The sequence below is a fragment of the Scyliorhinus canicula genome, chromosome 19 (genome assembly GCF_902713615.1).
Source record: "Scyliorhinus canicula chromosome 19, sScyCan1.1, whole genome shotgun sequence".
Classification (NCBI taxonomy): Eukaryota; Metazoa; Chordata; class Chondrichthyes; order Carcharhiniformes; family Scyliorhinidae; genus Scyliorhinus; species Scyliorhinus canicula.
The window spans coordinates 41,813,404-41,885,492 of record NC_052164.1 but is presented as its reverse complement, the minus strand read 5'-3'; positions in this window follow the sequence as shown (position 1 = coordinate 41,885,492).

The following is a 72,089-nucleotide window of genomic DNA, read 5'->3' as shown; positions in this document are numbered from 1 at the left end:
TGTGCTGATGGAAGGACCAATCGGCCAACGCTTTGGCAGCTGACAACCCCACTGGGAGAGATAGATGCTGCTGGGAACCGAGAGTTGATCAAGATGATGGTGCCCTCTGATGACTTGTGGCTGGTGCAAATACTTACTGTGGTCACAGTTGTCAGGTCTTCATTGCGGAGGGGGGAATCCCTCCTCAGAATGGCCTGAGGTTGTGGCCCTCCAACATCCACTGGATGTGGGGGTAAATAAAGGAGAACTCATTGGCTTTGCTCTCAGTTGAGAGTTCATCCACCATTGGGAAAATCTCTGCCACGTCACCAGTTGTGCCACAAGTGGGCACGTAACTGCTGATAATTAGCTATCTGATGCTCTCAGGTGGGTAACTAACACCAATCTCATCCCACAATTGTTTGGAAGTGGTAACACTTTGGGTGGAAGAGCTAATGCACACATTTCAAAATTTCCCATGCACCTGACTCTGAAGGTGTATCTACACAGCTGGCAATATTTCGCCCCATGTCTCAAGGCCAGGTTCGTAATCCTGCACAACATGAAATGAAAATGAAAATTGCTTATTGTCACTAGTAGGCTTCAATGAAGTTACTGTGAAAAGCCCCTAGTTGTCACATTCTGGCACCTGTTTGGGGAGGCTGGTACGGGAATTGAACCGTGCTGCTGGCCTGCCTGGGTCTGCTTTCAAAGCCAGCGATTTAGCCCAGTGTGCTAAACCATCACTGTCTCCATCTCAAACCTACCCAGAGATCTTTTTAAATTATTTATTCTTGGATGTGGGTGATGTTGGGAAGGTTACATTTGTTACCCATTACGCAGAGAAATATGCATTTCTGGTGGTGACGGCGCACAACAGGTTGAGGTTGGGAATTCCAGAATGTCACCCACAGAATTCCAGAATTCCTACATCCAAAAAGTGTAGTAGGAGGCCATTCTGGGCATAGGTCTGCACCAACACTCCAAAAGAGCACAATATCTAAGCCCACTTCCTGCTCCATCCCCGCAGCCCCACCTAACCTGTACATATTTTGGACGCCTATGGGCAAATATTTAGCATGGCCAATCCACCTAACCTGCACACCTTTCGACTGTGAGAGGAAACCGGAGCTCCGGAAGGGACCCACGCAGACTGTGGGGGCGGGGGGTGGGGGTGGAGAACATTCAAACTCCAAACAGACAGTCACCCAAAGCCAGAATCGAACCCAGGTCCCTGGCGCTGTGAGACGGCAGTGCTAACCACTGTGCCATTGTGCCGCCCAGAGGTGATGAAGGAATAATAATGGACATCTGAATCAGAGTGACATTTCCATGATATGGTTATGATTGAGTTTATAGGAATTGGAAGAGTGTTTTGCCATTGGTCATGCTGAATATTGCTGCAATAGAGGACAAGTGGTTGAGTAGCTGATGTTTGGCACAGTTGCATGGAAAATCTAGAAAACTCCTCTCCTGGGTGACGTCAAACCTCTTTAATCTTGTGGCTGTGTCTACCCAGGCATGTGGAGAGCTTTCCATCATATTGCTGACTTGATCTTTTACTTGATTTTGAAGGGCCAGAGGATGAGCCACACATAGCAGAGTACCTCGTCTCTGCTTGTTCTTGGTGTAACACTGTTAACATGGATTGTACAAACGATCGTACAAAATTGATAGACAGGAAAAGACCAGTTGGTCCATTGAACCTGCCCTATATAATCAGGATGCACCTGAACAGCAGGATCGCACTGTGATTCCACAAACACCAACTTAATCTCCAGGCAGAAGTTAATAAGGTTTTTCATGGTGCCATTGAGTTGTTTTCGTTTTTTACCTTCTGAAGATGGTCATTGTCTAACAACTACATGCTGTGAATATTAAGAAGTGAAGTAGTCATAGTCCCATAGGCTGGTGGTGATTTAACCTGAAGATCACCACACCTTAGACGAGGGGCAAGGTTGACAAGGTGGAGCCTTCATGAATAACCTCAGCTGGTACAGGAATTGAACCCACACTGTCAGCCTAGCTCTGCATCACAAGCCAGCCATCCAGTCAACTGAGCTAAACCAGCCCTATTACCAGCTGGGAATATTACCCGTCATTTGTCAGCCTACACTAAGATGTTGTCCTTGCGATGTTTCATTATTGAGGACGATGTAAGTAGAACTGAGCACTGCGGAATTATCAGCAACAGTCTGGTATTATAATGGAGGATATTGATGAAGTTACTAAAAATGTTTGCCTTCCACTTTCTCTTGTATCAAGTATGATTCAAGCTGCTGGAGTGTTTTCCTTTTGTGAACCATTGAACTCAGTTTTTCTCAGGCTTCTTGTTCTCATATTGAATGCTGCCGTTATGCCAGGAGCACCTTTAGCATTCATTTCTTATTACCAACTCTCGGGTGGGACTTGGTAAATCCCTGGATATAAGGCGTTCAGCCACTTACAGGGGTGACTAATTCTGTTATGCCCTCAGTTTAGCGCAGTTCTGCAGTGTGTGACAATGTGTGCCAATGCAAAGTTGAAACTGCTTCACCTAAGTACAAACTACAATGCCAGTGGCTAGTCAAGTGACCTGTAACTGTGCAAGACATCTTAATATTCAAACATAGAAAATTAGGAAATGTTATTGTGAGTCAAAGAGATGTTCAGGCCTGTCATTTTTATTTTTAGATTTTTAAAGATTTGGGATCAACCAGTGCATCCGAGTCATTTCCAGAATTGACACTGCTAACAGGGGGCTGGATTCTCCAAAAATGGGACTATGTCCCCACGCTGGCACTTCACTCTGGACTTTCCTTTAGAAAATGCTGAGCGATTCTCCAACCTGCAGGGGGCTGACAGGGCCCCGGAGTACTTCTCGCAGCTCTGGCTGCGGATATGGGGCCCTGTACCTCTGGTCGGGAGTCTGCACATGCGCATGGCGGCAACCTGCGGCGGCCATGCCATGCAACACGGCGGGCTTGCACCGCGGACCGTCATGCAAAATGTAGATGCCCCCCCCCCCAGAGATTGCACGCGCCTGCGAATCCCTGCTGTCCGATTGCTCCCCTGGCCGTCCATGAGCCCACCCCGGTGATCGAACCTACCCGCCCCCCCACCAGGGCGGCCGTGGACTTTGTCTGCAGCCACCACCCGAGGTTCCCGGCAGCCAATATGTGGTTAGAACCACGCCGTCAGGAACTCGGCCGATTTTGTGCGGAGAATCGCGGGTGGGCTTCTGTCAATGGCCCCCTACCCGCGCCGCGTAGATCGTGTGCCAGGCATTCCCGAGCGATTCTACACGTCCGGAGAATCGCGAGAGTGGTGCTGGTCCCAATTTACGGGTGAACGGCCAATCTCCGTCCCCCGCGCCGAACCCGATTTCGGCACGGAGGCTCGGAGAATCCAGCCCATGGTCAACAAGCATGTCTTCCCATTGATTGTGGAAAACAGTCCATTCTGTACACAATGTTAATTTAACTGCAGTAAGCTATGACTTAAAACTCATTAAGACCAACCCTAACAATAAATATAGCACACTCAACTCAATTAATTAATGATGAGGAACTATTTAGCATCTAGGATTAAAAGCACTTAACTAAAGGCCAATTTACTTCATTCTCACTTTTACATACTTAAACAATATATCAAGTTACAATAAGTCAGACCCACAATGTAGGATGGTGTATAATTTAATAGGAGAAAATACATCAGCTTAAAATACTGAAGCCAATGTGAATGTATATGTTCGTGTTCTCCGCTATCAGCTTACACTGACCAAAAAGGTTTATCAAAAGAAAACTCTGCTCTTCACTCTGTACTTATGGACCGGTTCTAATTCTAAGTCTCAAGGGCAGTTTGAAAACCATAGGCAGATGGAGAGTTGATGCAGTTGACTGGAAGAGACATGATCAACTTAGGGCTGTCCAGTCAATACGACGGAGCTTGTGTCCTTAGCAAATGGTGGGAAGATAATTTCAGTCGAATCATATTTAATGATCTTCAATGTAAAGCCTTTGTATGTTTTAAGATTCGCAGACATAAAGTACAGCTTTAATATGGGGTGAGTGATTTGATGGTTTATCGGTTGCTGATTAAGGGAAAGTCAACTATTTGGTTTGAAATGGCGTGACTGTGATAGGATTCTCAAGGTATACATCAAATGTAGTAGAATTTTCAATGACAGGGCACTGGTCAGCTCTCAGAAGAGAAATGTTTGCCAATCCAAAGTGGTATGTTGGCAGAGCCGATTCACTGCCACAAAGTGGCAAGGTGCAGGTAATGTCCACATTGAAATGTTCCTGATCGCAATCCTGTCATTGTGGAGAGGGCTAAACAGAGATGAGTTGTTCTGAAGCAGAAGGAAGACTCAGCGAATATCCCACCATGCAGAAAATTAGAGAGGTATTGGCAGAGAAACGAAAGAACAATCGCTTGACTTCTCTCTCATCTCAGGAAGAGATAGCAAGACCAGACCAAGGTGAAAGGATACAAACCGTACAAAATTAATTTAAGAAAATAGTGGACAGGCAAACATTGGTAGCCCTATTGTCTCGGAGTCAGTAAATCATGGCTCAATTTTCACTCCAGAGAATTAATTGAGCATAAAAGCCAAGTTGATACTTCCGTGCAGTGCTGAGGAAGTGATGCATTGTTGGAGGTCCTGTCTTTTGGATAAGACTGAAATACTGCCCAGCCTTGCAGATGTAAAAGATCGCATGGTAGTATTCAAAAAAAAGCAGGGAGCTCATCCTCATCAATATTTATCCCTCAATCAACATCAGTAACAGATATTGACCCATTACTTCTGTGGAGTGGCAATCAGAGTCGGATTGCCACTCCACTTGGGTAGTCAAGGGTTAGGGTGAGGTGATTGGGTGGCCAGGGGTCAGTGGGATGATTGGGTGGTCAGTGGTGGGGATTGGGTGGTCACGGGTGTTTGGGCACTGGGTGGATTGGGTGTTCAGTTTGGGTGGTCAGTAGGGAAGGGTGGGCAGGCTGTCATGGGGGCTCAAATTGTCTGAGGGTGTGTTGAGTGGAGGTGGGTGACGGGGTTGTCAGGGGGCGTCCCATGGAGCCCGGGGGGGGGGGGGGGGGGGGGACATTGATATGATAGAGGGAATTGTGTCTGGAGGTCAGTGGTATAGCTACTGAGAGGTTGGAGGTGGCTTTAATTCTTCTAACCTTTTATTTGTAACTATTACTGAGAGGCAGTTGGGACGATCTGAAGTTTGCGATAGAATTCTTTTGAGTGATTCCCGTTGCAGGTTAATTGCCCAATCGGAGATTGAACTTTCTGGGTAATTGCCATGAAATCCTATGGGGACCTCTGGGGAGTGGGGGTTGCCAAGCACATCTTTGGGTAGCCACCAACCCCCCCCCCCCACCCCCCACACCAGCCACATCCCCCTCACCACCCCCCCCCCCCCCACCACCACCACCCTCCACCCCCTCACAACTGCCCAGTTATAACGCCCTGACTTGAAAGTTACACATTTGTGATCATTACATTGGTCCGTACCTTCCTCAGAGTGGCAATCTCCAACGGATTGGCACTCTCAATGGACTTATCCACGTTGAAATTGCAAAGTCCCAGTCTCACCCAACCTTCCTCACTGAGGCACTGGGTAAGACAGGAGCAGTGAAGCCCATCCCAAGCTGCATCAGCGAGGAGTAACTGGGGAACAGAGAGGCACGAGCTGCTGTAGGGGGGGAGGGGAGAATCGGAGGGATGGGGTGATCCGAACAGAGCAGGTCAATCTGAGGGGGAAGGGGCGGGGCTGACTGGGAGGAGGGTCGCACCAGGAAGGTGGTGGTGGTGAGGGGGGCTTATCACAGTTGACCGCATCTGCGGGGGGGTACGGGAGGTGGATGGGGTCAGGTCGGGGGAGGGGAGTCGGTCCGACAAGGCTGATCTGGGAGGGATAGGTCAATCTGGGTGGGGCTAGGGTGGAACGAGAGAGAGGGTCAGTCCAGGTAGGTGGGTATTGGACCGTGGGTGGGGTTGGGGGGGGGGTTCGGTCTGGCGGAGAGGAGGGTAAATCCGCTAGGAGGCTGGTGACAGTCCGGGAGGGGTGTGTGATCATGTGTGTGTGTGTGTGTGTGGGGGGGGGCATCACTGGGTTATCCTCTAATGTGGCGCTGGTGAACCAGGAAGTTATGGGGCAATATTGTTACATATGGAAGTTTGTGTATGGAAATTAACTGCTCCACTTGTTATAACATTGACCACACTTTAAAATACTTAACTGGCTGTAAAGCGCACTGAGAGATCCTGAGATTGGGAAAGATGCGATATAAATGCAAGTCTTCCATCCTGAAAACATTTCCTATCTCAGACATAAAAAACTTGGAGAATGCCTGGACAACAGACAGGGATGACCATCCTTCTGTGGGCTGAGACCTACTGACAGCTATCGAATCAACAAAATATAAGGAGCAAAGCAGCAGCTTGAAACAGCGTCTTCTGCTGAGAAAGAAGTCTTCACAAAGTCAGTCCCTGTCGCAAGAAGCCATCAAGGTGGCAAACCCAAGTGCTGCCAAGGATTGCCCAAGGATGTTTTTGTTCTTCCATGGTTGTCCAAAGCCCATTGGCAGAGTGCCATCACTGCCATTTTGCAGGGAATGTGACCAGGAGCGGGATTCTCCATTGAAACCAACCCACGTTGCCGGAAAGCCATTGATGGGGCTGGGCTGCCGGTGGGAACAGAGAATCCCAAAGGCCGGAGAATTCCCACCCAGACATTTTGATTAAGTAAGATTGAAGAATTAGTGAAAGTGGATTTTTGCACAGACATTTGGGGGATCTGGTTCTTGAAATTCCTGCCCGTAATGAACGTCAAATATCTTATGCCCACGATCAGGACTGTAAGGAAATGTCAGCAAATGCTGCTGTTCGCAGGTTAGGCATATTTGTGAGCTGTATTGGTGAAGTAGACATGGTACAGCTTAATGACTGTGGAGACTCAAGTGTGATGAAAGGCCGGGATGTTGATGGTAGTCATTGTTGAGAAATGATAAAGCAGTATGGTGTAACCAGCATGTGATAGGACTGATTTAATCTCCGGTGATGAGATCAGGGGCTGAAAATGGCACAAGTAGGGATGGGAAAAAAAGGAAGTGAGAGGGCTGCACAGGCACATTAACGGTTTAGTCACCTCTCCCGCATTGAGAGCGCTGTCAGGTTTTATTCTTCCTGAAAGGATACTGCAGACTGTTTTGGAGAGGAAGTGAGACTAGAGAAGATGGTGCCATTCATAGCACGGCCCAGCCATATTGAGTCAGATTGAGGCTTCCTGAGGCAAAATCAGCTCTCTGTGTGGATATTTTTTTTAAAGTATGTTTTATTGGGTTTTCTACATGGTATATTTACAGATGTAGACACAGAGAAATGAAAGAGAGATAACAAAAACAGTACATAACTAAAAAACCAAAGGGTGGGAAAATAAAAACAGGGGAAGTGTATGTACAGAGGAGTAATGAAGAGAAAAGTTCATTATACATGCCAATGGGGGGCAAGGGGGGGTTTTCTCCTCCCCCCGCCCCTCCTTTCCTGTTTTTTTAAAATACATACAGAACATGCAAAACAAAACTGGGTGGGAGGGGCGCAAGGGTGGTGCCCCTGATGTTACTTGCTTCTCCCGGTCACTTTTCTTTTTTGTTTTTATGTGTTTGCCTCTGTCTCGGCTACCTGTCGTTCCTTCCTCCTGTATTTTCTTACTCTCCTTTGCCCTGCTGTGTTTGTTGTGGTCGTTGTCATTTCCCGTGTTCTCCTTCCAGTTTGTGTTCCCTCCTCTTTCCCCCCCTCTGGCTCCCCTCTATTATTCTCCTCCCCTTGTTCTCCTTCCTTCTCTGCCCCCCTTCCCCCCACCGCCCCCCCCCCCCCACCCCCCGCCCTCCTCCACCTTCCCTCTCTGCAGCTCCCCTTTCTTTTCAGCTGGGTTTGGCTGCCTCCTCTTGCATTGCTCACCCCCCTCCCGGGTCCTCTCTCCCTTCCCTCTCTTTTCTCGTGTTTTGGCTACTTTCCCCTGGCTCTTGGCTACTTGATTATCTATTTGTTTGTTTGTTGGCCACAAACAGGTCCTGGAACAGTTGGGTGAATGGCTCCCATGTTCTGAGGAAGCCATCCTCCGAGCCCCGGATGGCGAATTTGATTTTCTCTATTTGGAGAAATTCCGCTAGGTCAGACAACCAGTCCGCAGCTTTAGGTGGTGCTGCAGACCGTCAGCTGAGCAGGATTCTACGGCAGGCGATCAGGGAGGCAAAGGCCAGAGCGTCTGCCTTCTCCCCATGAAGAGATCTGGCTGGTCTGATACCCCGAAGTCCGCCTCTTTCGGGGCACAGCTCCACCCTCATCCCCACCACTTTGGACATAGCCTCGAAGAAGGCTGTCCAGCAAGTCTGAGACAAGGCCAGAACATGTGGGCTTGATTGGCCGGGCCTCCTTGGCACCATTCACATCTATCCTCCACCTCCGGGAAGATCCTAAGCATTCAGGTTCTTGTTAAGTGGGCTTTATGTACCACTTTTAGTTGCATTAGGTTGAGTCTTGCAGATGTGGAGGTGGAGTTGACCCTATGTTGTGCTTCGCTCCAGAGTCCCCACCCTATTTCAAGCCCCAAGTCTTCCTCCCATTTCCTCCTCGTTGCATCCAGTACAGTGTCGGCTCTTGTTTGTACACGTCGCTATAGTTTCCTCTACCTAGAATGTTTGCGTCCAGTAACTCCTCTAGTCGTATCTGTCGTGGTGGTCACAGGTACGTCCTTGTCTCCTTCCGTAGCAAGTTTGTAAGCTGCAGGGATCTGAGTTTGTTGCCTTTAGCCAGCTGGAATCTCTCCGTCAGTTCGTCCAGTGTTGTGACCCTGCTGTCGGTGTATAGTCCCTGACTGTCAGTGTCCCCCTAACTTGTCTCCACCTTTCAAAGGTGACGTCCCTGAGTGCTGGCGTGAACCTATGGTTATTGCAGATGGGGTCGTTGTCTGACATGTCGGTCAAGCTGAATTGCTGCCATAACTGGTTCCAGGTCTGGAGGGTGGCTACCACCACTGGGCTGCTGGAGTGTTTGTGGGTGGGGATGGGAGTGCTGCCATGTCGAGGGCCTGGAGCGAGGCCCCCCTACAGGAGGCCTCCTTTACGTGCCTCCACTCGGCCTCTGGCCTTAAGTGGGGTGGAGCCGTAATCCGCTGATAGGTCCCGATCTTCAGAGATTGGGCCACCTTTTTTATAAGGCGATCTCTTATTATCCCGATCTCAGAATACTGTTACAGTGCCCCCCTCGAAGTTTCTGGCAGGGCCCCCCTGCAAATCGCTGGTAACGAACCCCCCTCAGCCCCCCATCCCGAGTGCCCCCTTCCAGGCCTGTCCCTTGGCAGCGCCAACCTGGCACTTTGCACTCTTCCACTCTGAGACAACCAGGGCTCCAGGTTCAATTCCAGCCTTGGGTGATTGTCTGTGTGGAGTTTGCATGTTCTCCCCGTGTCTGCATGGGATTCCTCCAAGTACTCCGGTTTTCTCCCACTGTCCAAAGATGTGCAGGTTACGTGGATTGGCCATGCTAAATTGCATCGGAGTGTCCAAAAGGTTAGATGGGGTTACTGAGTTACAGGTTAGGGTGGAGGCATGGGCTTAAGTCGGATGCTCTTTCCAAGGGCCGGTGCAGACCCGATGGGCCAAATGGCTTCCTTCTGCATTGTAAATTCTATGATACCCTCCCTACACTTGCCTCCACGGTGCTGATGGGGGGGGGATTCTTCAGGGGAGCTGGGGGTCAGGGGAGCTTGGGCTGGGCTGGAGGGGCTCAGGTCAGAGGGCTTTATCAGGATTGGGGTCATTTGGCTGGTCTTTCCATCTGCAGCCTTTAAACTCTTGCAAGTGTCTCCTACCATCACAAAATGAAAGATCTGTGAGATGAAGGTAAAAATGTTCCCATTAATTTGTTGAAAATTGTTGATGTGGTTTTTTCACCGTCAATGTCATTGCCCTTTATCATTTTCAACTCTGTGTGAATGTGATGCATTGATTACATAGAATGTCACAGACCATTGCCTTTTACAAGCCTCTTGATTGACAGGTCCAGGCAGTTTCAAAATGCTGTTTTTCTTTGTTGCCACAATGAGAAAAGACATGAAACACCCACATTCTGGATTCTTGTAAAACACTGATGAACCATCAATTGGATGCGAGACACGATGAAGATCCAAACTGTGGCTTTAATCAGCTAGTTGTTAGCCCGGTGGTCGACTACAGAGAAAGGCCGACCGCTGGGAAACCTGGGTACTTATATCCCGCCTCGGAAGCGGGGTCCACTTGCCTCTCGACCAATTGGTGAGCAGTCACATGACAAGTCCCAGCCAATCAGACGAGAGACACATGACCAGCCAGAGCCAATGGGAAACCAATGCTCTGCACCAATGGCAGTGCTCCCACTCATATCACCACAAACACGATGAGAGATTATTTAAGGATATTGCTCATATAATCAAGATGGTGATCTGCTCATCGCACCTGCAAACATTCTGCTGATGTCACCAAAAATCACGTGTTGCAGAACCAGATATATAAAATCCCTCTTTCTTTACTTCATTAGTGCAACATCAACAATTTGTGCTTGGAGGGAGATTGTTGTTTGACAATCTCTGAGGTACCAGGTGGAGTTAACAAATCAAACTCTGTTTGTAGTTTCCTCTTAAACAAGAGCATTGCCAGTGAACTTTGCATGGTAGTGTGACTATTTGCATGTATATTGTTCGAGATAAGCCATTAGAAATGTGTTTCTTCTTTTTGATAATGTTTCCTGGTCCTTCAATGCTTTGACAGAATGCTTGAATGATTTCACAAAATAGTCAGCTAATCCATTCATTGCTGGATGATACAGAGCTGACTTGATATGGTGGGCACGATTTAACCAAATGGGAACTGTGTCCCATAGCAAGCGTGTTTATCTGCATGTTTCCCGGCATTCACGGTGCCAAGGAAAACAATGCTATCTAACATTACATCAGTTAGATACAGGGCCTCAGCAGGGAATGCGCAGCTGAGGCACCATTCTCTTACCCTGCCTCCCCACATCCCTCTCAGCCTCACAGGAACCCCTCCCCCCCCTGATCACCACCATGCAAAAAATGCCAGTTTGGTACCTTGGCAGTGCCAGCCTGGCACCCTGGCAATGCCCTGCCAGCTGGCAGTGCCATCTGGGCAGTGCCCAGCTGGCAACCAGGTGGCACTACCAGGGTGCCTGACAGGAGGTGCTAGGGTGCCCTTGTGACACCAGAAGTGCCAGGGTGCCACCCTGCCCGAGGGCATACACCCTGGGTCTCAAATCCCCGGGAGATCTCCACAAGTGCCGTTCCATCTGGTCCCCGTTTGTAGAGACCAGTATTGGATAGCCCTCGCCTGAGGTCTCCAAGGTGATAGAGATAGATCCCAATGCCTTAATTACCTCTGGGAACTGCACACTAAAGTGAGACTAGCTGTCCTGTTCTAATAAGCAGATTTGTCAAAAAGTGATCCCGTTCACATTGCGACATCTCGTGAGATCGCGTTAGATCTCAGGAGACATGGTGAGCCAGATAGGTCCCAGGAGTGGGGTCTCCCATCATGTACTGACCACATTGTACCGTGCTGCCTTTTGGGCGCAGCGTGGCCAGTAGATCGTGCCCGGTACATTTCATTCCCCTTCAGGTAGTCCTCAAACTCCTTTGAAGTGAACTGCATACCATTGCCACTACCAACATGCTTCGGTGTTTCAAATCTTGCAAATATTTCTTCTATATTTCAGTGGTCTGCTCAGTTATTGTTGACTTCATTATTGCGACTTCTGCTGATTTAAAGTGCGAATCCAGAATTACTAACAGCACACCTCTCTCCAGTGGACCAGCAAAATCAATATGTATTCTCTACAATGACTTAGTCAGCCATTTCCAGTGTTCCTTAGTGTTGTACAAGATTGGCATTGCCCAACTTTCTCTTCAATTTGAGAATCTAATCCTGCCACCAAAAATAGCTGTGCGCCAATTCCTTCATCCTGACCACTCCAAGATGTCCCTTGTGCAGTTGGTCAAGGAATCTATGATGTGAGCATGGAGGAATAATCATGGATTCCCCATAATAGAATTCTATTCTGTACTATCAAATAAGGTTTTTGTGTGATGTCGAGCTTGAGGTCTGGATTTTTCCTGTGAATGTTTGACAGTGTTCCTATCTGGATCAAATCCGTCACCTTTCCCATAACTGGACTGGTTCTTGTATACCTTTGAATTTGAGATGAAGTCACAGGTACATTATCCATGAGCAAGAAAAATTGACAAAATTTTCTTCTGGGTCATGTTTGACTTGTAATGACAATCGTGACAAGCATCGGCCATGCATGTTGCTCGGACTTGTGATGCTGAATATCGTAAGTTTCTGCCTACAATTTTGATGACCATCTTTGCAATCTACTAGCTGCCAAAGAAGGTATACATTTATACGGCCCCAAGATTGTAGTCAATGGTTGATGACCTGTAAAATGGAGTAAAAATGTCACCAATAAAGGAAATGGTGGTCTTTTTACATCGAAAATGATGCTCAACGCTTCCTTTTCTAGCTTTTACTAGTTCACTTCTGCGCTAGTAAGAGTGTATGAAGCAAATGCTATCGGTCGTTCCTCTCCTGCAGAGGAATTCCTTATTGCCCTTAAACATTGCTGTGAATCTGGAGTCACGTGTAGGCCAGACAACACAAGGACAGCAGATTTCCTTCCCTAAAGCACATTAGTCAACTAGATGAGGTATTACAGCAATCGACGACAGTTGTCATGGTCACATCATCTGCTTTATACTTCAGATTTATTAACTGCATTTAAATTCTACCAGCTGCCACGGTGGGATTTGAACCCATGTCCCCAGAGCCTGTAGCTCTGTGTCAGTTATTACCACTACACCACCATCTCCTCCAGTTACCCATTGGCTGCCATCTTCTAATCCAGATTTTTAATTGGCTGCCTTCTCCTAATCTATAATTCACATTGGTTGCTCCTTCTACTCTGCAGTTGCCCATTGGTTACCTTTTTCTAATCCAGCATTCTGATTGGATATTATTTCTTCCTGTTCACCAATGGATATCGTCTTCTAATCTTCAGTTACCCATTGTGGGTTCTCCGTGCATACTACAGCATGAAGATCCTCAACTAGAACTGGTTAAATCCAGTTCAGGATCAATAATGTTTTATTTAAAGTACACAAAGTTTGAGATTCAAGAAACATGCTAAAATTGGATTGGATTGGATTGGATTTGTTTATTGTCACGTGTACTGAGGCACAGTGAAAAGTATTTTTCTGCGAGCAGCTCAACAGATCATTAAGTACACGAAAATAAAAGGAAATAAATGAAAATACATAATAGGGCAACACAAGGTACACAATGCAACTACATCAGCACCGACATCGGATGAAGCATACAGGGGTGTAGTGTTAATGAGGTCAGTCCATAAGAGGGCCATTTAGGAGTCTGGTAACAGCGGGGAAAAAGCTGTTTTTGAGTCTGTTCGTGCGTGTTCTCAGACTTCTGTATCTCCTGCCCGATGGAAGAAGTTGTAAGAGTGAGTAAGCCGTGCGGGAGGGATCTTTGATTATGTTTATAAAACAATAAAGCAATGTCCTAACCAGTGACACCCACACCCCATAAATTAAGTATTTTAAAAACTAAAGTTCCACAGGTTTGGAACAAACATAAATAAACTTTACTATTTGCTACGGGCCAGGGCTTAGAAACTCCAAAGTGTATTATGAAGTTCACCTGACCTATAACTTTTATGTTGAATTTGGCTAGGATGAGCACAAAAGCCTTCACTTCAGGTGTGATACATCAGACTTCCTTGACACTTTAATCCAAACAAGGGGCGCGATTCACCGCATTGGCCAACGCCGTCGTGAAACCTGGAGTGTTTCACGACGGCGTCGGAGGCCGCTCCTCGCCCCCTATTCCCCCCCCCCCCCCCCCCCCCCCCCCCCCCGGGGGCTAGGAGCGGTGTTGCGAGAAACTCGGCTGCCGGGCCTTGACGCTTGCGTCAAAGCGGCGCGCCGAGAATGACGCAGCCGGTGGCGCCTAAGTGACGTCAGCCACGCATGCGCAGGTTGGCTGGCTCCAACCCGCGCATGCGCGGTTGCCGTCTTCCCCTCCGCTGCCCCGCAAGACGTGGCGGCTTGATCTTGCGGGGCGGCGGAGGGGAAAGAGTGCGTCTCTTAGAGACGCCGGCCCAATGATCGGTGGGCACCAATCGCGGGCCAGTCACCTAATGAGCACGCCCGTGTGCTCGATCCTCTCTCCGCCCCCCCACAGGCCCCACACTTACCTATCGCACGGCGTTCACGCTGGCAGCGACCAGGTGTGGCCGCCGCCGGCGTGAACCCGTCGGGGTCGTCAGGCCACTCGGCCCATCCGGGCCGGAGAATCGCCGGTAGCCAGGAAAAACGGCGAGCGGCGATTCTCCGTTTGTGACACGCCATTTTGGGGGGGGGGGGGAGAATCGCGGGGGGTGCCAGAACGGCCCTCCCGCAATTCTCCACCCGGCGTGGGGAGCGGAGAATCGCGCCCCTGGTTTATTCTAAGAAAGTAATTAACATATAAACACAGCAAGAATTTTTATCAATTACTAACATAAGGAGACCACACAGTTACAGTAATCTATGTATGATACTTGATGAATTCCCCCTTAGCTGTTCCAATTCAATAACAAAATCCAATAAACCAAAAACCCCTTTTTAAGGGCGTGGCCCAGCACACTGTATTCTCACTTGAATGGATCTGGCCTTTTTCCTGAAATTCTGATCCAGTTTCAAACTCCTTCCGGAAAACAACTATATCTTAAAGTTAACAAGGCAGTTAACCACACCCAATGTGCGTTTCACTGGAATAACTTTTAAAATGAAAACAGAGAAAGACAGAGTAAATACTTATTTTCTCTTTCTGTAGTCCACAGCAATCAAACTGAAACTGAAACCCCCTCTCACCTCACAGCCACAGCCCAGCTCCTCCCACAAAATGACATCACTGAAGCCATGTGATAAGACAAACACTTTTCTTAAAGGGACACTCACATGACATGTACAAAGTCCAAAAGATAATATAATTTACAACACCTAACAGATACTCCAACATTCAGGGTTGTTCTTATGCACTGCTTATTACTGACTGTTTTGAATGAGTTTCGACTTCAGAGGGCAGCAGAGCAGAGCTACTGATCAGCTGTTCTGGGGAAATTTGCATACGTGCAGTGCGGTCAGCCTAAATTGAAGGTGAATCTGCGAAGGGGACCCGAGGAGTTTGAGTGAAGGCAATCATCCAGCAGAGGGCAGCAGAGCAGAGCTACTGATCAGCTGTTCTGGGGAAATTTGCATACGTGCAGTGCGGTCAGCCTAAATTGAAGGTGAATCTGCGAAGGGGACCCGAGGAGTTTGAGTGAAGGCAATCATCCAGCAGAGGGCAGCAGAGCAGAGCTACTGATCAGCTGTTCTGGGGAAATTTGCATACGTGCAGTGCGGTCAGCCTAAATTGAAGGTGAATCTGCGAAGGGGACCCGAGGAGTTTGAGTGAAGGCAATCATCCAGCAGAGGGCAGCAGAGCAGAGCTACTGATCAGCTGTTCTGGGGAAATTTGCATACGTGCAGTGCGGTCAGCCTAAATTGAAGGTGGTTTGTGGAGAGGCTGTTGGCAAGTGACAGTTAAACCCGAAACACTTCGTGAGTGTTTCCCACCCTACCCCACGGTGGTTGGGAAGCGGGAGCAGGGGCCTGTCGTGAAGGTGAGTGAGTGCCTTTAAATTTGCTTACCTTTGAGCGGGAGCAGGGTTTGAGGTAATATCAGGTAAGCTCTTCCTTTCTTTTTCTTTTTCTTGTTATTTTTTAAATCTAGAGGTGATGTCAGGGAAGGCAGTACAATGCTCCTCCTGCAGAATGTTTGAGGTGAGGGACGCCGTCAGTGTCCCTGCTGATTTCATCTGTGGGAAGTGCACCCAACTCCAGCTCCTCAAAAACCGTGTTAGGGACCTGGAGCTTGAGCTGGATGAACTTCGGATCATTCGGGAGGCAGAGGGGGTCATAGATAGGAGCTTCAGGGAAATAGTTACACCAAAGACTGGAGATAGATGGGTAACTGTAAGAGGGACTGGGAAGAAGCAGTCAGTGCAGGGACCCCCTGCGGTCGTTCCCCTGAGTAACAAGTATACCGTTTTGGATACTTGTGGGGGGGACGACTTACCAGGGGTAAGCCATGGGGTACGGGCCTCTGGCACGGAGTCTGTCCCTGTTGCTCAGAAGGGAAGGGGGGAAAGGAGTAGAACATTAGTAATTGGGGACTCAATAGTCAGGGGCACAGATAGGAGATTTTGTGGGAGCGAGAGAGACTCACGTTTGGTATGTTGCCTCCCAGGTGCAAGGGTACGTGATGTCTCGGATCGTGTTTTCCGGGTCCTTAAGGGGGAGGGGGAGCAGCCCCAAGTCGTAGTCCACATTGGCACTAACGACATAGGTAGGAAAGGGGACAAGGATGTCAGGCAGGCCTTTAGGGAGCTAGGATGGAAGCTCAGAGCGAGAACAAACAGAGTTGTTATCTCTGGGTTGTTGCCCGTGCCACGTGATAGTGAGATGAGGAATAGGGAGAGAGAGCAATTAAACACGTGGCTACAGGGATGGTGCAGGCGGGAGGGATTCAGATTTCTGGATAACTGGGGCTCTTTCTGGGGAAGGTGGGACCTCTATAGACAGGATGGTCTACATCTGAACCTGAGGGGCACCAATATCCTGGGGGGGAGATTTGTTAGTGCTCTTTGGGGGGGTTTAAACTAATTCAGCAGGGGCATGGGAACCTGGATTGTAGTTTTAGGGTACGGGAGATTGAGAGTATAGAGGTCAGGAGCACAGATTTGACTTCGCAGGAGGGTGCCAGTGTTCAGGTAGGTGGTTTGAAGTGTGTCTACTTCAATGCCAGGAGTATACGAAATAAGGTAGGGGAACTGGCAGCATGGGTTGGTACCTGGGACTTCGATGTTGTGGCCATTTCAGAGACATGGATAGAGCAGGGACAGGAATGGTTGTTGCAGGTTCCGGGGTTTAGGTGTTTTAGTAAGTTCAGAGAAGGGGGCAAAAGAGGGGGAGGTGTGGCGCTGCTAGTCAAGGACAGTATTACGGTGGCGGAAAGGATGCTAGATGGGGACTCTTCTTCTGAGGTAGTATGGGCTGAGGTTAGAAACAGGAAAGGAGAGGTCACCCTGTTGGGAGTTTTCTATAGGCCACCTAATAGTTCTAGGGATGTAGAGGAAAGGATGGCGAAGATGATTTTGGAAAAGAGCGAAAGTAACAGGGTAGTTGTTATGGGAGACTTTAACTTTCCAAATATTGACTGGAAAAGATATAGTTCGAGTACATTAGATGGGTCATTCTTTGTACAATGTGTGCAGGAGGGTTTCCTGACACAATATGTTGACAGGCCAACAAGAGGCGAGGCCACATTGGATTTGGTTTTGGGTAATGAACCAGGCCAGGTGTTAGATCTGGAGGTAGGTGAGCACTTTGGAAACAGTGACCACAATTCGGTGACCTTTACGTTAGTGATGGAAAGGGATAAGTATACCCCGCAGGGCAAGAGTTATAGCTGGGGGAAGGGCAATTATGATGCCATTAGACATGACTTAGGATGTGTTGGTTGGAGAAGTAGGCTGCAAGGGTTGGGCACACTGGAGATGTGGAGCTTGTTCAAGGAACAGCTATTGCATGTTCTTGATAAGTACGTACCAGTCAGGCAGGGAGGAAGGGGTCGAGCGAGGGAACCGTGGTTTACCAAAGAAGTGGAATCTCTTGTTAAGAGGAAGAAGGAGGCCTATGTGAAGATGAGGCGTGAAGTTTCAGTTGGGGCGCTTGATATTTACAAGGAAGCGAGGAAGGATCTAAAGAGAGAGCTGAGACGAGCAAGGAGGGGACATGAGAAGTCTTTGGCAGGTAGGATCAAGGAAAACCCAAAAGCTTTCTATAGGTATGTCAGGAATAAAAGAATGACTAGGGTAAGAGTAGGGCCAGTCAAGGACAGTGGTGGGAAGTTGTGTGTGGAGGCTGAGGAGATAAGCGAGATACTAAATGAATACTTTTCGTCAGTATTCACTCAAGAAAAAGATAATATTGTGGAGGAGAATGCTGAGACCCAGGCTATTAGAATAGATGGCATTGAGGTGCGTAGGGAAGAAGTGTTGGCAATTCTGGACAAGGTGAAAATAGATAAGTCCCCGGGGCCGGATGGGATTTATCCTAGGATTCTCTGGGAAGCCAGGGAAGAGATTGCTGAGCCTTTGGCTTTGATTTTTAGGTCATCATTGGCTACAGGAATAGTGCCAGAGGACTGGAGGATAGCAAATGTGGTCCCTTTGTTCAAGAAGGGGAGTAGAGATAACCCCGGTAACTATAGGCCGGTGAGCCTAACGTCTGTGGTGGGTAAAGTCTTGGAGAGGATTATAAAAGATACGATTTATAATCATCTAGATAGGAATAATATGATTAGGGACAGTCAGCATGGTTTTGTGAAGGGTAGGTCATGCCTCACAAACCTTATCGAGTTCTTTGAGAAGGTGACTGAACAGGTAGACGAGGGAAGAGCAGTTGATGTGGTGTATATGGATTTCAGTAAAGCGTTTGATAAGGTTCCCCACGGTCGTCTATTGCAGAAAATACGGAGGCTGGGGATTGAGGGTGATTTAGAGATGTGGATCAGAAATTGGCTAGTTGAAAGAAGACAGAGAGTGGTAGTTGATGGGAAATGTTCAGAATGGAGTTCAGTTACGAGTGGCGTACCACAAGGATCTGTTCTGGGGCCGTTGCTGTTTGTCATTTTTATAAATGACCTAGAGGAGGGCGCAGAAGGATGGGTGAGTAAATTTGCAGACGACACTAAAGTCGGTGGAGTTGTAGACAGTGCGGAAGGATGTTGCAGGTTACAGAGGGACATAGATAAGCTGCAGAGCTGGGCTGAGAGGTGGCAAATGGAGTTTAATGTGGAGAAGTGTGAGGTGATTCACTTTGGAAAGAATAACAGAAATGCGGAATATTTGGCTAATGGTAAAATTCTTGGTAGTGTGGATGAGCAGAGGGATCTCGGTGTCCATGTACATAGATCCCTGAAAGTTGCCACCCAGGTTGATAGGGTTGTGAAGAAGGCCTATGGTGTGTTGGCCTTTATTGGTAGAGGGATTGAGTTCCGGAGCCATGAGGTCATGTTGCAGTTGTACAAAACTCTAGTACGGCCGCATTTGGAGTATTGCGTACAGTTCTGGTCGCCTCATTATAGGAAGGACGTGGAAGCTTTGGAACGGGTGCAGAGGAGATTTACCAGGATGTTGCCTGGTATGGAGGGAAAATCTTATGAGGAAAGGCTGATGGACTTGAGGTTGTTTTCGTTAGAGAGAAGAAGGTTAAGAGGTGACTTAATAGAGGCATACAAAATGATCAGAGGGTTAGATAGGGTGGACAGCGAGAGCCTTCTCCCGCGGATGGAGGTGGCTAGCACGAGGGGACATAGCCTTAAATTGAGGGGTAATAGATATAGGACAGAGGTCAGAGGTGGGTTTTTTACGCAAAGAGTGGTGAGGCCGTGGAATGCCCTACCTGCAACAGTAGTGAACATGCCAACATTGAGGGCATTTAAAAATTTATTGGATAAGCATATGGATGATAAGGGCATAGTGTAGGTTAGATGGCCTTTAGATTTTTTCCATGTCGGTGCAACATCGAGGGCCGAAGGGCCTGTACTGCGCTGTATCGTTCTATGTTCTATGTTGTTCCTGTGGCTTGAGTGGAGCAGTGGGCTGCATAGAACACTAGAAATAGGAGCAGCAGACTATATGGGCGATGAATCTTTTCTGCCGTTCAATACGATTATGGCTGACCTTGGCTTCGCCTCCATTTTCTCACCTGTTCTCCATGACCCTTAATTCCCTAAGAGAGAAAAATCTGTCTATCCCATTCTTAAATGTATTCAATGATGGAGAACCACAATCCTCTGGGGTAGAGAATTCCAAAGATTCACAATGCTTTGAGTGAAGTAATTTCTCCTCATCTCTGTTCTAAATGATCAACCCCTTATCCTGAGACTGTGTCCCTGTGTTTTAGATTCCTCAACCAGCGGAAACAATTTCTCAATGTTTATCCTGAATTATAGAAAACACAGAAGCCCCACAGGTCAGAAGCCATTCAGCCCATCAAATTTGCAACAATCTTCTGAAGAGCACCCTACATAGGCCCATTTCCCCCGCCCTACCCCCGTCATCCCACCTAACCTACATCATTGGGCTGTAGGAGGAAACTGGCTGTAGGAGCACCCTGAGGAAACCCATGCAGACATGGGGAGTACATGCAGACTCTACATTGTCACCTAAGGCCGGAATCGAACCTGTGTACCTAGCGCAGTGAGGATGTAGCTTTAATCACGGTGACACCGTGCCACCTGTTCTGCCTCTTCAGAATTTCATACGTTTTAATGAGCTTGCCTCTCATTATTCTAAAGTCCAGAGGATATAAGCCCAATTTACTCAACCTCTCATCATACAAAACCCTCTCATCCCGGTGACCAAATTACTGAACCTTAACTGTCCCGCCTCCAATTCAAGCCGATCCTTTCTAAATTGTGGAAACCCTAACAGTACACAATTCAGATACTTGGTCACACCAAAAACCTTGTACAATTGCAACAAAACGTCTTTATTCTTGCACTCCAATCCTCTATCAATCCCCTTTAGTAAATGCCAAAATCCTCCTGGTAATAAAGACCAAGGGAGGGATTTTCCAGCCCCCTGTGGCATTTTTATGGGTGGCAGAGGCGTCCTGCCATTGGCAGTGACAGAGTGTAACATAGTAAAATTTACACATGATAGTAAAATAAGTGGGAAGGCAGGCAGTGAAGAGGAGATACAGATTTTACAGATGGATATAGATAGGCCAGAAGATTGGGCCAAAATGTGGCAGATGGAGTTTAATGTGTGTGAGGTTATCCACTTTGGCTGAAAAGAAAATAGTCAGGCAAATTATTAACCAAATGGAAAGCAGATTCAAACTGTGCATGGGGAGAGGGATCTGGGTGTTTTTGTTCATGAATCACTGAAAGACTGTACGTAGGTACAAAATGGAATAAGAAAGACAAATGAAATGTTAGCGTTTATTGCAAAAGGACTGGAGTATAAAAGTAGAGAAGTGTTGTTACAATTCTATAGGGTGTTAGTGAGTCCACATCTGGAATATTGTATCCAGTTTTGGTCTCCTTATTTGAGGAAGGATGTGGTGGCATTGGAGGCAGATCAGAGGAGGTTCACCAGATTGATTCTGGGGATGAAGGTGTTGACATATGAGGAGAGATTAAACAGTTTGGGCTTAAACACGCTGGAGATATGAAGGATAAGAGGGGATCTGATCGAGGTGTATAAGATACTAAAAGGGATTGATAAAGTAAATGTAGACCAAATGTTCCCCTTTGTGTGGCAATCTAGAACAAGAGGTCACAGATATAGTTTGAGAGGTGGTAGATTTAAAACTGAGATGAGGAGGCACTACTCACAGAGGGTGGTGAACTTGTGGAACTGGCTGTCCCATAGTCCGGTGGAGTCCGAATCATTAAATGGTTTCAAGAAGGAGGTAGATATATTTTTGATTTTAAAAAATGGGTCAAAGGAATATGAGTAACAGGTAGGGAGGTAGCTTTGAGACCAGGAAGAGTTCAGCCATGACCTGATTGAATGGCGGAGCAGGCTCGAAGGACTGAGTTTCCTACTTCTGCTCCTAATTCCATGTTCCTATGTTGGCCAGTGGTGGGATCTTCTGGTCCCGTCAATGTCTAAAGGGTTTTGCATGCGCCACACCCTCCATAGCTGCGGGGGTGGGGTTGGGGGGGGGGGGGTGCACCATCAGTGGGACTGGAAGATTACACCAATGGGAAGGACTGGAAAACTTCAGCCCAAGTTTAGACTTTTGCTGTTGTTAACGTTTAAGTAAAAGCAGAGCAATGAGTGGATTGTGTTCCAAGCTCTTTTGCTGTACATATTTGACCTACACAGTTAATTCTGAACAAATGCAGATCAATAATCATTCAGTGTATCACTACATTAAAAGATATTCTCAACAAAAAAAAATCATTTAATCAAAACTTGGCATCTGTTCTTGACTTAATGTTCCCAGAGGCCAAAATAAATGGCCATTTTAAAAAAGCATTTCAATAACATTCCATTATTACATTGCATAATTTTATTCTGTCTGCACTTTGATGATTGTTGAGTTGTTTGGTGAGTGGAGTCTGGCACACATGTGGGGTGCACCAAGGACTGCCCCAAACAGCATTAATTTGGGAGTCCCAGAGGGCAGTTCAATTGAAATATCGCACGACAGTCCCATTGGTATATTTTAATTTGTTTCAAATAATTCTATTGTCTCTCTGTACACTTTGAACCTGTCATAGATCATAGATCAGAGATCATAGAATTTACAGTGCAGAAGGAGGCCATTCGGCCCATCGAGTGCACTGGCCCTTGGAATGGACACCCTACGTAAGCCCACACCTCCACCCTATCAACGTAACCCAGTAAACCCACCAAACCTTTTTGGACACCAAAGGCAATTTAGCATAGCCAATCCGCTAACCTGCACATCTTTGGACTGTGGGAGGAAACCGGAACGCCTGGAGGAAACCCATGCAGACACGGGGAGAACGTGCAGACTCCACACAGACAGGGACCCAAGCAGGGAATCGAACCTGGGACCCTGGAGCTGTGAAGCAACTGTGCTAACCATTGTGCTACCGTGTAAAACCAGGAAGGGCACGAATCTGGCCGCTCGTTATTCACCAAAGCCCCTGTAGCTAGGAAAGGCAGGAGCCCCCCCCCCACCTATGTGACTCTGAGTCACTTTCCCATCCAATGTTCCCTCTCCCTTCCCCCATTTCCTCTCCCATCCATCCTCCCCACCACACCTGCAGAAAGGAAACATTTCAACTCCTCCTGATGAATGTAGGCTGAGAGTTTTGAAAGTTTAAGGAGCAGTACGTTGATGTACCATCAATTGGACGTGAGGCACGATGAAGATCCAAACTTTAGCTTTAATCAGCTAGTTGTTAGCCCGGTGGTCGACTACAGAGAAAGGCCGGCCGCCGGGAACTCTGGGTACTTATACCCCGCTTCGGAGGCGGGTTCTACTTGCCTCTCAACTAATTGGTGAGCAGTCACATGACTGGTTGTCCTGCTAGAGGCTATGCCCCTGCTGAGCAGGAATTGACGCAGTTCGTCACTCAAAAAGGAAGACCCCCGGTCGCTGTGGATGTATGCGGGGTAACCGAACAGGGAGAAGGTGGTTAGGAGGGCCTTTATTACGGTTGTTGTGGTCATGTCGGGACAGGGGATGATGAAAGGGAAGCGGGAGTACTCATCAATAACACTCAAGAAATATTTGTTACGGTTGTTGGAGGGGAGGGGATCTTTGAAGTCTATACTGAGACGTTCGAAGGGGCGGGATGCCTTGATCAGCTGCGCTTGTTCGGGGCGGTAGAAGTGCGGTTTGCACTCGGCGCAGACGTGGCAGTCCCTGGTGATGGGTCCTGACTTCCTCAACGGTGTAGGGCAGGTTGCGGGTCTTAATAAAGTGGTAAAAACGGGTGACCCCTGGATGGCAGAGGTCCGTGTGGAGGGAGCGGAGGCGATCAATCTGCGCGCTGGCGCAGGTACCATGGGATAGGGATTCGGGAGGCTCGTTGAGCTTCAAAGGACGATACAAGATATCGTAGTTGTACGTGGACAACTCGATCCGCCACCACAAGATCTTGTCGTTCTTGATCTTGCCCCTCTGTGCATTATCGAACATGAAAGCCACTGACCGTTGGTCTGTGAGGAGGGTAAACCTCCTGCCGGCCAGATAGTGCCTCCAATATTGCACAGCTTCAACTATGGCCTGTGCCTCCTTTTCCACTAAGGAGTGGCGGATTTCAGAAGCGTGGAGGGTCCGGGAGAAGAAGGCCACGGGTCTGCCCGCTTGGTTCAGGGTGTCCGCCTGAGCTACGTCAGACGCGTCGCTCTCGACCTGGAATGGGAGGGACTCATCGATAGCATGCATCGTGGCCTTTGCGATATCAGCTTTGATGCGGCTCGATGAGCCATCAATTGCACGAGTGACGAGTTGGTTTACAAAAGTTAGGCTTTAATAAACTAGAACTTAGCCCTGCGGTTGTCTACAATAAAATGGACGACCGCCGGGCGTTTGACTATTTATACCTCGGCAAGGAGGCGTGGTTAACTCAGCGTCTCGACCAATCGGTCGAGAGGCACATGACCGACCAGGGCCAATGGTAAGCCAGTGTTCTGCCCCAATGGCAGACAGCTATGCAAATCATATCACTACATTCACCCCTTGCGGATAAAGAAGCCGGGGTGGGGGTGGGGGGGGGGGGGGGAGAGAACTGGTGATATGAGTAGCAGCCGGGAGGACAAAAATTTTCTCTCCTTTCTTTTATCAAATTTGGGGGCTTCCCACTGGCCCAGACAATAAGCAATATTACACAAAGTCCCAACAAAGTCCATGGAGCTGTTGAAATTTCGATCGATTCGATCAGTCTTTTCGTGGCCCGTGATGTTCTGGCAGACCGTCGCAGTGGAGGAGGTGATGTCAGGTTGGCCGATGGTGGTGGTTCCGCTGACGTCCTGGAGTCCGGGAGCGATGGTCCTTGAATAGTCTCCGTCACCCGAGCTGGCTGTGGAGACGCCATGGATGGGGAAGGGGGAACCTGAGTGGGGCGCTGGGGGGAAAATAACAGGGGGGGGTCTGTGGTGGAGGGGGGGAAGGCCGCACGCCGGCGGGTGTCAGGTCCCGGAGGGAGACCGTGTCCTGCCGACCGTCGGGGTACTCCACATACGCATACTGCGGATTAGCGTGGAGTAACTGGACTTGTTCCACCAACGGGTCGGACTTGTGCACCCGCACATGCTTCCGGAGCAAGATGTGTCCGGGGGTGACCAGCCACGATGGGAGAGGGGATCCGGAGGATGACTTCCTGGGGAAAACAAGAAGATGTTCATGAGGTGTCTGATTAGTTGCGGTACAGATGTTGCACGTTTTACTTGAGTGTAATTCGCGTTTATTGGAGTGTATTAACACGCCTCCGTTTAAAGGCCGTGTGCTTAACACTGCTAGGCTCTATATGTGTATTTTCAGCTCGGGAGTCGCCAGGTGTCGTATAAACACCTCACAAATATTCCAAGGTCAGGTTCAAAGTAATAAAACGATACACCGATTAGTAAGTTCCAAACGATTAGTATTTATTATTACAAATATAATAAATACGCATGCACACGCTAAGGGACTAAGCTACAACTAAACTAAGCGATCAGAATACTTAACTAAACAGGAACAGGCAAGGTCAGGGAGCGAGGCCTTCGTTCCGATCTTGGTCTGTAACCTTCAGAGAGTGTGCTGGTCGCTGGGGGTCTAGTGGGGCTGGTTCGCGTAGCGAGCGTCGTATTGTCACTTACGGTTCGGCGGCTGGTGCTCAACGGCTGGAGTCAGGATACCAGTCGAAGTTCTGGGTCGAAGTCAAAGCCGGAGCACAAAAACAGACAGGACCATGTGTGGGGGTCTATCTTTATAGTGGGCCCCAATGTCCGTGCCTTTTTGGGGCGGGCTTTTACCTTCAGGTATCGATTGGATCAGCTCCCAATCGATATCTTTCGAATCCCCCAATGTGAGGGTCTCTCCTCGATGGAGGGGGCGGTCTCTATGGTCTTTTGTGGTGGATACCTTTGGTGCCGCTCTGTCTGGACATCCACTTAAAGTATCTATTCAAACCCAAATGTTGCCATTGTGTGTGCCCAGATCTGGATTGCCTCATTAATATGCAAAGCGTTTTGCTATTAACACCTTTGGTTGAGATCTTCCACCTGGCCAGAAACTAGTTTTGCTGCGTGCAAAATGCTAATCAGTCTTTGCAGACTGCTTGTCTTGGCTAAACTGCTTTTTCCCTGCAGTCTTAGCAGTTCTCCATCTTGTTAGCCCAGTGTCCATCTTAGGTGGCGACACAGAGGAGTGAGCGGATAGAATGTAGGGCATCGGGGATAACCTCTTGCCATCGGGAAATAGGGAGATCTCTGGACCGGAGGGCCAGTAGTATGGTCTTCCAGATGGTACCATTCTCCCGCTCGACCTGTCCGTTACTCCGGGGGTTATAGCTGGTCGTCCTGCTAGCGGCAATGCCCCTGTTGAGCAGTAATTGACGCAGCTCGTCGCTCATAAAGGAGGACCCCCGATCGCTGTGTCTGTACGTGGGGTAGCCGAACAGGGAGAAGACGGAGAGGAGGGCCTTAATGACGGTCGATGTGGTCATGTCGGGGCAAGGAATGGTGAAGGGGAAGCAGAAGAATTCGTCAATTACCGCCAGGAAGTAAATGTTGCGGTTGTTAGAGGGAAGGGGCCCCTTGAAGTCAATGCTGAGACGCTCGAAGGGGAGGGTTGCTTTGATCAGATGCGCGCGCTCGGGCGGTAGAAGTGCGGTTTGCACTCTGCGCAGATGTGGCAGTCACGGGTTACTGTCCTGACTTCCGCGATGGAGAAAGGCAGGTTGCAGGCCTTAATGAAATGGTAGAGGCGGGTCACCCCTGGATGGCAGAGGTCCGCGTGGAGGGAGCGAAGACGGTCTATCTGCGCGCGGGCGCAGGTACCGCGGGACAGGGCATCAGGAGGCTCATTGAGCTTCCCAGGACGATACAAGATCTCATAGTTATACGTGGACAACTCGATCCGCCACCGTAAGATCTTGTCATTCTTGATCTTGCCCGTTTGTGCATTATCAAACATGAAGGCTACTGACCGTTGGTCTGTGAGGAGGGTAAACCTCCTGCCGGCCAAATAATGCCTCCAATGTCGCACCGCTTCGACTATGGCCTGGGCTTCCTTTTCCACAGAGGGGTGGCGGAGTTCGGAAGCCTGGAGGGTTCTGGAGAAAAAGGCCACGGGTCTGCCCGCTTGGTTCAGGGTGGCCACCAGAGCAACTTCTGATGCGTCGCTCTCAACCTGGAAAGGGAGGGACTCGTCGATGGCACGCATCGTTGTCTTTGCGATGTCCGCTTTGATGCGGCTAAAGGCCTGGCAGGCCTCTGTCGACGGCGGGAAGGTCGTGGTTTGAATGAGGGGACGGGCCTTGTCAGCGTAATTGGGAACCCATTGGGCGTAGTATGCGAAGAAACCCAGGCAGCGTTTGAGGGATTTGAGGGTATTGGGGAGAGGGAGTTCCATTAGGGGGCGCATGCGTTCGGGGTCGGGGCCTATCATTCCTCTATGCACTACGTAGCCGAGGATGGCTAGACGGTCGGTGCTAAACACGCACTTATCCTTATTGTAAGTGAGGTTAAGGAGTTTCGCGGTTCGGAGGAATTTTTGAAGGTTGATGTCATGGTCCTGCTGGTCGTGGCCGCAGATGGTGATGTTATCGAGATACGGGAAGGTAGCCCGTAACCCGTGCTTGTCGACCATTCGGTCCATCTCCCGTTGGAAGACCGAGACCCCATTTGTGACACCGAATGGAACCCTGAGGAAGTGGTAGAGGCGCCCATCTGCCTCAAAGGCGGTGTACTTGCGGTCACTCGCGCGGATGGGGAGCTGGTGGTAGGCAGACTTAAGGTCCACAGTGGAGAAGACCTTGTATTTCGCGATATCATTTACCATGGCGGAAATACGGGGGAGAGGATACGCTTCCAGTTGCGTAAGCCTGTTGATGGTCTGACTGTAATCAATGACCATCCGGTTTTTCTCCCCAGTCCGAACCACCAGAACTTGGGCTCGCCAGGGAATGTTGCCGGCCTCGATGACTCCTTCCTTAATGAGCCTCTGGACCTTGGACCCGATGAAGGCCCGGTCCTGGGCACTGTATCGTCTGCTCCTAGTGACGACAGATTTACAATCTGGGGTGAGATTAGCAAACAAGGAAGGGGTCCACTTTGAGGGACGCGAGGCTGCAGACAGTAAGGGGGGGAATAGGGCCGCCGAATTGGAAGGTCAAGCTCTGCAGGTTGCACTGGAAATCCAGGCCTAAGAGTGCCGGAGTGCATAGACGGGGGAGAATGAGGAGTTTGTAGTTTTTGAAAACCCTCCCCTGGACCGTGAGGTCCGCTATGCAGCACCCGGTGATTTGGACGGAGTGTGAACCCGAGGCTAACTCGATCTTATGTTTAACTGGGTGGATGGAGAGCGCACAGCATCTTACCGTGTCGGGGTGGACGAAACGTTCCGTGCTCCCGGAGTCCAGTAGGTATTTTGTCTCATGTCCGTTGAGCTGGATCGTTGTCGTAGTCTTGGCGAGCGCGCTTGGTCGCGACTGGTCGAATGTGATGGAAGCAAGTCGTGGCGAGAGTTCCAGATCATCCTCGGTGGCAGAGTAATCGCTGGCAGGGCCTTCCGATTGGCCCAAGATGGCGGTGCCCAGGGCCCGCACGTGGAATCGGGGTCCCAAGATGGTGGCGCCCAGGACCGCATGTGGAGCCGGGGCCCCAAGATGGCGGCTCCCATGACCCGGCGCCCGTGGGAACCTCGTGGCAGCTGGGGGCAGTGTCAGTGTCATCTGTGGGCCGGTCGGGGCAGCCGGGAGCAGGGGCCGGGAGGTGGGCCAGAGAGGTCGGTGCGCGGCGCTGGGCCCTGGGAGGGCCCGGTGGGGGCGATCCGCGGTCGCTGCGCGGAACAGCAGTGACCGGCTTGGTCGGGCAATGCGGGCGGGGGTGTTTGGAGAGGCTGCAAAAATAGCAGCGGGGCCCCGTTAGCTTGTCGGAGCGTCCTGCAGCGCAGGCCTGGGGGGGGTCGGGGTCAGCGGAGGACGGAGATGGCGCGTGCCATGATGTCCAGGGGGTTGCTGCGCAGCCGGGGGCGTATGCGCGAGCATTCAGATCGCCGATCTCCAGGGAGGCTGCGAGGGTCCGTGTGTCAGCTAGGCTGAGGGCGTTCTTCTCCAGCAATCGTTGGCGGATAGAGGAGGATTGCATGCCGGCAATGTAAGCGTCTCTAATTAAAAGTTCCATGTGCTCTGTCGTAGAAATCTGGGGACAGGCGCACATTCTCCCTAGAGCCGTGAGGGCCTGGTAAAACTCGTCGAGTGACTCACCAGGGAACTGTTGTCTAGTAGTCAAGAGATGTTGTGCATATACTTCGTTGACTGGCTGGAGAAAGTGTCCTCTCAGAATATCCATGGCCGCGTCATAATCATTTTCATCCTCAATCATTGAATATACCGCCGTGCCCTCGCACGAGTGGAGGATGTGGAGTTTCTGCTCCTTGGTGGGCTTGCTGGCTGCAGTTGTCAGGTAACTGTTAAAACACACCTGCCAATGTTTAAAGATTGCAGGCGCATTTGAAGCATGCTGGCTGGTGCGGAGGCAGTCAGGCTTGATGCGTAGCTCCATTTCAAAATTCTAGCTGATTAAATTGATGTACCATCAATTGGACGCGAGGCACGATGAAGATCCAAACTTTGGCTTTAATCAGCTAGTTGTTAGCCCAGTGGTCGACTACAGAGAAAGGCCGACCGCCGGGAACTCTGGGTACTTATACCCCGCCTCGGAGGCGGGGTCTGCTTGCCTCTCGACCAATTGGTGAGCTGTCACACGACTAGTCCCAGCCAATCAGACGAGAGGCACATGACCAGCCTGAGCCAATGGGAAACCAATGCTCTGCACCAATGGCAGTGCTCCCATTCATACCACCACTTACGTGAAGCTGTAATTTGAGAACCTCCCTCGATAAAAGATGCCTCACCTTTCTGTGAGCTTTAGCCAGTAGCTGCTCTGACATGGCATCGACTGGAGCACATAGTCCATAAGACGGTTGCCGATGGTTACTGGGGGTGTTCACGGCAGTGGCAGGATGGAGAAAGTGTTGATGGAGATAAAAAAGAGTGGAAGGTAAAGTGGCCCAAAAATAAAGATACCCTGTCTGGAGGGATTGTTGGGAGGAGGGGTTTGGTTGCTGGGAGACAGCATGGTGGGTTGGGGAGAAACACCTCAGAAAGGCAGGAGGACATTGTGGGAGGGTGAGAATGCATGGGAAGTTTGGATGGGGGAAGGAAGGTCTGGAACAGGTTTGAAGATGGCACCAGAAGAAGAGGTGGGATGGAAAGGGATGAAGTGAATGGAAAGGTTACAGCATGAGAGGGATGACATGGGAAGAATGGAATGATATGGGGTGGAGATTCAATTAAGGACTTTTATTTCAATAACGATGGAATTCATTCATCACCCATTGGGTAACTATTGATGAGAAGAGGACATTGAATCTGTAATGTCAGCCAATTCAATTGCCTGGACATAAGGCAGCATTGACAGTGAACAGGGAGGATCAGATACCAAGAACACAGTTTGGCCAATCTGTGAAATCAGGTCGCATTCATGATGAACTTGTATCTGCTCAGTCCATTTAATGGACTAGTATCCCCTCAGTCCATTTACTATGGTTTTGTACCACCTCAGTCCATTAATTGTGGGCTAGTATTCTCTCAGTCCATGCATTACAGACTATTATCCCCTCATTCCACTCATTACGGACTAACATCCCCTCTGCTCGATTTCCCTCCATGTTCTGTGCCCACAGACAGTTCTTAATAAGCCAAAAGGAAACTGTCTCAGAATCTCCTGGTAGTCACACTTTCTTCTTCTCTCTCAGCTGATGATGTCACGACCTATGCCTTTCTCTGAATCATTGATCAGCAGTGCAAGCAGCAGTCGATTCAGGAAGGACCCCTGCAGAAACCTGCTGGACACAGCGTTCTCCACGTAACATCAGCTTCCGCTTTCTGTGCCTCAGACGGCTTTCAATCCAATTAGCTAATTGTGTAAACTTTAATCTTCTTCATAACCCACGGTGGAACTCCGACACGCAATTTCTAAAACCCTAATCGGTCATAGTGGCTGGATTACCCTCATAAACAAATGTAATTATCCTCGAATGGAATTCCATAAATTTGCAGAACATGAAAAAATGTCCTCAATAGCCGACATTCACAATATTATTTGTGAATTTTTCAACTGATGCTGTTTAGGGAACATTCAAAGTTTAATCTTTTATGCAGTTTCCAAGGTTTTGTACCCCAAAAACCTTTAGCTCCATACAGGGTCTGCTGGCTTTATTGGGAGACGCAATAACAACCAAACCCGATAATTCTATTAAGTTGATCATCCAGATTGGTACAAATCAGTAAGAAAAAAAATATATCGTTCAGCCCCCCAAAAAAAAAGTTAACTATCTTTTCCCTTCTAAACGTCAACTAGGAAACCACAGATTCTGTGAATCACAGATAATATGCACTGTGCATGAGGTCAGATTCAGCAGTTTATAGCGAATCAGAAAGACTTATTAGTACTTCAGATGTGAAACGTATCTGAAGTGAAACTTTCAGAATGCAACCTCTAATTTGTTCAGAAGTCTTTTTGGAGGGTGGAGGAAGGGGAATAAAACAAATATGCAAATTTCTGCCTCCTGTCTAGTTTTGATTTGCTGCTGTGCATCTTTGAGAGGATTACAAAAGATTCGCAGAAAGAGTGACGCACAGAATACATGTGATAAACAGGCAGGGCTGAATTTCCGGCCCACGACGAGATTGCTGATGGAGGAGGATGGGGCCTGGAAATGCTCATACTGGCTCCATTGCCAATGTCAGCCATTGTTACTGAGGTGGGTTCAGGGTCGGCAGTCTGTTAAGGGTCCTTAAAGGAAGCTGATTGGGATTTTCCAGTTTGCTTCCAGTTTCCCAATGTGACTGGAGGGCAGGCTCCCAAGAGCAGACCAGGGGCCCCACACTCCAAACAGACCTGCAGTTCTTCCCTGCCTGACTGGGTGTGGGTGCTGCCAAAAGCCACCCTGTAGACGGGATTACACAGCCTCGGCATTGAGGGCCCGGATTCAATCCAGCTCCGCGTCACTGCCCATGTTGAGTTTGCACATTCTACCTGTGTCTGCGAGGGTCTCACCCCCACACCCCAAAGATGTGCAGGGTAGTTGGATTGGCCACGCTAAATTGCCTTTAATTGTAAAAATTAAACAAAAATTGATATAACTGTGGATATTGGATGATCAGCCATGATCATAATGAATGGCGGAGCAGGCTCAAAGGGCCGAATGGTCTCTTCATGCTCCTATTTTCTATTTCGATAGCCCCAACACTGCAACAGGAATAGGCCATTGAGTCTGTACTACCATTCCATTAGATCATGCAGAATCTCCACCACAACTCCACTTCGTTGTCTTAGCTCCATAAACCTTACACCTCAAATTTTAGTTTATCTCCAGCATCCATGGGCACGATCTAACGGCCTTGTCCTCTCGACTCGGGATGCAACGGGGCCGGTAAATCTGATGAGCTCCACGCAGCTCCGGCGCCGTGCTGGCCCGCTGTGGGCTACTGAATCGCTGGGTCAAGAGGCCCATTGACGCCGGCAAGAAACACTCCGGTGTTTATGCCGGCATCAACACTTAACCGGGATTTTGGAGAACCCCGGCCATACAGTTATATGAGGGAGAAAGAAGTAGATGGCCTTACTGGAGTATAAACACCAGCATGGATTGATTGGGACAAATGAACTGTTTCTGTGCCATATATCCTATGTGATCCACCGGTGTCCTCTACCTGAGGAAATTGTATCTCTTTAGCTATCCTATCAAATCCTTTATCATTTTAAACACACGTTAATTAGATTATCCTTAAACATTCTGAAGTTAATTAAGCACAAGCTTAGCTTATGAAACTTATCTTGACAAACTATTCATGGAAATCCTGGTATTGTCCTGATAAATCTGCTCGAACAACAGGAAGGTCAAGATACCTTACCTGAGGTTTGATGCTCAAGTTATAAATGTATTCATCCTTTCTTTCACAGCGCCAGGGACCCGGGTTCGATTCCCGGCTTGGGTCACTGTCTGTGTGGAGTCTCACACGTTCTCCCCGTGTCTGCATGGGTTTCCTCCCGGCGCTCCAGTTTCTTCCCATAAGTCCCAAAGGACGTGCTTGTTAGGCGAGTTGGACATTCTGAATTCTCCCTCAGTGTACCTGAACAGGCGCCATAGTGTGGCAACTAAGGAATTTCACAGTAACTTCAGTGCAGTATGTAAGCTTACTTGTGACATTAATAAAGATTATTAACAAAATATATAAAATAAATGTAATCATCCTGATGGGGCTAACTGGTAGAACTGAAGAAGACTTCCTCACTGGTATTCCAAACCCGTTGAAATAAAAGGTATAATTACAGTCTACTGCTCGTTTTGCCTGCTTGTCTCTGGAAAGAGATAATTAAATGAATTATTTGAATAGAGAGACATTTAAAAAAAAAAAATTTTATTGGAATTTTTTACAGAAAATATGAAAATATAACAACAAGTAATAATATGCAACAAACTGCCCCATAACACCTGCAACACCCCCCAAACCGTAACAACACATGTATCCCATCCCCCCCCCCCCACCCCAACAAGAGAACTTAACCATAAATTAAAATTAAATAAATCAAATTTAAATAAAATAAACAAACATAGTCATCGTCTCCCCCCCCCAGAACTCCTCCAGTGCCGGGCATACCCAGAACATATGGGCATGGTTCGCTGGACTCCCCGAGCACCTGTCACACCTATCTTCACCCCCAAAGAACCTACTCATCCTCGTCCCAGTCATGTGGGCCGTATGCAGCACCTTGAATTGAATGAGGCTAAGCCGCGCACACGAGGAGGAAGAATTAACCCTCTCCAGGGCATCAGCCCATGTCCCGTCTTCGATCTGTTCCCCCAGTTCCCTCTCCCACTTAGTTTTCAGCTCCTCTACTGACGCCTCTTCCACCTCCTGCATAAGCTTGTAGATATCGGATATCTTCCCCTCCCCGACCCAGACCCCCGAAAGCACCCTGTCACTCACCCCCCTCGCGGGGAGCGCAGGGAATCCCTCCACCTGCCGTCTAGCAAATGCCTTTACCTGCAGATATCTAAACATGTTTCCCAGGGGGAGCCCAAATTTCTCCTCCAATTCCCCCAGGCTCGCAAACCTCCCGTCGATAAACAGGTCCCTCAGCTGTCTGATGCCCGCTCAGTACCACCCCTGAAATCCCCCATCCATGTTCCCCAGGACGAACGTATGGTTCCCCCTTAACGGAGCCTCCATCGAGCCCCCCACTTCTCCCCTATGTCGCCTCCACTGCCCCCAAATCTTGAGGGTAGCCGCCACTACCGGACTCATGGTATACCTTCTGGGAGGGAGCGGCCACGGCGCCGTTACCAGGGCCCCCAGGCTTGTATCCCCACAGGACACCCTCTCCATCCGTTTCCATGCTGGCCCCTCCCCCTCCATCACCCACTTACGCACCATCGACACGTTGGCCGCCCAGTAGTACCCCGAGAGATTGGGCAACGCCAGCCCCCCCCCATCTCTACTCCGCTCCAAGAAGACCCTCTTCACCCTCGGGGTGCCATGCGCCCAAACAAATCCCATGATGCTGCTGGTCACCCTTTTAAAAAAGGCCCTAGGGATAAAGATTGGCAAGCACTGGAAGAGGAACAAGAACCTCGGGAGAACCGTCATTTTGACGGATTGCACTCTGCCCGCCAACGACAGTGGCACCATGTCCCACCTTTTAAATTCCTCCTCCATCTGCTCCACTAGTCTGGTGAAGTTAAGCTTATGGAGAGTCCCCCAATTCCTGGCCACCTGCACCCCCAGGTACCTGAAACTCTTCACTGCCCTCCTAAAAGGGAGCCTCCCAATTCCCTCCTCTTGATCTCCCGGGTACACTACAAATACCTCGCTCTTTCCTAAATTTAGCTTATAGCCCGAAAAGCCCCCAAATTCCGCTAACAGCTCCATCACCCCCAGCATTCCCCCCTCTGGGTCCGCCACATATAACAGCAGGTCGTCCGCATACAGCGATACCCGGTGTTCCTCCCCACCCCGCACCAGACCCCTCCACCTCCCTGACTCCCTCAACGCCATAGCCAGCGGTTCAATCGCCAGTGCAAAGAGCAGGGGGGACAGGGGGCACCCCTGCCTGGTCCCATGATAGAGCCTAAAGTACTCCAATCTCCTTCCATTTGTGACTACACTCGCCATCGGAGCCGCGTAGAGCAGCCTCACCCATTTGATGAATCCCTCCCCAAATCCAAACCTCTCCAGCACCTCCCACAGGTACCCCCACTCAACTCTATCAAATGCTTTCTCTGCGTCCAGCGCCACCACTATCTCCGCCTCCCCCTCCACTGCCGGCATCATGATAACATTGAGCAGTCTCCGCACATTCGTGTTGAGCTGCCGCCCCTTGACAAATCCTGTCTGATCTTCGTGAATCACCTCTGGCACACAATCCTCTATCCTGGTAGCCAGGATCTTCGCCAGCAACTTAGCGTCTACATTAAGGAGCGAGATAGGCCTGTATGATCCACACTGCAAGGGGTCCTTATCCCGCTTTAGGATCAAAGAGATCAGTGCCCGCGACATCGTCGAGGGCAAAGCACCCTCCTCCCATGCCTCATTGAAGGTTCGCACCAGCAGGGGGCCCACCAGGTCCGCATACTTTTGTAAAATTCCGCCGGGAACCCGCCCGGCCCCGGGGCCTTAGCTGACTGCATTTGTCCAATCCCCCTGACTAGCTCCTCCAGCTCTATCGGCGCCCCCAGCCCCTCTACCAGCCTCTCTTGAACCCTTGGGAAATATAGCCTGTTCATGAAGCTCTCCATCCCCTCTCTCCCCCTCGGAGGTTCCGACCGGTAGTTCCTCGTAAAAGTCCCTAAAGACCCCGTTTACTTCTGTCCCCTTCTGCACTACATTTCCACCCCCATCCTTCACTCCATCAATTTCCCTAGCCGCATCTCGCCTACAGAGCTGATGCGCCAACATCCTGCTCGCCTTCTCTCCATACTCATATACCGCGCCCTGCGCCCTCCTCCACTGTGTCTCCGCATTTCTGGTGGTCAACAAGTCAAATTTGGCCTGCAAACTGCGCCGTTCTCCCAGCAACCCTTCCTCCGGTGCCTCCGCATATCTCCTGTCCACATCCAGGAGCTCTCCCACCAGTCTCTCCCTCTCCTTCCTCTCCCTCCTTTCCCTGTGGGCCCGGATGGAGATCAGCTCCCCCCGGATCACTGCTTTCAGAGCCTCCCAGACCATCCCCACCCGGACCTCCCCTGTATCATTGGTATCCAGATACCCCTCAATGCTGTTCCGAACCCTCTTACACACCTCCTCCTCCGCCAGCATCCCCACATCCAGGCGCCAGAGCGGGCGCTGGTGCCGCCCCTCTCCCATCTCCAGATCACCCCAGTGCGGGGCATGGTCCGAAATCGCTATGGCCGAGTACTCGGCATCCTGCACCCTCGGAATCAATCTCCTGCTCAGGACAAAAAAGTCTATCCAGGAATAAACCCTATGGACATGAGAGAAAAAGAAATACTCCCGCGCTCTCGGTCTCCCAAACCTCCAGGGATCCACCCCTCCCATCTGGTCCATGTATCCCCTCAGCACTTTGGCCGCCGCCGGTCTCCTGCCCGTCCTTGAACTGGACCGGTCCAGTGTGGGATCCAGCACTGTGTTAAAATCTCCCCCCATGATCAGGCCCCATGCCTCCAGGTCCGGGATGCGGCCCAACAATCGCCTCATGAAGCCAGCATCATCCCAATTCGGGGCATATACGTTCACCAGCACCAGCTTCTCTCTCTGCAGCCTACCCTTCACCATAATATATCTGCCCTCCTTGTCCGACACCACCTCAGCCTCCTTGAACGCCACCCTCTTGCCCATCAGAATCGCCACCCCCCGGTTCTTCGCGTCCAATCCTGAGTGATAAACCTGCCCCACCCACCCCTTCCTCAGACGAACCTGGTCCGCCACCTTCAGGTGGGTCTCCTGGAGCATAGCCACGTCCGCCTTCAACTCCCTAAGATGAGAAAATACCCTGGTTCTCTTAACCGGCCCGTTCAGCCCCCTCACGTTCCAGGTAATCAGCCGGATCAGAGGGCAACCCGCCCCCCTCCCCCGCCGACTAGCCATAGCTTATCAGATGTTCGCCCCAGGCCAGCACACCCTGCCCGACCCATTCCCCATGGCGATAACGCCTCTCCTCTTCCCCCGGCCCCCCACCGGCTCCTTCCTGGTTATTCCAGCAGCAACCCAGCATTCCCCCCCCACCCCCCCTCCCCCCAAGGCTAGGACCCCTCCTAGCTGCGACGCACCCTCCATGGTACTTCCGTGAGTCAGCTGACTTCTGCTGACCCCGGCAGCTCCCGCCAAAACCTATCCCCTCCCAGCATGGGGTCAACCCCCTCTTACCACACCTCCTTGGCACCGCTTCAGCGTGGGAAAGAAGACCAGTAGAGGCCCTGCCCCCACCGCCAGCTCCACCCCCCCTGCCCCGCAGCACGGGAAACCAGAGGAAAGCCCGCGCTTTCACACTGCCACACCCCACCCATCTGACACAGTTCCCGAATAGAGAGACACTTGATTAACGATCTCACTGGCGAGAACAATGGAAAATCCCCCCATTAGTGCATTCATGCCTGGCAGGAAGTGAGTTTGCTCTCAAATGCCCTCCAACTAAATCAAGGTAGTTGTTGGTGCTTGAATAGGATTGGTTTCAGGGATGGTGTTGTTACACAGAGGAGATGGAAGCGAAGGTATGCCAGTACCAGGCTGCCAGTGCGTGAATCCAAGCAGAGCACCCCTGCTGCTTTTGATGCCACAAAAGACAGCGGGTTGGAGGTTTTGGTGTAACAACTCCCTTTAAGCATCGCAGCTTAGGCTCCTTAAGACCGAGAAGCATTGCTCGTCAGAAGCCGTCTCTGGAACAAACAGATTTAAACATCAGTTCTGGGATAGGCTGTACATATCAGAAAGAATGGTTTTGATATAACCTGAGTCAAATAGTCAGTGGTGCTTGGACGCGTTGGCTGGTTTAGCTAGGGGCTGGTTTAGCTCACTCGGCTAAATCGCTGGCTTTTAAAGTAGACCAAGCAGGCCAGCAGCACGGTTCGATTCCCGTACCAGCCTCCCCGGACAGGCGCCGGAATGTGACTGTGCCTCACAGTAACTTCATTGAAGCCTACTCGTGACAATAAGCGATTTTCATTCATTAAGAGTTTTCTTTTTAACTTACATTTTCTTGAATTGTACAAAGTTTCCTCCCTCATAACATGATGCAGATCATACTTCCAGATACTCCTCAGACTAGAGGGTCTTGGAGTCGAGTAACTTTTGCTGAGCAGTGGGTATTGTGAAGGTTGAGAATGATCTCCGTCATGACTCTGAAGAAGACACTTTGTTGCTGTTTAATGAGATTTTATTCATACCTGCATTCTCTAGTTATTTGTTGAAATTTTAAAAAATCTAGCAGAACATCTGAGGGGGGAAGGATGAGATGGATAAAAATAAAAAACATCTATAAGGTGGCAAAATTGGAACATAAACCCTTGGACATCGGACCAGATAGATTCTCTGTGCCTGGTGTATGGGTACATTTGAATAATAAATGTTTCTAATCCTCCACTGGGATTCTTGGTCCCCCAGCCATGAGTTTGTCAGCAGCATGCCGTTCGCTGGCTGAGGAATTCTATTCTCCCGGCACTTAGAACATAGAACATAGAACAGTACAGCACAGAACAGGCCCTTCGGCCCTCAATGTTGTGCCGAGCCATGATCACCCTACTCAAACCCACGTATCCACCCTATACCCGTAACCCAACAACCCCCCCCCCTTAACCTTACTTTTATTAGGACACTACGGGCAATTTAGCATGGCCAATCCACCTAACCTGCACATCTTTGGACTGTGGGAGGAAACCGGAGCACCCGGAGGAAACCCACGCACACAGGGGAGGACGTGCAGACTCCACACAGACAGTGACCCAGCCGGGAATCGAACCTGGGACCCTGGAGCTGTGAAGCATTTATGCTAACCACCATGCTACCCTGCTGCCAATGGGATTTCCCATTCAAGCCACCCCATGGCACCTAGAAACCAATGGGCAGGCCTGCACTGTCGGTGGGAAAAATGAATCTTAAGACAATGACAAATGGTATAGAATAATTCTCAAAGACCCCTCCTATGCCTCATCTTACTTCCTGTGACTTGCAGGCCTTGTAGTTCAATTGGGAGTATCCCTGTCACTGGGGCAGAAGACCATAAGACATAGGAGCAGAATTAGGCCACTCGGCCCATCGAGTCTGCTCTGCCATTCAATCATTTCTGATATTTTTCTCATCCCCATGCTCCTGCATTCTCCCCATAACTCTGATCCCCTTATTAATCCAAAACTATCTATCTCTGTTTTAAAGGCACTCAATGATTTGGCCTCCACTGCCTTCTGCGGCAGAGTTCCACAGATTCACCACCCTCTGGCTGAAGAAATTCCTCCTCATCTCTGTTTTAAAGGATCGTCCCTTTAGTCTGAGATTGTGTCCTCTGGTTCTAGTTTTTCCGACCAGTGGAAACATCCTCTCCACGCCACTCTATCCAGGCCTCGCAGTATCCTGCAAGTTTCAATAAGATCCCCCCTCACCCTTCTAAACTCCAACGAGTACACACCCAGGGTCCTCAGCCGTTCCTCATACAACAAGCTGTTCTTTTCAGGGATCATTCTTGTGAACCTCCTCTGGACCCTTTCCAAGGCCAGCACATCTTTCCTTAGCTACGGGGCCCAAAACTGCTCACAATACTCCAAATGGGGTCTGTCCAAAGCCTTATACAGCCTCAATAGTACATCGCTGCTCTTGTATTCTAGCCCTCTCGACATGAATGCTAACATTGCATTTGCCTTCCTAACCACTGACTGAACCTGCAACAGGCAGCAGAGGTTCTGGGTTCAAGTTCCGCTCAGGACAGGTAATCAAGGAAGGAGAGTTTATGACATGGCCTATCAGGTTGCTAATTGTAGTATAAGGGTGTTCGGGTAGAGAAAGGGTTAATATGGACTGGAGAGCTGTAACACCCACCGTTTGATGTCGACAGTCACATGATAGTAGACTATGTGTAGTAGAGTCTGGAAAGAGATAGCACCCATGCAGGAGATATATATAATTATAAGTTACTAACAACCAGGTTATGTTCAACAATACAAGCCTGCAGACCTCTTAGTGAGACACCAAACAACCGTACAGCATTAATCAACCTTCAAATCTTTCTAATGGCCCACATTATCCTCCAAAGTAAAGAATGTGAAATAACTAAACAACTTGACAGTGTTTGACCATTGTGACCCCACGGCTGAGAGCTAGACTGCCCTTCCTTAGCATCCAGATACACCCACTTCCAGATGAATCACAGTAAATTCATGGGCCCAGTGCCTATAGGAGGTTATTGCTTTCTCTATTCCTGACTGAGGTGGATTGACTTCAGGCTAGGATCATGTAACATGACAAGGACCAATGGTAGAATCTGGTCTGAATGGATCAATACCTCACTGTGTGCTCTGTTTCTCTCAATATTGCAGAAAAGAAAACTGCTATTTTAGGGCAGCAGGGTAGCATGGTGGTTAGCATAAATGCTTCACAGCTCCAGGGTCCCAGGTTCGATTCCCGGCTGGGTCACTGTCTGTGTGGAGTCTGCACGTCCTCCCCCTGTGTGCGTGGGTTTCCTCCGGGTGCTCCGTTTTCCTCCCACAGTCCAAAGATGTGCGGGTTAGGTGGATTGGCCATGCTAAATTGCCCGTAGTGTCCTAATAAAGTAAGGTTAAGGGGGGGGTTGTTGGGTTATGGGTATAGGGTGGATACGTGGGTTTGAGTAGGGTGATCATGGCTCGGCACAACATTGAGGGCCGAAGGGCCTGTTCTGTGCTGTACTGTTCTATGTTCTATGTTCTATGAGTGCAGGAAATGCAATAAGCTTCTGTTTTGTGGCAGTTTTCATCTCCTACTACAAGTTTGACTACAGGAGACTGTAACTTGAAAATGTGAAGCCCTCACTCATCTCGCCCACCTATACCTTTTCAAAACCAAAGCTTACCATCACATAATCACTATATCCTGATCCACCTCGTCCTTTTTTGCCTTCCTCATTCTTCGTAATCATGGGGGTTTGTGCATTGCAGGCTACAAAAATCCATCCTGCTTTCTCATTTATAAAACATTGAACACATTTTACTGGATGCGGTGAGCTCATTGATGCTTTATATGCCCATTTTTGCCAGCCAGCCATCCTTCGCGACCTCGCAGCCCGACCTTCCCAACCCCTGCCGGCTGAACTTCCCGACCCGCGCTGCCCAAACTTCGTGACCCATTCCGCCCAAACTTCACAACTCACCATTTTCACTTACCTTCAATGTGACAGGTGAGCCTGCTTGGTCCTCACAATCTCACTTGTTTTGTCATTCAATGTTACATTTCAGCTAAGGACTTCAGCTGATGATTTACGTTCTCGTTGCATCCGTTGAAAAAATTCAAGAGGTTTGTCTCGAACTCGCCATGCTTAGTCTTCAAATGCCTTTGAAGTTTTGAAGGTTTTCATCTTTCATTTGCCACTATTTCCCTGCATATAACACACATGGGTTTTGCATCCAGATTTGCATTGATACAATTAATAAACCGATATCTCAAGAAATCATCGTTAGACCACTTTGTGTCTGATTTCAGCTTCCTCTTAATGGGTTGCTCACCAGAGGCCCGAGAGCTCACACCAGCACTGTTGGCAGCTACAAAATGGAGGAATCTCACTCGCGCCAGTTTTCGGGGCGTCTGACCTGCTCTCTGCCACTGCTTCTGGAGAGAAGACTCCATCGACTTTTAAAAAGAATCTTCTCCTGGGTCAGCACGCTGATGTCAGCAGGAGGAGGTCTGCCTCTCTGGACTCTGGACCCGTACACTGCTGACGGGGCGTGCATTCAAGGGATGGCTGGCATTCTGAAAGCCGGTCGTGGCTGGCTATTTTAAAAGCTGGTCGTGGTCGTTGGGCACTTCTTCCTGCAATCGGGAACGCCGCAACCGATGGCCCCGTGACCATCCTGACACCCGCCTGCGACCCAATTGTGGGTCGAGACCCTGAGTTTGAAAATGACTGTAACAGAGGAAAGATCATTGATGAAGCAGCTGAAGATAATTGGACCAGGAACATTACCCTGAGGAACTCCTGCAGTAATGTTTTGGAACTGAGATGATTGACCTCCAACCACCCCAACCATCTTCCTTTCTGCCAGGTACCTACCAGGAGAAAATTTTCTCCCTGAGTCCCATTGACTTCAATCCCAATGACTACTAGTCCACCAGTTGCTCTGGCGTGATTTGGATTACTAGTCCAGTGTCAGTACCACCATGTAGGCCTACAGTGCAGAAGGAGGCCATTTGGCCCATCGAGTCTGTACCAACCCTCCAAAAGAACACCCCACCTAGGCACAATCCCACACCGCAACCCTGTACCCCCATAACCCCTCATAACTGCAATGTTGTTGTGCCCCAAAGGAGCAATTTAGCATGGCCAATCCACCGAACCTGTACATTTTTGGCCTGTGGGAGGAAACCGGAGAACCGGGAGGAAACCCACGCAGACATGGGGAGAATGTGCAGACTCCGCACAGACAGTCACCCAAGGCCAAATCGAACCCGGGTCCCTGGAGCATGGGCAGCAGTGCAAAGCACTGTGCCGCCTCTTATGCCATTGTGCCACCCTGTGCCACCGTGGCTCACCACAGCAAATAAGAACATTTCATGTAGGTTGGTAGCTGAGTGCAGTAATGAGTGTATTGTCATTGTCAGAGGTACTATCCTGAGGATGGAACATTATGGTCTAACAATTTCATCCTGCAGCACCTGCTTTTACAATGAGATTTGAGCCTAAAAACTCTGGGCTGGATTCTCTGATTTTGAGGCTATGTCCCCACGCCGGCGTGGGAACTGTGGTGTTTTCCGACAGACAAAATGGTGTGAAACGTCCACCGATCCTCCGTTTGGCTGGCGGCTAGCAGCCGAGCAGCGTAGAGTACCCAGCTCTAGTTGCCGATGCAGCCTGGAGAATTGCTGGGCCCGTGGCCGCGCATGCGCACGGTGGCGGCCGCTCGCTGACCCGGCCCACAAAATAGTGCCCCCCACTTGGCCGGCTCGCGGGCCCTGGAGCATGCCACTGATAAAGACCCCCTGCCCGGGGGTCGGCCCTCCCCAACTGTGGCAGCGCTGAACTGAATCTGCAGCCACCACTGCGAGTCCTCGACAGATGAGACCATGAGAGACCCACGCATTCGGGGGAAGACCTTAAGCAATGTCCTGAGGCCGTTGATACGTCACGCAGCGTACTCAGAGAGTACGCCGCTTTGGAGGGGGCAGAGCATCGCAAACATGGTGCCGTCCCCGATTTGGTCGGGAACTGATTCTCCGGCCGATCGGCGACCGGAGAATCCAGCCCTCTGACCCCAAAAATGGGCAATCCCAAATTTCTCTCCTACTTCCCGAGATTGACCATAAAAAAGTCCCATGATTTAACCTTTTACCAATACCATCAGAAAAGACAAACTAACATCCTTCATCACATTCTTTCCTATGTAATATTACTCTCTCAGAATGTTTATCTATATGAAAGCATCTCAAAAGTAATTAATTCTGCAGAGTGCTTTGTGAGTGTTCAGTGATGACAATATGAGATATAAATGCAGTTTGAAAACATGTCAAAATATTCACCCAAGCAATTGCCTAAAAAAGAAGCAGGTTTCATGAAGGAGATTGTAATAATTTAATCAAAAGCTCATGAAAATGGAATCAAAAGAACATTGTGAATGAATGAAACAATAAACCTCTGGGAAATAGGTTGCTGAATGAGTCTTGGAGACAATTATTTTTTGACATTGGTTGGGTTTTGTTTGTATGATCGAATCGGCTTTTGTTCTTTTGCTCTTTGGGAGCTCAGAGTGTAATCAAACATGACAGTGTCAGTCCACTACCCCCATGCCCATTTAGTTCCTCAAGGCACTCGTGGTAGAAACTGCACTGGGTAATATATACGACTTAATTTATTAATGGTTTTGGATTAATTTATTTTACCTGTTGTGGTTATGAAGGATGTGCCTGGTGTTCTGTTATTATGTTGATATAAATGCATATCACTTATAAGGGGTTGTGCAATCATGTTGGGGGTTAACTTACTTAGAATAGGTACATGAGAACCTTAATGCATAGGGAGAAGGCTTGAAGACAGCAGCAGAGCTGTGCATTGTTTGTATGCTCTGTTTAAAAGCACAAGTGAAGCTAAGACTGGCTCACCTGACACACTTCCCTTTTAGTGATGCCATGCTACTCTCCGTGAAAGACCGTTCAGAACACCTGGTTACTTTTACCAGCTGAGCAACTTAAAAATCTCATGCAAACACTTTATTACTAACAATGCACAACTCAATACGACACATGCCTGTCACTGTGTTGATGGGAATTTGCGATATTGATAGCAACCTTGGCTGTGATATTCCAGCCCTGCTGCACATGCATCCGCTGTGGGGAATGCAACGTGCTAGTCAAAGATCAATTAACGAAGTTGGGATTGTAAAATCCTATCAGCAGGCAGGGCCGGAAGGTCCCACTTTTTATGTTAGACCAGTGTACTCCCCAGCCCTATAGTGGTGAATATCTGCAGCACGGTAGCATTGTGGGTAGCACAATTGCTTCACAGCTCCACGGTCCCAGATTCGATTCCCGGCTTGGGTCACTGTCTGTGTGGAGTCTGCACATTCTCCCCGTGTGTGCGTGGGTTTCTTACGGGTTGCTCCGGTTTCCTCCCACAGTCCAAAGATGTGCAGGTTAGTTGGATTGGCCATGCTAAATTGCTCTTAGTGTCCAAAATTGCACTTAGTGTTGGTTGAGTGGGTTTACTGGGTTATGGGGATAGGGTGGAGGCGTGGGCTTGGGTAGGGTGCTCTTTCCAAGAGCTGGTGCAGATTCGATGGGCCGAATGGCCTCCTTCTGCACTGTAAATTCTATGATTCTATGAAATCTTTGTAAAAGTCATCAGAATATACAACATTGACGTAGAAAGAGATTGGGTATATGGTAGTCAACATCACATACACATCCAAAGCATCAAGGGGCAACAGAATGCGACAAAAGGGTAAAATTAGAGGTGCACAGAGGTCTTAGAGATTTGTACGGCAATAGGAGGCAGTCACATGGATGGAAGTAAGGATGAGAATTTTAAAATCGAGGTAAGGCCCTGTAAGCATAAGGATTGTGGGTGAACAGGAGTTGTGGCAAATTAGCTCAGATATGGGCAGCACGGTAGCACAGTGGCTAGCACCGTGGCTTCACAGCGCCAGGGTCCCAGGTTTGATTTCCCGCTGGGTCACTGTCTGTGTGGTGTCTGCCCCTTCCCCCCACCGTGTCTGCGTGGTTTTCCTCCGGGTGCTCTGCTTTCCTCCTATAGTCCAAAGACGTGCAGGTTAGGTGGCTTGGCCATGCTAAAATGCCCTTAGTCTCCAAAAAGGTGGTTAGGAGGTGTATTGGGTTACGGGGATAGGGTGGAAGTGAGGGCTTAAGTGGGTCGGTGCAGACTCGATGGGCCAAATGGCCTCCTTCTGCACTGTATGTTCTATAACACAGAAAGCTGATGAGTAAGAAGGTGAACATAGATCTGTTTAAATTAGCTGATCAAATTGTATGAATACAGTCCAAAGATATGCAGGCTAGGTGGATTGGCCATGCTAAATTGCTCCTTAGTGTCCAAAGATATTCAGGTTAGGTGAGGCTATGGGAATAGGGCAGGGGGAATGGGCCTAGGCAGGGTGCTCTTTCAGATGATCGGTGTAGACCCGATGGGCCAAATGGCCTCCTTCTGCCAGCAGGGATTCTATGATTCTATGAATACAGGTGGGTAGGGAATATGCTAAACATGATTAATACAAGAAAATAAAAGGGGTGGGATTCTCCATCCAGCCGCACCCATTTTCTGGTGCGACGCGCCCCCGCCAACAGCCGGCCAATGGGGGGGGTTCCCATTGTGGACAAACCCACATCGTAAGGAAATCCACGGGCGAGAGTGCGCTGCCGGCGAAGCGGAGAATCCGGTCGACGGAGAATCCAGCCCATAGACAGAATGCCTTCACTCGGCAGTGGATTGCCCTGATGAAGTAACTAAATTCTATACAGGTATTCAACTGAAATTTATATGTAGTGATTGTCCCACTTAACTACAAAATAGAAAGAGGCAAATAATTTCACGTAATTCAAAATGCTGATTAAATGGTTTGTAGAGTTGGGAGCAAGCCACGGCTGTAGTTTTATTGAAGGGTCCAAAGATCAATTCAAAACAGTGGCTTCTGAACATAATTAGAAACCCAAAATTAAATTGTAACCTTTTAAGAGCCCTACTCCACAGCTATTACTTTTCATAACATATTCTGCAGCTCAAAAATAAATGAAAGAGTTCTAATGATAGATAAAAGCAGAGCTGATGTGACGCTGATTTGAGACTATGAGGCAGTGCCATTCTGCAGGGAAATATGATCAAACAAGTTGCAGGCTGGTCTAATAAAGGATTATTTTGGAGATGAGAAGCAGAATGATACGACGATGGGGACTATAGTCTATATAATTACGTCAGGAAGTAAATTTGCCAAGCTTTTGAGACCACACTGCATATAATTACAATAAATGCAAGAGATTTGGTTCTATGCCTGTTTCTGTTAATTTAATTTAAAGGGTAACTACCTCCATATACTAAGAGAAGGCCATTCAGCCCATTATGCACATGCTGTTACTATCTTGATTGCTAGAGTATTCCCAGTTCTTTGCTCATTGTCTATACCTCTATAATTCGTCTTCATGTATTTGCCTATTCTCTGAAATGGTATAGCCTATGTGATGAGGTCTCCCATTTCCGGATGCCTTCTGCATTAGACAAATCTTCTGAAACCCTTGTTTATATATTCAGTATCAGTCCTCAATTCAAGTCACTTGTGAACTATTGACATGCTGTGTGATGGATATCACGTTGGCCGCAGAATTCGGTTTGAAATAAGGCAACAAAAATTAATACGACTAGTGTTTTAATTCAAAGTGGAATAAAACCACTTCAACTAATGGTCGTCCAGAAGTCACCATTTGCTGGGAGAAACTCTTAGCTGACTTCAAGGATCATTAGGACATTCCAAACAAATACAGGATAAGGAAATCCTTGCATTGACACACCGTAAATTCTGTAAATCACTCCCCGACAACTATAATTATTTAAACCATGAGGACAGGAACACTCTTCAGATAAACAATACAACAATCTTTCCTTAACTATATAACTCTTGACACTTAGAATAACACCCTCAAAGAATTGTCTGTTTGACAATCTATATATCTAAGAAACATGGCAACATTGAAAAGCGACAGATCTCTGTACGAATCCCTCTTTGCCAATATATCTTAAGACTCCTGCCCTTCACGCAAACACTAATATCATTAAAACATATATTGATGATAATACATCAAATTAGCCATTTGGCTACAGGCAATTAACCAACAATAAGAGATAAGATAATAGAAACAGTCCTTGACCGATTAGAAGATTTTATGTATAAAAAGAGGGACATTTTAGCAGAGAGGTACCTTATCACTCCCCTGCGGGAGTGTGGGTCAAAGCTCTGTTCTTCAAGCTTGCCTTGTCAAACAAAGACCATCATGGTTTTGTAAGTATGTTTCTGTTAAACCTCTTAGAAATGTCTTAGAAATTGATAGGAGATACTTTAGGATTTTCCAGTTTTAGATATCTCATTCTCTTAAGAGAAGTTAGTGTGTTAGCAGATAACAAAGGGCAGTTAACGGTTTTATATTATTAACAGATAACTAAAGACTGTTAATTAATTTATATTTTTAATTCTGCAATTCTGTATGTATGAATTGAGAATATTTTACAATAAAAATACTTTTATTAAAATTATACTGTGTGGACTTACTCTCAAAGTTTAAAATCCTGGACACTCATTTAGGAAGTCTTAAATGATTAGGACCCACGACGACAGAGGTAACGATTTAGTTATGAGTGCGCATCAGAACTTTTCCTATAAGAAGTAACTGAGATTTTGTTTAACTGTCTGAGACCCGGAAAAGCATTCACCCTTCGTGAGATCTATTTTGAGCCTTAGCAGAGAAACGGATTTCCCTCTTTCGGTGGGTTAACCTAAATCATAGGTTAATAACCTAAATCTGGCACAGTGGCACGATTTAATGGAAACGTTTCTCAGTGTGGTGGCAAGCAGGAACTGCCGCAAGCTTCCCGACGCTTGGCCCAACAAGGCCGCCCAGCTATAAAACGTTAATTGGATCAGTTAACGAGGCCCCACGGGCTTCACACTGTAAATGTCTGAGCCACCGGCTGATTAGCTGGAACTGCGTTCGACAGCCCCCGGCTAACTAGGGAGGACAGCACCTAAACTGCTCCTGCGCTGCAAACACCACACAGCTCACAGCCATGCTACTTAGGAGACCAGCCTCATGATTATGGGATGCCGGGCTGTTGGATGTGGTCGAAATCAGACAGGATCCCCTGTTCCCCTGAGGGTCTTGGAGGTTCAGCCACAGGCCAGCCAGTGCCGACTGGGAGGAAGTGGCGGAGGCCATCAGCTTGGAGAGTGTCACCAGGAGAACCGGCACCCAGTGTTGTAAGGAGTCACAGGTTGGCACCGGCCCAGCGTGCCACTCCCAACCATCGCCCCCTCTCCCCCCCCCCCACCATGTGTATGAGTATGAGCCGCCCCCACACAGCACTGCTCTATTCCCCGGACCACCCATGTCCAGCAGTGCCGCCCATGCTGGCCCCTCCCATACTCCTCACCTCACCGACGTACGGCGTAGAGGTGAGGTTCCACCAGCCTCCACTCAGATGACCTGTCACATGTGAGTTGTTAATGCCATACAGGATGATCCATCTGACCACATGTCCATTCTCCCGCAGTATCTTCATCCGACGGTGCTGGCCCATCCGGGTTGTTCCTCAAATACCCCCTCCACCTCCCATGAGAACACCTTGGAGGCGAGTTACGAGGAGACCAGCATATTCATGGCACAGGTGTCATCCTCACTCTCCACCAGCACAGAGACACACACCTCGTTGGTGAGAGTAGTAGTCAAGCCTCTGGGCCACATTCTGGTGAGGACCACGCTGTTGTCAATACAAATCATGTGGAGGCAGAAACACCCAGGCAAGAGAGAAGTCGGAGGTCTGCTGGATCCCAGGATCCAGCTGTCCCAGTCAGATGCTGAGCCTCTGGACCAGGTTTACTCGGAGCAGACACAGACTCTAGGGTGGAAGCGTGAGATTCAGAGGGGAATTTCAGTGACAGCCAGCAGGTCCATAGGCCATTGGAGGAGTCCCAGAGTCTAGGGAAGCAGGAGATGACACCGACAATACATGGCACCAAGGCTTGCACTGCTAGGGTGGCGACTGCAGCGGAGAGCCTGGTGCACAACATCGACAGCATAAGTGGAGATGTCCAAGGCATGGTTCAGTCAGTTACAGCCAAGACTGAGCACCATGACTGAGCACTTTAACAGCATGTCCCAGTCACTGGGGGACGTGACCCATTACCAGGCGGACTTGATGAGGCACTGTGGTGCATGTTCCAGTCTCAGGTGGGAATAGCGAAGGCTCTCCAAAGCCCCCCACGGTCGCTGGGGGATGTGCTCTAGTCTCAGATGGGCATAACGGAGGTACTGCCTATTAATGTGGCTAGTCCAGTTCAGTTTCTGATCAATGGTAACCCCCCAGGATGTTGATTGTGGGGGATTCAGCGATGATAATGCCATTGAATATCAAGGGGCAGTGATTATATCCTCTCTTGCAGGAGATAGCCCTTGCCTGGCACTTGTGTTGTGTGACTGTAACTTGCCACTTGTCAGCTGGGTACTGAATCAGAAAATAGCAAGTTCAAGTCCCATTTTCACTTGAACATAAATCCACGCTGGTGCTTCAGTGCAATACTGAGGAAGTGCTGCACTGTCAGAGATATCCCATTTTGGATATGCGGTTCGACCAAGCCTCTGTACACCATCTCAGATGAATGGAGAAAATTCTATGTTGAAGAAGAGGCAGGGAGTTTTTCCTGGTGTCCTGGCCAATATTTATCCATCAAGCAACTTGTTTGTGAGACCCTGCTGTGTTTCATTTCATTCGTTCATGGAATGTAGCCGTTGCTGGTTGGGCGAGCATTTGTTGCCCATTCCTAATTGGTCTGACCTGAGTGGTTTGATAGGCTATATCAGCGTCAACCACATTGCTGTGGATCTGGAGTCGTATGTAAGCCAGACCAGGTAAGGAAGACAGATTTCCTTCCCTAATGGACGTCAGTGAACCAGATGGATTTTTACGCCAATAAACAATATTTTCATCATTAGACTTTTAATTCCAGATTTCTATTAAATTCAAAAATGTCAACATCTCACGTGGCGGAATTTGAAGCCAGGACCCCAGAGCATTAACCTGGATCTCTGGATTACTAGTCCAATGATAATACCACAAAGCCATTGCCTCCCCTACAAATTGACCTAAAGTACAACGGTGATGACACCTCAAATTGGCTTAACTGACTGCTTTGGGATGTACTGAGGTTGCGAACAGTGCTCTGCATATTTTATTTTCCGCCATGGCAGCATGGTAGCATGGTGGTTAGCATAAATGCTTCACAGCTCCAGGGTCCCAGGTTCGATTCCCGGCTGGGCCACTGTCTGTGTGGAGTCTGCACGTCCTCCCCGTGTGTGCGTGGGTTTCCTCCGGGTGCTCCGGTTTCCTCCCACAGTCCAAAGATGTGCAGGTTAGGTGGATTGGCCATGCTAAATTGCCCGTAGTGTCCTAAAAAGTAAGGTTAAGGGAGGGGGGGGGGGTTGTTGGGTTACGGGTATAGGGTGGATACGTGGGTTTGAGTGGGGTGATCATTGCTCGGCACAACATCGAGGGCCGAAGGGCCTGTTCTGTGCTGTACTGTTCTATGTTCTATAGCCACATTTACATGAGGATGGAACCCCTTGTTTGCCTTGGGATTGTGTTTTCAAAATAGAATGAGTGAACAACATAGCAAAAAGCTGAAAGTGGTGAAGGGACAACATTGAACTGATAGCAAGTAATACTTCTCCACCAAAAAGCGATCACTCCTTAGATTGGTCTCCAGTGAGGGTAGGTCAAGGTAGAGTGGGAGACATGTTTATTACATTCAGGAGACAGTTTGGTCATGCAATGTGCCATGTTTCTTCATCTGTATTCATCATGCTGAACTTTATTTTTGCAAGTTATGTGAGGTCACTAAAAATGTGCTGTGTTTCTTGAGCATTTTGGCTGTCAGGATCATAAGATACGAACATTCTGAGCAGCACCTGTCTGTCAAACCCTGCCACGAAAGATGCACGGCATCAAAACCTTTAGTGTTTCTGGAGGTGACAATATGAACCTGAATGGAGAAGCATTGGTACGTCTTTGGGAATACAGCTTTCCAAAGAATCCGGCTCAGACGCTTGGCTTGTGATTAATGTTGGTGTCACGATGTAGTAGGTGACATGCAGTGTATCCTGTTAGCTGCATGGAGCAGCAAAAGACAAAAGGTCCCCATACAGGTTGAAAACAAGTCAGACCTTTAATGTCACCATGCGTATGCAGCTGAACAAAAAAAATCAAAGGTGTTTAAATACGCTGCCGTGCATTAAAAAAAGAGAGTACATTGGTGACATGGTGCTCTCATTGCATGAGTCTTTGTATATGTAGTTCTCCAATGTGGCTTATCAGATAACTGTGCCGAAGGTCACAAAGACTGCTTTTTAATTGGAAACACCATTAACAACCCCCCCCCCCCCCCCCTCAACATTTCCTCCAAGTCACAAACCAGTCTGAATTGGGCAGGTACCACCCAGCTTTCATCATTATTGGGTCAGAATCTTGCCCAGCAGCGTTCTTGGGGCCACCTTCACCACAAAGACCGCAGAGGCTCAAAAAGAAAGTCTACCACCATTACCTTCCATAGAACATAGAGTGCAAAAGGAGGCAATTCGGCCCATCGAGTCTGCATCGGCCCACTTAAGCCCTCACTTCCCCCCTATCCCTGTAACCCAATAATCCCTGCTAACCTTTTTGGTCACTAAGGGCAATTTATCATGGCCAATCCACCTAATCGGCACGTCTTTGGGCTGTGGGAGGAAACCGGAGCACCCGGAGGAAACCCACGCAGACACGGTGGAGAACGTGCAGACTCCGCATAGACAGTGACCCAGCGGGGAATTGAACCTGGGACCTTTGCGCTGTGAAGTCACAGTGCTATTCATTTGTGCTACCGTGCTGCCCCAAACCTTCTGAACCTTCTCAACTACCTTCTCAAAGGGCAACCGGGAATGGACAATAATCTCAAGGATGAATTATTTAAAAATTAAACTGAGCTATTGGATGCCTGACAGTTGGTTAGTCAAGATCTGTGATGCTCTAGCCTTCCAACCACCCAACCCTGATTCTTTCCTTTTTTCTTTCATGGGATGTGGGTGTCGCGGGCTGGACCAGGCCTTGTTGCCCATCCCTAATTGCCCTTGAATTGAGTGGCTTGCTGGTCCATTTCACAGGACAATTAAGAATCAACCATATTGCTATGAGCCTGGAGTCACATGTAGGCCAGACCAGGTAAGGGTAAAGATGTGCAGGTTAGGTCAATGGCCATGCTAATTTGACCCTTCATATCCAGAGATGTGCAGGTTAGGTTACGGGATTACAGGAAAGGGGCGGGATGGATGGGGGAGTAAACATGAGTAGGATGCTCTATAGGAGGGTTGGTGGAGACACAATGGGCTGAATGGCCTCCTTCTGCACTGTAAGGATTCTATTTCCTTCCCTAAAGGGTATTAGTCAACCAGATGGATTTCTTCATCAACTGGTAATAGCTTCATCGTCACCATTACTGAGGCTGGTTTTATATTCCAGATTCATGAATTGAATTTAAATTCCATCAGCTGCAGTATCCCCAGATCTTGTGTCCCCAGAGCAGCTTTTTCGGAGAGATTGTGGGTGGCACTTAAAAAAGCCATTGTGTTTGAGGTGGTTTTCTGTTCACTCCGAGGTTTTATTTGGAGTTGGTGGACTTGGTCGCTGCCTCTGTCCCTTCCAACATGGCATGCTTGACCTGTTCCCTGGGCAGCAGCAGGGAGATAGCGGTCTGGATCTCCTGGGAGCTGATGTTGCTGCACTTGTTGCGACCAGGCAGGAAACCTCACCACGCCCGCGATGCGCTCGAAAATATTGTTAACGAATGTGTTCATGATGCTCCTGACTTTGGAGGAGATGCCAGTGTCGGGGTGAACCTGCTTCATCACTTTGTAGTTGTAGATGGAGTAGCTCCCCTTCCTCGACCTTCGCCGCTTCTTCCTGACTGTGCTGCCAGATTCTTAATGACTTTCTTGGCTCCCTTCTTGGAAGATGGTTTCGATGTTGGTTTCTTTTCGTCAGCCATCTACAATTCAGAGAGCTGGGCGTCTGGAGTACTCAGCCAGTGACAATACCACAATGCCATCATCTCCCCCAAAGAATCACATACTCGTAAAAATCTGTCGTTTCTTCAGGGGCTTTTGCAAATTGACAGCATAAAGCCCCACACTGATTGCCCTTGAATTAGTTTGAACTAAGCTGTGTACCTTTCAAGCACTTCTGATTTTACCAAGGGGTTTAGTGTAAATTAAGTCACTGTGGAACTGGAGTTGACAGTATGAGTACTGAGGGAGATGGCTCATTTCATCTGAGGCCTGTGACATAACAGAACACTCAGTATTAATTTACTGATAGTAACTTGAGACTCCCTGGAGACTGCTAACCTGGACCAAGTCAGATTAATTATTCACTTAATAGTTCAGGAGCCGCGACAAACTGCTGCTACCCTGGGACTATTTCAGACACGCTAGTTTCCACAGAAAGCCTTAATCTTTACCGGATTACAGGGAGATGAAAAGGGAGGTTGCTGAATAACTAGGATCTCCGAAGAAAGCCACACCAAAGCCCTTCAGTTTCAGTCATCTTTTGTAACCTCTAATCCACTTTCTATAAAATTGATGATGTCAGAAGAATCGAAGAGACAGTCGTACGAATGCCTTCAAAGTAAACAAACGTTGACGTTAGTGCCCGTTAGCAGGAACAATGAACTCAAAAGGTTTGTAGTCATGACTGGTGGAGTGTTCTTGACATTATGTAATTTTGTTATTGCAAAATTAAATGTTCACAAAGGTAAATGGAAAGAAAAAGCTTGGGCTTTAAGTGAAGCTTTGAGGTTATTCATGAAGGCCCTGCTTTCTCAACCTTGTCCCCCGCCCGAGGTGTGGTGATCCTCAGGTTAAATCACCACCCGTCAAAGGGGAAAGCAGCCTATGGGTCACCTGGGACTATGGCAACTTTAACTTTGTCACGTCCCAGCAACATTTTAAAGTGTGTTGCGTACAATGAAAGTTTCCATGATGTGATCATTGCTCTCTAACAAAAACAATATGCATTTATATAGCACCTTCAACATAGCAAAATGTCCTAAGCCACTTCACAAGAGTGTTAACAAATACAGTTTGACACGGAACCAGATAAAGTGATAGTTTGGACAGATACCCAAACATTTGATCAAAGAGGTTTATATGTGTCTCTTAAAGGAGGAGAGAAAGGCAGCGAAGTAGATAGCTGGAGGGAGTAAATTACAAAGCTTCAACTCTAGGCAGTTAAAGGCACAGCCATCAGTTATGGAGCAGTAAAATAGTCCAGAATTGGAGGAGTGCAGATATGTCAACGTTTTGAGAGCTGGAGGAGATTACAGAAATAGAGAGGAGTGAGGCCAGGAGGGATTGAAAGCAAGCATGAGATGTTTAAAATGTAAGCTTTGTGGAATTAGGGGCCAATGTAGTCAGCAAAGTACAGGAGTTATGGGTTAATGGAACTTGGTGCAGGTTAGCATAACTAGTTTGGATGATCAGGTTTATGGATAGGAGCATAGGAACATAGGAATTAGGAGCAGAAGTGGACAATTCGTCCCTCGAGCCTGCTCCGCCATTCAATCAGATCATGACTGATAGTTTCTTGGTCTCAGATCTACCTCCCTACCTGTTCCCCATATGCTTTTAACCTGTTTTTAAAATCAGAAATATATCTATCTCCTTGAAACCACTGCACCATGCGGCAGCGAGTTCCACAAATTCACCATCCTCTGCAAGAAGTAGTTCCTCCTCATCTCAGTTCTAAACCTACCGCCTCTCAACCTATATCTGTAACCTCTTGTCTAGATTACCCCATAAGGGGTAATATTTGGTCTAGGATTACTGTATCAATTTCTTTTAACATCTTACATACCTTGACCAGATCCCCTCTCATCCTTCTAAACTCCAGCAAGTATAAGCCCAAACTGCCACTACGTCAACGCTTTCATCCCCAGAATCAATCTGATGAACCTCCTCTGAACTTCTTCCAATGCCACCGCATCTTCCTCAAATAAGGAGACCAAAACTGGACACAATACTCCAGGTGTGGTCTCACCAACACCCTATACCATTGCAACAACCCTTCTCTACTTTTATACTCCAGTCCTTTTGCAATGAATGCTAACATTCCATTTGCCTTTTTAATTACATGCTGTATCTGCATACCGATTTTCAATCCATTAAAATCCCTCAGGTAGATAGTGCCTTTCACTCTGTCAAAAGCACATGGCTTGCCGGGAGTGCTTTGATATATAATGGATATAACAAGCATTGCAAGTTAGGTATTTATTGTTAGCCAATGATAAAACCATGTACTTAACACACAGAGAACTTAAATGCAATGGCCACTCCTCCCACTCCCCTATGGCAGGTAGTAGAGGGTCTGGGGAGGTTAAATTAATAAATATGTGAAATCTGTCACATGCATCGAGGGCCGAAGGGCCTGTACTGCGCTGTAATGTTCTATGTTCATCAATGCCCGGTTTAACTGTAACAGGCTTAGGCGTGCCTGAGTAACTGGAATAGGCAAGTCTGTCATTATAATATGCAAAGAGGCTGCTTTCCTCAGATTTTGCCAACCATTTTAATGTATGGCCAACCACTGGGATTTCCTACCTTTATGGAATCTCTGCAGCTGAATTACATGCTGTATCTGCATACCGACTTTCTGTCATTCATGAATAGACACCCGGATCACTCTGCCCAAGTACATTTTGACCCTGCTTTCCATTTAGATAATATTTTGCCTTTCAATTTTTGTCTGGCCAAAATCGATAACCTCACACTTATCCACATTTAACTCCATCTGCCAAATTCTGGCACAATCCCCTAGCCTATATATATCCGCCTGTAAAATCTTTATCTCCTCTTCACTGCCTGGATGGTGCATGCTGGGGGCTCAGCCAGAAGAACATTGGAATTGTCGATTCTAGAAGTAATAAAGGTGTGGTTGAGGCTTTCACCAGCAGATGAATGTAGTGGAGACATTGTTCAAGGGGGCTGTAGTGATTGATAAGATATGGGGCTGGAAGCTCAGTTCAGAATTAAATAGGACACCGTAGTTGCAAACAATCTAGTTCAGTCTCAAGCAATGAAGAGGAAGAGGGATGTAACAATTAGCTAAGGAAGAGACGTTGCTGAGGTAAACAGAAGACAACGAGGCTCCAGTCTTCCCAATATTTACATGGAGAGAATTTTGGACAACTGGGTGCTGTTGGTGTACTTGCGAAATCTGGCATGTTTTCGGATGATGTTGCCGAGGGGCAGTATGAAATGAGAAATAGGAAAAGACCAAGGCTAGATCCTGAGGGGACACCAGGGGTAATTGTGGGAGAGGGGGAAGAGCAGATAGTTATTGCAGTGATTCTCCAGCTGTACCTGAATCGATACGAATGATACCAGGTGTAGACACTGTGGTAGTCACCACTGTTGTATTATATTGTATGTATGGGTATTACGGTAAGACCCCTGTACTACAGATATGGGGGTAGATCTCCACCCAGTGGCTCCACCCAGTAGGTGGAGTATAAATGTGTGTGCTCTCCGAACAGCAGCCATTTTGTCAGCTGCTGTAGGAGGCCACACATCTCTGTATAATAAAGCCTCGATTACATTCTACTCTCATCTCGTCGTAATTGATAGTGCACCAATTTATTACACAGAGATTTTCAGAGATGGACCTCTGCATCAAGCCTTATCGCCAGCAGCTGCATCCTCAAGCAGACAAAGCCAAAAAAGATTTTGAATATTGGCTAGCTTGCTTTGAAGAATATATCGAGTCTGCGCCAGACCCAATCCCAGAAGCATAGAAGCTCCAGATTCTGTACACGCGGCTGAGCTCCAACGTTTTTGCCCTCGTCCAGGCCGTGCCTACCTACGCAGAGGCCATGGCACTACTGAAGGAGAATTACGCTCAGCGGACCAATAAGATCTACGCCAGGCACCTCCTGTCCACGCGGCACCAACTTCCCGGTGAGTCTGTGGAAGATTTCTGGCATGCGCTGCTCGCCCTGGTGAGAGACTGTGACTGCCAGGCCGTTTCGGCCACGGAACATTCAAACCTGCTAATGAGAGACGCGTTTGTTACGGGCATAGGGCCTGACTACATCCGCCAGCGCCTCTTAGAAGGGGCCACGCTTGACCTCGCGGTGACTAAGAAACTAGCGCTCTCGCTCACGGTCGCCTCACGCAATGTACAGGCTTATGCTCCCGACCGCACGTCCCACCTCCCCTGTGCATCGTGGACCCCGCCAGTGGCCACCCCATCGTGGAACCCATCAGCAACCGCCTCATCATGGACCGCATCAGCGACCGCCCCCAGCCAACCCCACGCCTGCGCCGCGCGGCAGCCAACAAACCCCAGGGGACCCAAATGCTACTTCTGCGGACAGACAAAAAAACCCCGTCAACGCTGCCCGGCGAGGAGCGCGCTTTGCAAGGCCTGTGGCAAGAAGGGACATTTCGCTGCAGCGTGCCAGGCCCGCTCAATCGCTGCTATTGTCACGGCACCCCCCACATGCGGCCCGTGAGCGCCGCCGTCTTGCTCCACTCAGAACACGTGCAGCCCGTGGGCGCCGCCATCTTGCTTGCCTCAGAACCATTGGGCGCCGCCATCTTGCCTGCCCCAGGACACGTCCGGCCGAGGGCGCCGCCATCAGGCCGCTCATTGCTTGCAACCGCCGACAACCAGCCGTGTCTCGCCTCGGTCACGATCGGTCAGTCTCGACCGCACAAACTCGCGACCGCTTTGACAAAGGTGAAGGGCGATGGGCATGAGATATCCTGCCTTCTGGACTCCGGGAGCACTGAGAGCTTCATCCACTCCCAACACGGTAAGACACTGCTCCCTCACGGTACACCCCGCGAACCAAAGAATCTCCATGGCCTCCGGATCCCACTCCGCTGCACCGCCACCCTCACCATCCAGGGCATAGCCCCCAGGATGGTCGTTGATTATGGTCAGACCATTAACCGGTACACGCAGCTCAACGCGTACCCCCTCCCACGCATATCTGATATGGTCAATCAGATTGCACAGTACCGGGTCTTCTCGTCAGTGGACCTGAAATCTGCCTGCCACCAGGTCCCCATCCGTAAGGCGGACCGCCCATACACTGCATTTGAAGCAGACGGCCGCCTTTACCATTTCCTTAGGGTTTTCTTCACCGCCACCAACGAGATCTCGGTCTTCCAACAGGAGATGGACCGAATGGTTGACCGGTACGGACTGCGGGCCACCTTCCCGTACCTGGACAATGTCACCATCTGCGGCCATGACCAACAGGACCACGACGCTAACCTTTCCATATTTCTCCACACCGCCATTCTCCTCAACCTAACTTACAACAAGGAGAAGTATATGTTCAGCATGAACCGATTAGCCATCCTCTGCTATATGGTTCAGAACGGAGTTCTCTGGCCCGACCCTGACCACATACGCCCCCTCATGGACTCCACCTTCCTCACTACCCCAAGGCCCTCAAACGTATTATTCCCAGTGGGTCCCTAACTATGCGGACAAGGCCCGCCCACTCATTCAATCCATCGCTTACCCACTGACGGCCGAGGCTCACCAGACCTTCAACCGTATCAAGGCCGACATCGCCAGGGCCGCGATGCACGCGGTCAATGGAACGTTCCCCTTCCAAGTCGAGAGCGATGCATCAGACGTCGCTCTGGCCACCACCCTCAACCAGGCAGGCAGGCCCGTGGTATTCTTTACCCCCACCCTCCATGCCTCCGAAATTCGGCACTCCTCCGTCGAAAAGGAGGCCCAAGCGATCGTTGAAGGCATTAACTGGCCGGCAGGAGATTCACTCTCCTCACTGACCAGTTGCCTTCATGTTTAACAACACACAACGGGGTAAGATCAAAAATGATAAAATCTTGAGGTGGCGGATCGAGCTCTCCACCTACAATTATGAGATTTTGTATTGCTCCGGTAAGCTGAACGAGCCCCCGATGCCTTGTCCCGAAGTACATGTGCCAGCGCACACATGGACCGACTCCGAACCCTGCATGACGATCTCTGTCACCCAGGAGTCACCCGCTTTTACCACTTCATTAAGACCCGCAATCTGCCCGACTCCATCGAGGAAGTCAGGGCTATCACCAGAGACTGCCAGGTCTGCAAACCGCACTTCTACCGGCCAGACCGTGCGCGCCTGGTGAAGGCCTCCCGCCCCTTTGAACGGCTCAATGTGGACTTCAAAGGGCGCTCCCCTCCACCGACCGCAACACGTACTTTCGTAATGTGGTCGACAAATATTCCCGATTCCTCTTCACTGTCCCATGCCCCGATATGCCGTCTGCCACCGTCATCAAAGCCCTCAACACCATCTTCGCTCTATTCGGTACCCCGCCTGCGTCCATATGAAAATGAAATTAAATGAAAACCGCTTATTGTCACAAGTAGGCTTCCTGCTGCTATGGGAATCGAACCGTGCTGCTGGCCTGCCTTGGTCTGCTTTCAAAGCCAGCGATTTAGCCGTGTGCTAAACAGCCCCATAGCGACCGAGGATCGCATTTATGAGCGATGAGCTGCGCCAGTACCTGCTCAACAAGGACATTGCCTCGAGCAGGATGACCAGCGACAACCCCAGGGGAAATGGGCAGGTGGAGCGGGAGAATGGGATGGTCTGGAGGGCCGAACAGCTGGCCCTATGGTCCAGAAATCTCCTGGCCTCCCGCTGGCAGGATGTCCTCCCCGATGCACTTCACTCCATTCGGTCGCTCCTGTGCACCGCGACTAACGAAACCCCCCATGAACGTCTCTTTGCCTTCCCCAGGAAGTCCACCTCCGGGGTTTCGCTCACAACATGGCTGGCAGCTCCAGGACCCGTTCTCCTCTGCAAGAACGTGTGGCTCCACAAGGCGGACCCGTTGGTTGAGAGGGTACAGCTACTTCACGCCAACCCGCAGTATGCTGACGTAGCGTACCCCGATGGCTGACAAGACACAGTCTCCCTCAGGGACCTGGCACCAGCTGGCTCCCCACACAACCCCCCTGCCCCGGCGCACCCAACCGTAGCCCCCGCTCCAGGAAAATCCGTCCTCCCCTTGCCCACACCCGGGGATGAAGAGGATTTCGACACGCTCCCTGAGTCACCGAAAACCAAGCTGACACCTGAGTCGCCACCAGCACTACGGCACTCTCTACGACAGATCAAGGCGCCCGATCGCCTAAATTTGTAACCTTCTCTGTAATTTTAAAACCAATCTGCATGTGTATAGGTTCCCACCACCCCCGCTGGACTCATTTTTAACAGGTGGTGAATGTGGTATCACCACTGTTGTATGATATTGTATATATATAGATACAGTATATACTCTATATACTCCAGTAGGCGGAGTATAAATATGTGTGCTCTCCGAACAGCAGCCATTTTGTCAGCTGCTGTAGGAGGCCACACATCTCTGTGTAGTAAAGCCTCTATTACATTCTACTCTCGTCTCATCGTAATTGATAGTGCATCAGACACTTTCAACCTACTGGCCAACCAGAGAGGCATTGAAGGAGGATGGTGAAATTAACTGCGTCCACGGATGCAAATAGGATTAAAAGATTTAGGAGGGAGTTGTCAATTCGAGGCAACTCTTCGAGGCCAAATTCTTTGCCCAGCAGGATCCCATATAGAGATAGGTTAATGATGGGGCAGTTTATCTGTTTATTTTGTTAGGGTGTTGGTTGAGGCAGAAAAGCTGACCAGGACAAAGGGAGAACATCTTATTCCTCTTCAATAGGAAGAGGTAACTTGTTAGCTAATTTGTACAGTCTGAATTCTCCTTCCCTGTACCCGAACAGGTGCCGGAATGTGGCGACTAGGGGTTTTTCACAGTAACTTCATTGCAGTGTTAATGTAAGCCGACTTGTGACAATAAAGATTATTATTATTCATGTAGTTCCATGGAACAGTCATCTGTGCATTTCTACAAGATTTTATTATTCTGTTATTCAGCATACTGATATTGGCTTAATTGTAAAAACACGTAATAAATGAATGTACTCACACCTAGCATTGCTTCTAGAGTGCACACAGACAAATCACAAACCCTTGCTGTCATGGAGTCACATCCACTGGGAGCATGAGTCAGGATTTTGAGCAGAGGTCAGCAAGCAGTATTGGATTTTCAATCCATTAAAATCCCTCAGGTAGATAGTGCCTTTCACTCTGTCAAAAGCACATGGCTTGTCGGGAGTGCTTTGATATATAATGGATATAACAAGCATTGCAAGTTAGGTATTTATTGTTAGCCAATGATAAAACCATGTACTTAACACACAGAGAAGAACTTAAATGCAATGGCCACTCCTCCCACTCCCCTATGGCAGGTAGTAGAGGGTCTGGGGAGGTTAAATTAATAAATATGTGAAATCTGTCACATGCATCGAGGGCCGAAGGGCCTGTACTGCGCTGTAATGTTCTATGTTCTATGTTCATCAATGCCCGGTTTAACTGTAACAGGCTTAGGCGTGCCTGAGTAACTGGAATAGGCAGGTCTGCCATTATAATATACAAAGAGGCTGCTTTCCTCAGATTTTGCCAACCATTTTAATGTATGGCCAACCACTGGGATTTCCTACCTTTATGGAACCTCTGCAGCTGAAGGGAGATATGAGATCCAGCGAGAAAATATGATTTGGAGTACTGCTGGTGGGCCAACAGGAGCAGCAGATCTTCACCTCATTCCTCAAGCAAATCATCAGCTGGCCCGCCCAGCAATCTGATAAATCCCTGGCCAAGCCAACAATCCTTTCCCATGATCTGCCCTTGAATAATCTGTTCAATGGAGCCAGCCACCGGATTGAGGAGGGATGGTGGCGATCTCTACCAGGGTGGGAGGCACCAACTCGCTGTTCCAAACAGAATGGTCAGAAAATGTTTTTTCGTTACAGGTTGTAAAGATTCCATAAGCATTCATATTCAATAAGTGTTGGGAATTATTTCCACACTGGGGCAGGAGTGGAATACTTTCTTTTGAGGACAATAAACCAATACAGTTTGGTAGTGAAGTTAAGGTGGCCTTGGAGATTTTATTATCAGCAGCTTTTCTCAGGAACTTAAAGAGGTGAATTGAGTCCATGGTACATAGTATGATGCCAATGGCTTGAGGGTTTGAAAAAGTTCCAAACCATCTTGTGAATTCCTGTAGACTCTGACCAGTTGGAATGCTCATTAAATATTCATATAAATTACATCTCAACTCTCTAAAAATCTCTTTAATTTCAGAGACAGATTTCCTTCATTGAATAATCAGAGAACTCACTGGGTTCACTGTGACTTTGGTCGATAGAGTATGACCGACGATGTCAATTCAACTGTCCTTTATACAATCTTCTGATATTACTTCAAAGATATGCACATCATCAGAACAAACAAAATACGTTTTGTTTAGGGGCTGGTTTAGCACAGTGGGTTAAACAGCTGGCTTGCAATGCAGAACAAGGCAGCAGAGCAGGTTCAATTCCCGTACTGGCCTCCCCGAACAGGCGCCGGAATGTGGCGACTAGGGGCTTTTCACAATAACTTAATTGAAGCCTACTTGTGACAATAAGCGATTATTATTATTAAGCCGGGATTGTTGATATTCCTGAAATCACAGACCCAAGGAAACCTGTGCAACTATGTTAAACACTTTAAAAAAATATTTTTATTGAAGAAATGTTTCATTATAACAAAATAAAACCACACAAATACATATAGGTACAATGATGAATAGAATAATCAATAATTAATAACCCCAGTAAACCCAACCCTTCAACATAAAACTAAAAACTAAAATGTAACCCCCCCCCTCCCCCACAGCTGATGGTTATTAATTCTCTGAAAAAGGAAATGAATGGCTGCCATCTTGAGTAGTACACTTCTGTCGATGCTCTACTGGTGTACTTGACCTTCTCTAGATATAGGAACTCCATTAGGTCACCCAACCAGGCCGAGGCACTGGGTGGAGTAGAGGATCCACCAGCAGAACTAGTCTCTGGACTATCACTGAGGCAAAGGTGAGGACATATCTCTTCTCCCCCATTTGCAATACCAGCAAGTCCAAAACCCTGAAAATAGCCACCGGCGGACAAGGCTCCAACTCAACACCAAGAACCTCTGACTGATGTTAAAGGAGGCTAAGAAGCTAACATGTTTAGAACACGGCCAGAACATATGGGAATGATTTGCCAGCCCCCGAGAACAAAGGTCACACCTATTCTCCACCCCTGAGAAAAATATATTCATCCTTGCCTTGGTTAGATGTGCGCTGTGCACCACCTTGAACAGAATCAAACTGAGCCTAGCACAGGAGGAGGTTGAGTTGACCCTGTGAAGAGCATGGCTCTACACACCCCATCAAACATCGGCTCCACCTCACCCTCCCACTTCCTCTGTAGTGATCTCTATATGTGCATGTACACAAAGGGTTAATGTGTAATCAGTAGCACCACATGATCACTAGTGGGCCGAACCAACAAGGGTATAAAAGGCAGCCACATTGGGGCTCTCTCTCTCTCTTGGGTGCACGGTGATCAAAGTAACAGCAGACTAGTTCCTCTTCACCTCAACCAACAGAGCCTGCTCTACCGATAAATGATCAGAATGTTCCCCTCACCCAACTCAGCCATAAATAAAATCCTATTCAAGAGGGGGAGCGACGGTGCCAAGGGAAATTAAGAGATGTCCTTATGCAAGAAATTGTGAACCTGGATAAATTAGACCTTGGGAAATGGAATTTGTCCACCAGCTCCTCAAAACCGACAAACCTACTCTCCACAGATAGGTCCCCAAAACTCTCCAGCCCTTCCCTCCCCCATGACCCAAACTTCGAGTCCAAAGAACCTGGCACAAAGAGATAGTTCCCACAATAGGAACCCGTAATGACATGGAGGCAAGCTTAAAATGTTGTCCAACCTGCTTCCAAATCTCAGCATGGACACCACTACCAGACTCGAGGTATATTTTTCAGGGGAAAATGGAAGAGAGGCAGTTACCAAGGCCCTCAAGCTAGAACCATCACAAGAGCCCACCTCTATCTGCCTCCAGGTGAAATTTGGACTCTGGTGCCACCCCTGTACTTTTTCAATATTAGCTCGCTAGTAATAAAATAACAAATTAGGTAAAGCTAAGCCACCCGCCTGTCTCTCTCTCTCTTTCTCTCTCTCAAGAAAGGGCCTATGAATCCTTAGGGTCTTGCCCGCCCAAATGAAAGAAGCTACCACCTTACTGACTCCAGCAAAGAACAATTTGGGGAGAAAAATGGGGAGACACTGAAAAAGAAATAAAAAAGCTCGGGATGATATTTATTTTAACCGTCTGAACCCTGCCCACCAAGAAAAGGGGGAGGTTATCCCAACTTCTGCAAGTCAGATTTAACCACATTCACCAGACTAGCATAATTTAATTTATGCAGCAAGGCCTAATAGTGGGCCATCCAGATTCCCAAATAACGAAAGCTAGATCTGGCAAGGTGAAAAGGCAACATTCCCTGATTGTCTGCCCCACAAATTTTTATAGAACTCGATGGGAAATCCATCCAGGCCCGGAGCTCTACCCAACTGCATTAAACCCTTAATCTCCTCTCGGCTGATGGGGTTCCAACTTCTCCCTTCTCTCCCTGTCCACCATTGTGAAGGACAACGCTTCCAAAAACTTCATTATGACGACCTGTCCTCTGAGGGCTCTAATCTATACAGACTTTGATTAAAGGCTTCCAATGCAGAATTTTTCTTCAATCAGGCAGAATTGAAGAGCCACCCAAGTCCCTTACCTGCACAATCTTCCGGGAGGCTGCCTGTTGCCTCAGCTGGTGCACCAAAAGGTGACTGGCTTTCTCCCCGTGTTCATAGAATGTCCCCCTCGAGCGTCACAGCTGGCTCACCACCTTACCTGTTGAGAATAGTTCAACTGCATGTGCAACTTTTTCCAACTCGGCATAGGGGCAAACGAGTACTGGCGGTCCATCTCAAGGGTGGAATCCACCAGCCACTGCCTTCCTCCCAATCCTTTCCTTTTATGACTTGCAGCAATTATCTCCCCCCTAATGACCACTTTAAGAGCTTCCCACAATGTTGAAGCTGAGATAGATTCACTGTTATTAATGGTGGAGGATATGCGCCAGCAAAATCCTCGACCAGCCAACAACACCATGCCCAATCTCCATGGCAGACGTTGAGAGGGACCCGGCTCTAACACCTATGGATGGGATACTCCATTTGGGAGACTATGGGCTGGATTCTCTGTCGGCGGAATCCTCCATTTCACCGGCAGCGCACTCACACCAGCAGATTTCCCGACGACGTGGGGGTTCCCACAATGGGAAACCCCATTGGCCACTGCTGGAGCGGGGAATCCTCCTGCTGGCAGCAGCACGCTGCACCAGAAAACAGGTGTGGCGGGACGGAGAATCCCGATGTTCTCACGCCAGAGCTTAATTGCACTAGTTTTATGATCGCCTTGTGGTCGCAAAGTGGGATGCAATTCAGGCTCCGCACCATGCAAATTCATGCATGGTGTGGAATGTGAGGGATTCCTGGGGGAATCCCAATCTCAGGCTACCATCTGCTCCATAAAAGCCAACAATGCCTTTGCCACCCCTGATGGAATTCGAGATTAGGTCCAGATTAGCACAATTGAGGGTCTAAAACACAATTTACGCCTCCCCAAAAATTAACTGGGGAGAGCCCAAGCCCAGAATAGAAGCCAGCAGTTTGTTAATAAAAGCAGTGCCATCCCAATTTGGAGCATACATATTAATTAGGACCACCGAGGTGCCCGTCAAACACCCGCTGATAATCACATATCTCCCATTCGTGTCCGTCAAGATATTAGCAGCCGAAAAAGGAACACTTTTATTCATCAAAACTACAGCCCCCCAGACCCTACCATCGAAACCCGAGTGGAAGGCCTGTTCAACCCATCCCTTCCATAACCTTATCTGGTCCCTGACTGCAGAAGCCTCAAACTCTTCAACGAGTAGAGAGGCCCCGACCCGGAGTAAAACACAAACAAGTAGCCGTGCGTGGTAGTCTGTGTAGAGGTATTATGGTACCTAGTAATGCTGGAACACCATTGGTAGATAATTTATGCTTTCCATTGGTCGAGCCTGTAGGGTAGCTCCGCCCTGCAAGGCGGGGTATAAGAGCCCGTGTCGCCCCAGCAGCTTCCTTTCTGTACCTGAGCTGCTGGGGGAAACATCTAGCTTATTAAAGCCTTCAGTTGGACTACAACCTCACTTTAGTAGTCATTGATTGTGCATCAATTTAACAAGTTAGATTTAAAGAATGGAGCTCCGAATCAAGCCGGAGTGTCTGCAACTCAGCCCCCACGCAGTAAACACGGCGGCGACTTTCAAGCACTGGCTAGCGTGCTTCAACGGCTACCTCGGAACGGCAGAAAACACACCCACAAGAGAACAGAAACTGAAGATCCTGCACTCGAGGGTGAGCCCAGCAGTCTACACCCTCATCGAGGACGCGGACGACTTCGATGCCGCAATGGAGTTGCTGAAAGGACATTACATTCGCCCTGTGAATCAGGTCTACGCCCGGCATCTACTAGTGACGAGGCGACAAATTCCTGGTGAGTCACTGGAAGAATTCTACCGTGCGTTCCTAGTGTTGGGGAGAAACTGCAGCTGCTCGCAAGTTTCAGCAAACGACCACACTGAACTGTTGATTCGAGACGCTTTTGTTGCAGGTATGCTGTCCTCAGTACGTCCCCAACTATGCAGACAAGGCCCGTCCTCTGATCCAATCCACAGTTTTCCCCCTGTCAATAGAGGCCCGCCAGGCCTTCAGCCACATCAAAGCAGATATTGCAAAGGCCACGATGCACGCCATCGAAGAGTCCTTCCCCTTCCAGGTCGAGAGCGACGCGCCTGACGTAGCTCTGGCGGCCACCCTCAACCAAGCGGGCAGACCTGTGGCCTTCTTCTCACATACCCTCCATGCTTCCGAAATCCGCCACTTCTCAGTCGAAAAGATGGCCCAGGCCATAGTAGAAGCTGTGCAACATTGGAGGCATTACCTGGCCGGCAGGAGATTCACTCTCCTCACTGACCAATGGTCGGTTGCTTTCATGCTTGATAATGCACAGCGGGGCAAGATAAAAAGCGATAAGATCTTGCGGTGGAGAATCGAACTCTCCACCTATAACTATGAGATCTTGTATCGTCCCGGGAAGCTAAACGAGCCTCCTGATGCCCTGTCCCGCGGCACATGTACCAACGCACAAGTGGACCGCCTCCAAGCCCTCCACAAGGGCCTCTGCCACCCGGGGGTCACTCACTTCTTCCATTTTGACAAGATCCGCAACCTGCCCTACTCCATCGAGGAGGTCAGGACAGCCATCAGGAATTGCCAAATCTGCGCAGAGTGCAAGCCGCACTTCTACCCGCCCGAGAAAGCGCACCTGATAAAGGCTTCCTTTACTTTTGAATGCCTCAGCATGGACTTCAAAGGTCCCTCCCTTCCACCGACCGCAACACGTACTTCCTGAACGTGATTGATGAGTACTCCCAATTCCCGTTCGCCATCCCCTGTCCCAACATGACCGCAACTACTGTCATCAAAGCTCTCCATAGCATCTTTACACTGTTCGGGTACCCCGCTTACATACATAGTGATAGGGGGTCCTCCTTTATGAGCGACGAACTGCGTCAATTCCTGCTCAGCAAAGGCATTGCCTCGAGCAGGACGACCAGCTACAACCCCCGGGGTAATGGACAGGCAGAGAGGGAAAACGGAATGGTCTGGAAGACCGTCCTACTGGCCCTACGGTCCAGAAATCTCCCAGTCTCCCGTTGGCAGGAAGCCCTCCCGAATGCCCTCCACTCCATCCACCCTGCTCTGCACCACGACCAACCAAACACCTCACGAATGTCTCCTTGTTTTCCCCAGGAAGTCCTCCACTGGGACCTCGCTCCCGACCTGGCTGGCAGCCCCCGGACCCATCCTGCTCCGAAAACACGTGCGGGTGCACAAGTCGGGCCCGTTGGTTGAGAGGGCCCATCTTCTCCACGCTAACACCCAGTATGCTTACGTGACGTACCCTGACAGCCGACAAGACACGGTGTCCCTACGAGACCTGCCGCCCGCCGGATCCCCGCACACACCACCACCACCAGTCCCACCCCCCATCCCACCGGTGCACCTTACAGCTGCCCCCTTCCCAGGAGGATCAATTCTTCCACCGGCCCCGTCTAGGCCCCCCCGCCCACCGACGCACCCCGCAGGCGCTCCCTTCTCAGGTCATTCAGCTTGCCCACCAGCGCCATCTAGGGGTGTTGAAGCTGCCACAGGGATCGAAACCACGCTCCCGGAGTCTCAGACCCCGAACCTCCTCCGGCGTCACCACCAAAGCTTCGACGATCACAGAGGACGACCAGGGCCCCCGATCGACTGATTGCTTCATTGTAACGTGTATATAGTTAATTGTAAAATTGTAAATAGTTACGATAATAAGGCAAAATGCTTACGGAGGCATTACGGTACCTCTATAACCATAACTTCTACCATGTTACCATGTTGTAATACCAAGCCACCACCCCCGCCGGACTTTTTTTTAACAGGGGGTGAATGTGGTCGTCTGTGCAGAGGTATTAAGGTACCTAGTAATGCTGGAACACCATTGGTAGATATTGTATGCTTTCCATTGGTCGAGCTTGTATGGTAGCTCCGCCCTGCAAGGCGGGGTATAAGAGCCCGTGTCGCCCCAGCAGCTTCCTTTCTGTACCTGAGCTGCTGGGGGAAACATCTAGCTTATTAAAGCCTTCAGTCGGACTACAACCTCGCTTTAGTAGTCAATGATTGTTCATCACCGTGACAACCAGCTCCCCACCCATGTCCAGCTTAAGAAACAAAGAAGAAACACCCATCCCACACAAGAACAAGAAATACAAACTTGTATAAGAAACCCCAAGTCCCCATAACCACATGCCCTCCCCAATAATACAAAGACCTTGTACAAATGACAGATAACTCACACCCCGGCCCATGCTTCCGAGCAAAAGCATCAGCCTCCTCCAGTGTATCGAAATAATAGTCCTTCGTATCATACGTCACTCAGAGACATGGAGGGTATGCCACCCCAATCCAAACTCCACCCATGTACAAAGTGACCTTGGCCTTGTTAAACATCACCTGCCTTTTAGCCAGTTTTGCTCCCACACCTTGATAGATCCTGATGGCATGGTCCTCCCACTGGTAGTCTTGGTGACCTTTCACCCACCTCAGGGCTCGTTACTTCCCCTAATAGCTATGGAACCTAACGATGATTACCTGTTTTGGATCGCCTGAACGGGGCTTCTGCCAGAGTGATCGATGAGCTCGATTCACCTCGGGAGGGGACATCAATCTACCCTCCTCCACCATCTTCCCAAATATTTTTGAGATGCAGTCTGTGGGATTTGGGCCTTTCACTCCCTTCGGCAGCCCCACGATTCTATACTTCTGTCTCATGGAGCAATTCTCTAGACCATCCACCTTGGCCGCAGCTTTATTATCACAGGCCAACATTGCCATCTCAGCCTCCAAGGAGACAATCTGATTGCTCTGCTTCAAGAGAGCTGTCTCCACCCCCTGTAATGCCACGCCATTATCCTTTATCATCTCATCAGTCTTAGCCAACGCTGACCGAATGGGAGCTAGGGCCGCTTCTATTAATTTGTGGAGGTCCTCTGAGGTAGCCGCTGCTGGCAATTCCACTGCCAAGATGCCTGTAAGCATCTCAGCCATCAATGGAGTAGCCAGAGTCACGGTAGCGGCCTCCATCATTTTTTCAGCAGAAGATCCTCGAGAGACTTCCGAATCCAAGACGACTCTTTACTTGCTGGCTTCCTTGAGCTGGACTTTCTGAGCATTCCTCTTGTGTGGGAACTTTATACCATTGAATTAATCAATTATGTTTTAAACCAAACAACCCCCAAAAACTGAGCAAAAAAGGAAAAAATATATAGTACCCTAGCGGGAGCCTCCTCGTGTGTGACTATTCTCAAAATGCCACCACCGGAAGTCATATTAAATGTCTATGCACCAATTTTGCACAGTATAAATTCATGATCTTGGTGGGTGTTTGTTGCTGGGATGCACAGCTTCTTAAAGACTTTTCCTTTGAATCATCACAGAGGAATTGAAGAACTGCCCTTTCTTCTTACATAAAAGGAAAGTATCAAAATGCACATGACAGCCTAAATTGTACTGGTGGTAGCAGAGGAACAAAGGATACCTCGTAATAAACCATACTTGATAATGATGGACATTTGGTAATGATGGATGTCTGGTAATGATGGATAACTTCTAATAATGGATATCTGTAATGATTTATTTAAAAATAAAAAAATTTAGAGTACCCAATTCATTTTTTTTTTCCAATTAAGGGGCAATTTACTGTGTTCAATCCACCCACCATGCACATCTTTTGTGTTGTGGGGCGAAACCCACACAAACACGGGGAGAATGTGCAAACTCCACACGGACAATGACCCAGAATCGAACCTGGGACCTCGGCGCCGTGAGGCAGCAGGGCTAACCCACTGTGCCACCGTGCTGCCCTGATATCTGTAATGATAGATAAATGGAATGATGGATATCTGCAATGATGGAAATCTGTAATGATAAATAACTTGTAATGGTGGATGTTTATAAATAGAGTATCTGTAATGGTGGATGTTTTGTAATGATGGAGAACTTGTAATGATGGCATCTGTAATTAAGATATCTGTAAGAATGGATACCTTGTAATGATGGATAACTTGTAATGATGGATACAAGCACAGGGCTAAATAGCTGGCTTTTAAAGCAGACCAAGGCAGGCCAGCAGCACAGTTCAATTCCTATACCAGCCTCCCCGAACAGAATGTGACGACATTGGGCTTTTCACAGTAACTTCATTTGAAGCCTACTTGTAACAATAAGCCATTTTCATTTCATAACTGGTAATAATGGATATTTTGTAATGATATGGGCAGCACGGTAGCACAGTGATTAGCACTGTTGCTTCAAAGCTCCAGGGTCCCAGATTCGATTCCCGGCTTAGGTCACTGTCTGTGTGGAGTCTGCACATTCTCCCTGTGTCTGCGTGGGTTACCTCCGGGTGCTTCGGTTCCCTCCCACAAGTCCTGAAATACGTGCCAAGGTAATTTGGACATTCTGAATTCTCCCTCTGTGTACCCGAAAAGACGCCGGAATGTGACGACTAGGGGCTTTTCACAGTAACGTCATTGCAGTGTTAATGTAAGCCTACTTGTGACGATAAAGATTATTATTATATTTGTAATGATGCATATCTGGTATTGATGGTTATCTGGTAAACATGGACCAATATAATGATGGATATATTGTAATGATGGATATGTATGATAATCGATATCTGGTAATGATAGATATCTATAATTGTTGGTATAGCACAGTGGGCTAAACAGCTGGCATGTAATGCAGAACAAGGCCAGCAGCGCGGGTTCAATTCCTGTACCGGCCTCCCCGAACAGGCGCCGGAATGTGGCGACTAGGGGCATTTCACAGTAACATAATTGAAGCCTACTTGTGACAATAAGCGATTATTATGGATATCTGATAATAATGGATTAATATAATAATGGATATCTGTAATAATGAAGTCTGTAATCATGGATATTGGTAATGATGGAGTTCTTGTAATTATGGATATCTGAAATGATGGATATCTGGTAATGATCAATATGTTGTAATGATGGATATTTGTTGTAATGGATGTCTGTAATCATGAATATCT